This window comes from Cricetulus griseus, chromosome 3 (assembly GCF_003668045.3).
Source record: "Cricetulus griseus strain 17A/GY chromosome 3, alternate assembly CriGri-PICRH-1.0, whole genome shotgun sequence".
NCBI classification, from domain to species: Eukaryota; Metazoa; Chordata; class Mammalia; order Rodentia; family Cricetidae; genus Cricetulus; species Cricetulus griseus.
The window spans coordinates 97,908,487-97,969,434 of record NC_048596.1 but is presented as its reverse complement, the minus strand read 5'-3'; the positions used below and the strand labels follow the sequence as shown (position 1 = coordinate 97,969,434).

The following is a 60,948-nucleotide window of genomic DNA, read 5'->3' as shown; positions in this document are numbered from 1 at the left end:
TTTAATAATCATAACACAATTATAATGATACCCCATAATAATCACTTATGTTGATTGCATACTTAAGCGTTTTCTCACTTCTATTGCATGGTAAGAAAGCACTTATTGTTTGATTGCTCACGGTTCCACATTCAGGAAAGCTAGCCTCCTCTCTAGCCTCTTGGGTGTTGATCCTGGTTAGTCTGACCTAGTCTTGGTAATGCCACTCCTCTGTGGAATGAATAGTTTGGGCTATTCCATGGGACATTCTTCCCACCCACCATTCTGCCCAGGTTTGTCCAGAAAGTCATGGTTCTAGCTGTAGGCCAGTTGCCCCAGAACCCTTTGGCTCTGGGCAAATGGGGATGGATGGTAGAATGCTGTCATCAGAGCACCTCTGTGGGAAGACTGCATCAGAGAACACGAGGGCAACATAGAGGGAAGCTTTGCCACACTATCGGGTAGTGGGGAAGGGCACTGGAGCTGCAGTGGGGGACACTCAGCTGGGGACAGCAGTGGCTGCAGACTGAGGAGCACTGAGTATGGCCTGTGCTTAAGGGGCTGGCCTGGCATGGAGCAGGTGTTCTCACCAGGACACTGTTTTCAAAGGATCTAGGAAGCTGGCCTACCTAATGAGTGGCCCGGACCATAGGGAGCAGGTTGGGTGTGGGAAGCAGAGCAGTGAAAGAGGGTAAAAAATTATTTAGTAAGGCCGGTGCTGGCTAACCACTGTGATGGCTAGGGCTAATTTCAACTGGGAAGAATCTAGAATCACCTGGGAGATGGCCCTATTGCCATGTCTGGAGGTAGGAAGACACGTCCACAATGGGTGGCATCAGTCTCTAGGTATGGTGGTACCTTCCCTGGTCAGGTGGGCTTGGGTGTTATAGGGTAGCTGAAGGGGAGCCAAGAAGTGATCTGGTGTGTGTGGAGGGGCAGTGTTTCCTTGCAGTTTCTGCTTCAAGTTCTTTCCTTGAGTCCCTGCTTTGGCTTCCCTTGATGATGGACTGTAACCTGTAAGCCAAATAAACTGTTTGCTCCCAAAGTTGCTTTTTTTCAGATCAACAGAAAGTTGTTGTTTTTTTTTTTTTCATCGCAGCAACAGAAATCAAACTAGAACACTCCTAAATCCTGCTCTTCTATATTCCTCCCGTCTTTATTTTCAGCCTTCGAGCCAAATGCGGCTTTTGCTTCATGACAGCAATGCCCCAAATAGTAGCTTAACGTTGAAACCACTCATTTAGTTCACATTTAGGTTGGCAATTTGGGCTCAGAAATTAATGTCATTCTTGAAAACACAAAAGACATGGGTGGTAGTCCCCATTCTACCCACCACGTATTCATGCCTGCAAAGGTCCTTTAGGGCACGTTAGCTTAAGTGTAGCTCTTACCTGGACAAACCGTCTCAGTTGACTAGAGCAGCCCTGCTTCTCCATTTGTCTTCAACTCTTGTCCACACGTCCTTTCAGTTCCGTTAATGAGGAGGACTGGAAGATGGAAAGAATACTCACATGCATTGCCTATTGTGTGTCCCAGGGCCATGGAATCCTCTGTCATCCATTAGGACACAGCCAGCCAGCACCTTGGTGGCTTTGATTTTCTGTGGAAGAGCACGCTGGTCCACCACAGTGACATCGTGCCATTTGAGAAAGAGGAAAGCATTGTGGAACTGAATTTCCTAATAAAACACACCTGTGTGAGAAGATGGGCTGTGAGCCCTACAGAGGCAGGAGATTTCTGTCGAGAAGGCTTTAGGGAGTCTGGGCCTGGGGCTCGCTGTGACATCCCTTCTGAGGAACAAGTTATTGTGCCTTATTGTTAAGTGAGATACACATGTCAGGAGGGTTGTTTGGATTTCAGAGCCAACATAAGTCACACTGAGAAGACTATCCTAAAGTTTGTATCAAGTGATCAGAAACCTAACAATTTTAAGTAGGGGAAGAGAGGGTCCTGCAAAGGGACCAGGTTGCAGGATAAATAGCTCTGCCCACTGCTTCAGTGTTAGAGGTATCCATGGAGATAGGGACACTGGGTAAAGTCTCGGTAAAACCCAGATAGTTTTTCACACAACACACATTTCCAACTAGGCCTTGCCTTCTGCATCCAAGAACTATGCATTAAAAAAAGATTCTTCCAGGTGTAGTGGGCCAGATGTGGTGGTGCACACTTCTAATCCCAACACTCAGGAGGCTCTGTGAATTCCATGCCAGCCTGGTCTATATAATGCCTTCCAGCCCAGCCGAGGGCTGCATAGTGAGACCCTGTCTCCACAACAACAAGAACAACAAACCACCACCACTACCAAAGCAGTTGCTCACAGCCACTGAGCCTTCACAGAGACTGACTGTGGGGTGGACATCAAGTAATTATGAAATTGCGCTGTCTCTCACGAGCAGGATATCACTAAAGCTGTCAAGTCATGATAAGGTTGGGAGTGTACAGTAGCAACCCATCACATGATGGAAATGGCACATCTAGGACGGAGCATAAATAAGTCACACAGCAGGGAGTCAGAACCCCTTCCCTGCAGCCCACACAGACCCCTGGGGCTTGCTCTAACCAAAGGGCAGAAGAAGAGAACATCTAGACCTGACTCTCATATGCAGGTGCACCTGTAGGTTGATGTAAAAGGAAAAAGACTGTGGCCCCACTGTAGCCCCAGGAAATCCTCTGAGGGAGCAAGCAGCAGCTTGAAAGGGGTTGTGAACCTTTCTCTAATGCATATTGTGTATATTCGTCTGTGTGTGTGTGTGTGTGTGTGTATCTCTCTCTTTGTGTGTGTGTGTATCTCTCTCTCTCTCTGTGTATCTCTCTCTCTCTGTGTATCTCTCTCTGTGTATCTCTCTCTCTCTCTCTCTCTCTCTCTCTCTCTCTCTCTGTGTGTGTGTGTGTGTGTGTGTGTGTGTGTGTGTGTGTGTGTGTGTGTGTGTGTTTGTGTACAAATGTGCTCAGGTAAGCATGTGTGTGAAGGCCAAAGGATAATCTTAGGTGTCATCCTCAGATGCCATCCACCTCCTTTAAAACAGGATCTTTGATTGGCCTGGAGCTCACCAAGTAGGCTAGGCTGACCAGTCAGCCAGCCCCGGAGATCCTCATGTCTGCCTCTCCAGCACGGAACTACAAATGCAATGTCCTGCCTTTTGGTGTGAGCTCTGAAGCTCACACTCAGGTCCTTGTGCCTGCAAGCACATTACTGACTGAGCTATCAGACCTGGCCAGGAGCCTTTGGTGGAGTGAAAAGCAACAAAGCAGAGATGGGTGCTCCATGCCTCCCTATGCTTAATCACTGGCTGGCTGGTCTGGGGAGCAGATTTGGATAGACCCATGGAGGGCGGGGATCCAGGCACTGAGTCTGGGGACATCAGTGCCTCACATTGGTATTTGCTGGGAAGGATGGAAGAAGCTCTCTGTACATGTCAGGTAGGCCCTGCCCTCAGTCTCTCTAGTGTTGAGCAATAGACTGGCGGATAGAAGGGGAACAATGGTCACTGTCAGGCTCTGCACTGGCTGACAGCATGGTTTGCCCATTCACCGAAGCAGGTCTTGGTGCTACCTTGGCTGACCCTACACTGTGCCAACAAGAGTCCCTAGTGAAGCCCCCCTCCTGGAGAAGAACAGTGCCCCAGACTCTTTCTAACAAGGCAGAGAGTACTTGTGGTACCTCAGTCAGTACCCATATAGAGCCGACTTCTGGTTTCCTGGGTCAGAACTCTGCCTCATATTACCTCAGCCCAAGAGTTCTGGTTTATAGTAAAGAAGGTGTGAGTATAGCCACCCTTCCATGGGGTCTACTCATCTATGATGAATGTCACCTGGAAAGGACAGAGAAGGTGAGAGCCTGGGGAGTCATGGTACCACCCTGACTTGGAGAGTTTGGGAATGTTTTTAACCAGTGGCTCTTATGGAGGATGCTGTCTCTATAATTTAGAATAGAGAGGACCTGCAACCAGAAAGTAGAAGGAGGGGTTGATCCTCTCCCTGCTGTGTACATGGACCCATTTGTGGAAGTTAGTATTGCTCCGTGCTCCTACAATCTCAGGCTCTGATGGATGGGGGGGGGGGTCCTGGTCCCCAGGAAGAGAGAGCTCCTCCATAAAATGACACAGAAAGGCTCCACCTATCTGAGAAAGAGCTGCTTCTTTTGGGTCCCTAAGCCAGTAAGTAGTCCAGGGGCACAATGGGCTCATTTTGCTGGTGGGTATAAACAGAATGAGAAGCTTGCTGGTCCTGGGGCAGAATGGAAAGGTGGGCAGTTCAGAGGGTTGTCTAACAATCACCTCTGCAAAAGCTGGAATGGGCTACTGAGGTCGAGGAAGGTCAAAGCAGAGGGGCATGCAGATAGATTCTTCAGGAATAAAGAACAAGCAGTTAGATGGCTGAGCTGCTTCCTGGGGGGTGAAGGAAATTTTTTAAAGAGGGTAGTGGCTTAGGGGAGTAATGAGTACTGATGAGAGAAATGGAAATTCAAATTTCATCAAGATTGGTTCTGGCTAGGGATGTAGTTTAGTGGCAGAGCAACCAGCCTAGTGGATTTAAGGCCCTGGGTTCCATCCAAGTGGAGTGGTGGTGGGGATAAAGAAGGAGAGGAGAGAAGGGGGAAGGGAAGGAGGGAGAGCAGAGGAAAGAGGAGGGAGAGGAGGGGAAAGGAGTCGAGAGAGGAAGGGAGGGGAGAGAGGAGGGGAGAGAAGAGGAGCAGAGGAGGGGAGGGGAAGAAAGAGGGAAGAGGAAGAGGAGTGAGAGAGAAGATGAGAGAGATGCCAGGCCCACTCGATCACCAAATGAGTAAACCTCCCACGGTTGGGCTTAACCTGTCAGAGTGAGGCTGTGAGGGAAAGCAAGCTCACACATTGCTGAAGGCTTGGTCCCCACTGGAGGGGAACAAGGCACTAGCTAGCAAAATTGCATACACATTTACCCATTTCTAGGAATCTATGCCCAAGTACACTGCCAAAACCTGAATTGACATTGGCACAGAGCTGTCTGCTGCCAGCCTTGTTTGTGCTCACAAATGACCCAGAGGAATGCCACAGAGAGAACCGCACTTCTTTGCCGAAACCCTGGGGAAGGGGCTGGAGTCTGGACAAAACGCTGGGTGATTAATTCATTTCTCACTAATGTGTACTGAGTGCCTGTGATGTGCCTGGTGGTTTACGAGTGCCAGTCCACTTAAACTGTTCAATTTGTAGCAGCAGTCTTTTACACAGACCTTCTTAGAATATATCAAGAAAACATAACCAAAAATGGTGAAAACTCTTGTGTAAGATGTTTACTGAAATATTTTTTTTGGAGTTAAAAATATATTTTATCAGAATCATGCAGGCACATGGTGACTCCACTCTCCAACACACACACACACCCAACCCCCAACTATCACCCCCACCACACATACAAGCAAAACTATTACCTACATTGGTACCAATCACAGAAGTACATGCAATGAGTAATGCTACCCATAATCCTCCATTCTGCACCTCCCTGCCCCCAGTTTAGTCTCCAAGGGCAACCAAACCCTTTGAACAATTCCAGTTTTGTATCTCCAAGGGTTTTCATCTACATCTTTAAATAATGTGCTTGTGTGACTCTGGCCTGATCAAGTTTAGATATTATGGATTGGCTTCCAGCTATAAGTTAGACTAGGACCTCTTTAAAAGTAAAAATGACTTTTTATTTCTCTCTAGAGACCCAGGACCTGGCCTTGGGAATGCTTGGTGATTATTTGTTAAATAAAGTGATAACCTGAGGGATGGGGGAGGGAAGAGCACTGGAAACACAGAGGAAGGTGAGGTGTAAGGGCAGAGCCCCCCTTTCTTCCTAAAAGACCAGGATTTTATTCAGGGTGACTATGTCCCCAGGCTCCCATATCCCCCCCAGCAAATCGAGGTCCAGGTCCTAGCTGAGGAGATGTGGGTAAATATTGTATGAAACTCCAGGGAAAGGTTTTCAGAGGAAACTCAAGGCAGGATACCGGTCCTTCCCTGCTGTCGGTCCATCACTGTGTCGCTACATACAAGAGCAAGGATTCAGGTTTCTGGAAGCTTGGCAGCCATTTTACATTCACATTCTAAACACAGAAGAACAAAATGACAGAGGAGACTGAATTTCTGAAGACATTATTCCATTCTACAGAGCCCTGGCCTGCAGATCTCTATATTATGCAATCTGAGGCTAATAGTGCTTTTGTCTAAAAGCGTATAAACAGGCTCTCTGTTGTCTGCTGCAGCATGTCTTCTTCAGTGAGGGAGATGGAAAAGAATGGGCCAAGCTGCATGGTTATGGTTGGTACAAGGGGTACTTCCCATTATTCTTTCTAGTTTTGCTTACTTCTAAAATTTTGCACAACAGAAAGATTAAGAAGAGGTCACACGATACCTTTCTATTTTTGTGTATTTTTAAAATCCTCCACCATAAAAGGTTTAAAAGAACCATGAAAGCAAACAATGCATCTAAATCATCCTTGCAATATGCAGTTCAGAATGGAGCTCTGCGAAGCACGTGGGTGGCATCTAACCAGGGTGTTGTGACACGCGATAGACATTAAAATATTATTGGGGCTGTAGAGATGACGCAGCAGTTAGAACACTTGCTGCTCTTGCAGATGCTCTGGGCTGGGCCCTAACAACCATATGATGTCTGATAACATCCTGACTCCATTTCCAGGGAATCCGATGCCCTCTGACAATCTCTTCTGACCTCTGAGGGCACCAGGCATGCGTATGGTGGACATACAGACCTGAGGACAGAACACTCAAAAAATAAAAAGTCTCCCAAAATCTAAAAATTTATGATGATGGTGGCAGTGTGACAGACAGACAGACAGACAGACAGACAGACAGACACACACACACACACACACACACACACACACACACAGAGAGAGAGAGAGAGAGAGAGAGAGAGAGAGAGAGAGAGAGAGAGGTCCATGTATGTATATGCAGGCCACAGATCAACTGTGGAAGTTAGAGGACCATTTTGCTAAATTGATTCTATCCTTCCCTCTTGATGTGGGTTCTGAAGGTGGAACTAACAAGCTCCCCAACGTTTTCTCAGACAGGAGGTAGCCCTGTTCACCACGTAGCCCTGGCTGGCCCTGAACCCAATTTGTAAAGCAGGCTAACCTCTAACCCAAAAAGATGTGCCTTCCTCTGCCTCCCAAGTGCTAGGATTAAAGGAAAGATGCCACTACAGTGGCCCAAGACTTCTTAATCACTAAGAATTCGGCAAGTTAGGTGCTTCCTCACACTATGTTTTTTTTTTAATTTTTTTAAAAATTTGAATTAGAAACAAGATTGTTTTACATGACAATCCCAGTTCCCTCTCCCTCCTGTCCTCCCCTACTAAAACCCTACCTATCACATATCCTTTTTGCTCTCCCTGGATGGTGAGGCCTTCCATGGACGTCATCAGAGTCTATCGTATCCTTTGGTATAGGGCCTAGGCCCATCCCCGCCTCACACTATGTTTTATGCTGGTGATGACATCTAAATCCACACCTCAGTTTGGGGGAAAGGTACAATAGCTTGTAACTTTTCTCTTTTCAACCAGAAAAGGTTAACGTAGTTTCTTCTACTATTTACCAAAGTGAAGTAAATCTATTTTTGTTGTTGTTGCTGTTGGATTTCTTATTTAAAAAAAAAAATCCCTTCAGCTCAGTTAAGTTAATAAACTAGTTGGAAGCTAAAAGCAGAGGATATGATCTCCTGCTGAATCCACATACAAGCCAAGCCAAGGCTGGCAGAATCAGTCTTCTTGGGTGGGCCGGGTCTTGGACCCCTCCCCACATTTGTGAATCTAATTCTTTCTCAAGCCTTTGCTGCAAACAGTGATGTAGGCGGAGCGTTGCTCTCCAAGGAACTGTCTCCCCCTTTGCACCCTGCTTCTCTGATGCCTCAGTGGGGAATGCCTGTGGAGGTTTACCTGCCCTCAGAGAGAGCACAAGCCCCAAATGCGGGAGGACTCAACGTTCCAAGCAGTAACAACACGGAAACATGGGAGCCAATGGCTCCCCTCTCCTACCCCAGAGATGAACAATTCTATACTCCGTATGATGGGATTAAACCAAACCAGAAGCTCACCCTTGAGTTGGCTTCCCTTCTTCTGGGTCCCCAAGTCACCAGTGACCACTCCTCTCAAATCTACTTGGGACATCTTGGGTTTCACCACGAAATGTCTCACCTCTTAGAAAACCTCCCCGTGTCCTACAGAGACATTCCTCATTCCTGCACCCTGACACCGCCTACTAAGTAAATTTTCTAGGAGGCGACTTCTTGACTCAGACTGTTTTCAAGGAAACCCAGGCAACGACAGGCGGCCCATTTGAGTCACCACGGAGCGCCTGCCTCTTCCTGAAATATTTCTAACATATTCGGTACAACCCAGTACAGGAGCTTCCAAGACCATCTACACAGCATCGTAGGTGAAGTGCGAGGTGCTGTTTTCTGTCGCCATTGTCTGAGGCTCGGCTAGCTGCTCCTGGGTGTGAGCCCAAGAGCTCAGCAGTAGAGTCTTCCCTGTGAGGCCACCAGTCATCCGCAGATTGAATGAACTTTGTGTCTCTGTCCCCTGGAATAACTGCAGCTGAGTTCTGGGTCATAATGTTATCTGATTAGAAGTTGGAGTGAGTTTTTTTTTCCCTATTCCAATTAAGACCCAACTAAATCAATTTCCCCTGGAGGCTCCAAGAAGCAAACTATGAACCCATGTTTTTCACTAGAAACAAGGAACCCACGCCTCCTAGAGGACAAATACGTGTATGACAGTTCGGGGAAGCCAGTGACTCACTCCTCTCTCGAATACATGCAAGAATTCTTTTCTTTTCTACGGAAAAATGCTACTGAATAAATTTAATATTGGTCGATATTGTAATAATTGCTTCTGTTTAACTGAGAAATATCCATCCTGCGAAAAAGCCCATTGGGTCTGAATGTTTCTGAAAGGAAGGACTTGAAGTACAGAATCCAAGATGATTGTAGAAGGCCAATAGGTTTTTGAGCTTGTTTCTGCAGGACTTGTCAGGATAGACCTTAGGTGGGGAAGAATGTATTTGATATCAAGGATACCTTGTAATTAATTAGACCTCCTCTGTAGGTTTTTAGGCTGCTAGGACTCCCTGCCTTTGTGGATTTTCCCACTTACAGTGGTTTCAAGGGACCAGTAAGAGCTCACATAAAACAAAGATAAAGGTACTTCATGTCTCCCTGGGGCAGGATGGGGGTGTGAGTAGAAGTGGTGGGGGCGGGGGAGCATTTAGAAGGAAGGCATACCTCTGATATTTAAAGCGTGAAAAGCCCTTCAGGCTGAGGGAACAATAAAAGAAAATCAAACAGCAAAACGCCACATTTACAAAGAGAGCTGCAAATTGTACTCTGTAATTTATGTTAATACATTTTAAAAGATTAAAGAAATTAGTCTTCAAAAGGATGAATCTTTTAACAGTTTTCTATTTAGGAAAAAAACAGCTTACAAGTGAAAAGGGAGAAGGAGCTTCTCTGTTAGGTTAAAAACCTTTTAGTAAAAGGTAAGTTTCACATTTTTTTAGAACAAAATAAGATATGTACGTAAAATAATCTTGAAAAACAAACTGTGTTAATACTAATTTAAGCACTGTTCTTGCATTCAAATCTAAGCCCTTTCTTAATGCTTTTGGATAGAAAAAGAAAATAATATCTTTGGTTGAATACTTTCAAGGTGCCAGCCTGGTTATAAAATAAATATGCAGATCAGCTCTATAATATGTAAATTTAGTCAGGTAAAAAATTGGTAGTGTAGAAACACTCAGAAACCCTTCAGTACGAAGACTTCTAATCAAGGTTTAAAGAATTCTGGTACAGTCAGGCATGGTGGTGCACGACTTTGATCCCAGGCTTCCAATGAAGTAGGCAATCTTTGTGCCAGCCTGGTCTACAAATCAAGTTCCAGGTCAGGTTAGCCTGGTCTACCTATCAAGTCCCAGTCAGGCCAGTTGGGGCTACATAATGACTCCCTGTCTCAAAAATGAAATAAAGTAGGTGAAGTGCTTGCTTTGGATAAAATGCTTTTGGCATGAATGTGAGGACCAGGTCCATGTAAACCAGATACAAGAACAGGAGTCTGGTCCCAGTACTCTCACTTGAAGATGGGAGGTAGAGACAAGGGAATCCCCAGGAGCTCAAAGGCCATCTAGGCTGACACACATAGTGGGAACCAACAAGAGACTGTTTCAAATAAGGCAGAAGGTGATGACTGACACAGAAGTTGCCCTTTGACCACCTCCACATAAGTGCTATAGTACCCATGTGTCTCTCTCTCTCTCTCTCACACACACACACACACACACACACATTCTATTACAGTTGTCCTTCAGTATCCAAGTTTCTAGAATCCATCTTGGACATTGGAATCCAAAGATACTTAAGTCCATTCTATAAATTGAATAGTATTTGCATATAACCACTGAGTACTTCAACCATCTCTAAACTATAATAACTTATACCTTGCAAACACTATGGAAATCATCATTAGCCTGTATTGGTTAGAGAACAACTACAACTACAGCAAAAACAGAACCAAATTCTGTACATGGCTACTAGCTACTAGAGCCCCCCCCCCCCGAGTATTTTTTCTCTCTCTGTGTGTGTTCCAGATATTTTCTGTTTTTTTTTTCATTTTTTATTTGAATTAGAAACAAGACTGTTTTACATGTCAATGTCAACCCCAGTTTTCTCTTCCTCCCCTCCTCCCCTGCCACCCCCCCAACTAACACCCCACCTATCCCATACCCTTTCTGCTCCCCAGGCAGAGTGAGGTCTTTCATAGGGGGGTCTTCTGAGTCTGTCATATCCTTTGGGATGGGGCCTAGGCCCACCCCCGGGTGTCTTGGCTCAGGGAGTATTCCTCTATGTGTGATGGGCTCCCAAAGTCCACACCTATGCTAGGGATAAGTACTGATCTACTACAGAATGCCCCATGGGTTTCCGAGGCTCCTCACTGACACCCACATTCATGGGGTCTGGATCAGTCCCATCCGGGTTTCCCAGCTATCAGTCTGGGGACCAAGAGCTCCCCCTTGCTCAGGTCAGCTATTTCTGTGGGTGTCACCAGCCTGGTCTGGATCCCTTTGCTCATCACTTGTGCTTCTCTGCAGCTGGATTCCAGTTCAGTTCAGTGATTAGCTGTGGGTGTCTGCTTCTACTTCCATCAGCTGCTGGATGAAGGCTAGAGGATGGCATATAAGTTAGTTATCAATCTCATTATCAGGGGAGGGCATTTAAGGTAGCCTGTCCTCTGTTGCTTAGATTGTTAGTTGGTGTCATCTTTACAGATCTCCAGACATTTCCCTAGTGCCTGATTTCTCTTTAAACCTATAATGTCTCCTTCTATTATGGTATCTCTTATCTTGCTCTCCTCTATTCTTCCCCTGACTCAACCTTCCTGCTCCCTCATGTCTTCTTCACCCCTCCTCTTCTCCCCTTCTCATTCTCCTAGCTCCCTCTCCCCTCCCCCCTCACTCCCAATTTGCTCAGGAGATCTTGTCCCTTTCCCCTTCTCCGGGGGACCATGTTCTGGATATTTTCAATTTGTTACATATATTTTCAACTTGGATCCACAAATCTGGAAGCCACAGTTAGGTATGGCCAACTCTACTCTGTAAAATAAATATAAACAAGCCCTTGAGCTGTGCTGTTAAGGGGCCTGTGTGCAGCCTCGGCCAGATACTTCCTCCAAGTCTGTGGACTTCCGTTTGCTGCCTGGGCACATGACATTTGACTCCACTCATAAATTATTGACTGTGCAGAGATTCTGCAGTCTTGAGTTTGAATTCTGTTGGGAATTCCCAAAGGTGTTCTATTTCCTCTTGTGTTCACGTTTTACATTATCAGGACCCCGTTTAATATCTGGAAAATCTGTAGGTAAATGACAGATTGTACACATAGCACTGGAGTCGTTCTTCAACTTATTAGTTTCCTGCCCTCAAGAATACTTTCCTCTACCCTTGTCTTGCTGGAAGCAAGGTTCTAGCTAGCATGAAGTTTTAGATCCCAAGGCTTTGTTAAATATGCACTGCGACCCCTGGTGGCTGAAAGTGCTCACTGCAGACTGGAAATGCTAAGCTCCTTTACCCTATATCCCAGACGGGCAAGTATCTAAGTCCCTAGACATGGCCAGGTGCTTGACTCCCCAGATTCAAAAGAACAATTTCTAATCCACACAACATAAAAAGACTCTGTGAGTGGAAACTGTGTCATCTTCTCCTGAACACACCCACTTCAGTCAGTCTATTCCTCAATAGCTTTCTTTTCATCTTCTTCTAAAGAAAACCCGGTATTGACTCAGTTGTTTTAATTCTAACAGAGAAAGGTGGGCTTCTGCTGAGTGGGCATCTGGTATTTTAATTATGTCAGCTTTCCTTGTGTCACAGGGCAAGGACTTTTACCGCCCTCCTCCACGGTGTGTGCTTCAGCAACTCTTAACTCCACCCTCGGGCGCCACTGTCCTTTGGGTGTTGGTTTTGTTTGACCAAGAACTTTAGCATGATTCTAGCTTTGTGGTTACCCCAAAATGCTCATATTGAGGAGGAAGAGCGTGTTTCAAGTATGAATATGCATGTACTGCAATCCGTCCCAGTTGAGGGATATTTTAAACGCATGTAACAGAAGCCCTCACAGTGAGAGTGGGTTGCATGGAACGAACACATTCACTTCACAATCAGCTGTTGTTTGAGATTTGCTCTGTTTTGAAGCTTGGGGAAGAAAAGGAAAAGAAAAATAACAAAAGCCATCAAATCTTGCCCAAGCACGCCCTTTATCAGATGGAGTCCTGCTTAATTGTCTCCTGGTCCCTTGGGTATCTCCCAACAATGCACTTTCATCAATTGGGATTTAGCCAGTGAGCTCCCAAAGCAACAAAAATGGAGTGGGAAAAATTAAAGACAACAAAGAAATTAAATGTTAGTGCATGTGCATTTAGTAGTCTTCATTAAAGCAAAAGGGTTGATGAAAATGCACCACAAATTTTATTTAAAAAAATGACTATGAGTTTTCCTCCCACACAGGAGAAACAAAAATGTAAATGTGATATTTTAGTTCCTGAAGGACATTGAGTTTAAAATTTTAATGTTTGAGAAAACCAAACGAAGTGGAATATACAAATTCCCTGGTTATTTTTTATTTCCTATACTAACATTCAAGAGACTGTGAATGCAACTAGCTGAATTATCTGGAAGAATCAGTATTTTTACAAACTGGCTCTTTTATGTTCATATAATACATATCCATAACATTCCACTTAAAGTAGACAGCTTTGCCACTATATTTCTTTTAGAATCGCCTATTATCATAGCTGCATGCATGATGCCCTAGGTTCAGTCCCTAGTAATACAGGGAAAAACCCCTCATAATCAAAATGTTAGATTTAATAGCTTTTTTTCTAAAATTTACAAATGATTCTCAATCACAAATGATGCAACTTTTAAAGAAATAAAAATCAAAAGAAAAGCAAGTATGTAGGGACTGGAGAAATGGCTGAGAGGTTAAGAGCACTGACTGCTCTTCCAGAGGTCCTGAGTTCAATTCCCAGCAACTACATGTCTGCTCACAGCCATCTATAATGAGATCTGATGCTCTCTTCTGGTGTGTGTGCAAATATGCAGACAGAACACTGTGTAAATAATAAATAAATCAATTTACTTTTTAAAAAAGTAAGTATAGTGGGAAATTACCAATACGGAGTCAAGTAGAAATATAAGGGTATTTAATAGGGAAAAGCCTTACTTACAGAGCAACCTAGCCAGCCGGTGCGGCAGCAGTCTGTCAAGCAAGTACAAAAGAGAAACCGAAAGAGAAAACACAGTCCCATGCAAGTATCGCTCTATGTCACCCTGACCATGCCCTCGCAAGCGTGGTCAGGCACACCTGTAGCCAGCCCCTAAGTAGGCGTGGCTACAACTTCCCCTAAAATTCCCCTTTTAGTCTAAAAGAGGATTAAAACTTAACAGTGTAAAGTACCCAAAATTAACAATCATAAAGGTGAAATATAAGAAGATACAACAATCTGCTTATATCACATCGTAACTATCTATTTTAAGTAAACCCTAAAGTCATCTGAAAGAGGTGTCCAAGCCTGAACACCTCCTTCCAATCCCAACCATAAACAATAGGAAGCTATCCCTAAGTATATACACTATCCTAAGTGACAACAATGGGGAAAGGGGGCATAGCATCCTCCAAGTTACTGCCTGCTGAAATGGGACGATGGTAGTCATGTGGGGTCTTGTAGGAAGAAAATATTAGTGTAGTAAAAGTTTTGAATGGATTGTATCCAGTCCATGTTAGATGGGATTCTCTTGATAGAAGATCTCGCTTGAAATCCTCAACTTGATTGAAGTCAGTACCCGAACCTCTAGCCGAAGAGTCAGTTGAAATGGAGAAAGTTGGATCCAGTGCAGTCAAGGAGGTGTGGCCCATTTTCTATCCGGGGTGTTCAGGAATTGCTGTCAGGCAGGTCTTCATTGGCTGTGTGGGACTCAAACATAAACAGCAGAGAAATGTTTGCTTGTGTATGTACACATGCTGGGGAATGCAACCATGAGAGCATAACAATTATGAGAGGGTGCACACCTTGAGAGAAAGATCCAAGAAAAGACAAAGACAGTCCCCAAATTTTTCTTTTATTTTGTATTACATCAATTGGCTTCTTGATACAACACAGAAACACTAAAGTTTAGTTAAATAACGTGCTTGGATTTTAGAGGAGGAAAGCCAAATCCACCTCTAAATCCAGCATTGGTTTAATTGAATAGGGACTAAGAAATGAAGAGAAATAGAGTTCTCTGAGAGACAGCCGAAAAGTTTACCATATGGAACATTCTTTTTGTTTGATGGTTATAGCTACAATTTCTTCTTAAGCATCTACCCATGTAGTGTCCTTTGCCTTCTGGAGATGAGTTTTCTTGTGAAGATAAAAGCAAACACTTCCCTTTCCTTTGGGGGGGGTTTCTATTTAGTTTATAAGATATACCTTAGTAGAATACCTGTCATTTGTCCTCATTGAGAGGTTTTTCCTTTTTAACTCGAATCCTGATCAACTTTGATGGTATCCAAAGTTTTTTGTCTCCTGTGGAAACCAATGCAAAACCCTGATCCAACGTAACACATCTCCTGGTTTCCATTCAGAGGTTAGTACATCTTTGAAATATAGCGGTGATTCAGTTCAGCAGTTTTCTCCATAGTCCAGTGTCTTTCTGCAGCTGTTTGTCCTTTTTTATTGACATTAAGAAAGTTTAGTGTTAATAAAGCATTATGCAACCTATGTTTGGAGGGTTTAGTCTTCCAAGCTTGTTTGTTGAGCATCTCTTTAAGTGTTCTATTAGATCTCTCAACCACTGCTTGTCCTGAAGGATTGTGTGGTATACCAGTAACATGCTTTATGTTATAATATTTGAAAAATTGTTCCAATTTTGTAGAGACATATGCTGGAGCATTGTCAGTTTTTAATTGTGCAGGTAAACCCATAACTGTCATCACCTCTAGCAGGTGTGTAATAACAGAATCAGCTTTTTCAGAGTTAAGAGCAGTAGCCCATTGGAACCCTGAGAATGTGTCTATAGTATGATGCACATATTTCAAGTTTCCAAATTCTGCAAAGTGAAAGACATCCATCTGCCAAACCTCATTTCTCTGAATGCCCTTAGGATTACAACTTGCTGGCAATGGAGTTTGATTATAAAAGGAACAAGTAGGACAGTTGTCTCACTATCTCCTTGGCTTGTTGCCAAGTGATGGAGAAGTCCTTTTTCAAACCTTTGCTATTTATAGGATGTTTCTTATGAAATTCTGAGGTTTCTAGCACACTTCCAATTAATAAATGATCAATCTCATCATTGCCTTGTGCTAGTGGGCCTGGCAGACCCGTATGGTATCCGATATGTGTAATATATATAGGATTACTTCTGGTTTTGATAGTTTCCTGTAATTGTAAAAACAGAGAAGTTAATTCTGTATTATCAGGAATGAATTCTGCAGTCTCAATATGTAACACAACTCTCTCTGCATATTGAGAATCAGTAACTATATTAAGAGGTTCTGTGAAATCCATAAGTACCATGAGAATTGCATATAATTCTGCCTTCTGTATAGATGTATATGGACTTTGAACTACTTTACTTACCTCACCTGCCTTACCTGATTTGTTGGCATCAGTGTAGAAGGTAAGAACTCCAGAAATGGGAGTTTGTCTTACAATACGTGGAAGAATCCAAACTGTCTTTTTTATGAATTTAATTTGTCAGTTTTGGGATAGTTGTTGTTAATGGTTCCCAAAACGTCAGTAAGAGCTATTTGCCAATATTCATTATCCTTCCACAAGGAGGAAATTTCCTCATTAGTTAAAGGTACTATAATTTCTGCTGGATCTTTTTCAGTCAAAATCAAAGTTGACAAAAATCTTAATTTTCCCTTTAAAATCAAATCAGAAATCTTTTCTATATATGTCTTTAACTTTTTATTCTGTTTATGTGGCAGAAATATCCATTCCAATATAGTGTCTTCCCTTTGCATCGGAATCCCAGAAGGGTATTCTCTGAATGGCAAGATAACCAGAATACAGTCTAAATTAAGGTTTATCTGATCTACGTGTGCATCCAATTTTCTGTTTTCTACCCATTGTAACTTTTTTTCTGCCTCAGCTGATAATTTTCTCAGAGTGTTTAGGTCCTTATCACCTTTAAGGGCCATTTTTAAATGCTTTAAGTAATGCCCTTCTATAACAATAATCGTCTGTAATTGAGAAATTTCCCCTAATAATTTCTGAAGAGAATTAAGAGTTTGATAACAATCTCTCCTAATTTGTACCTTCTGTGGCCTGATTCTTTGTAAGTCTATCTTGTAACCTAAATAGTTAATAGAATCTCCTCTTTGTATCTTTTCTGGGGAAATCTGTAATCCCCAACGAGGCAGAACTTCCTTCACCATTTCAAACATACATTCCAAAGTTTCCTTATTAGAATCTGATAAAAGAATGTCAGAATGTCATCCATGTAATGATAAACAAGAGATTGTGAAAATTTCTTACGAATTATTTCCAAAGTTTGCTGTACAAAGTGCCAACACAAAGTAGGACTATTTAGCATTCCTTGTGGAAAAACTGTCCACTGATATCTCCTAACTGTCTGTGAATTATTAAGAGTTGGTACAGTAAATGCAAATTTTTCTCTATCATTTTCCTGTAATGGTATTGTGAAAAAACAGTCTTTTAGATCAATGACTATAATAGGTCATCCTTTAGGTATTAAGGAAGGTAATGGCATTCCAGGTTGCAGAGAGCCCATTGGTTGAATTACCTTATTTATGGCTCTCAGGTCTGTCAGCATTCTCCACTTACCTGACTTCTTTTTGATAACAAATACAGGAGAATTCCAAAGACTGGTAGATTCCTCTATATGTCCAGCGTCTAGCTGTTCCTGTACTAACTTTTCTAAAGCCTCTAGCTTCTCAGAGGTCATAGGCCATTGTCCTACCCAAACTGGTTCATGTGTAAGCCACTTTAATGGCAGGGCCTTTGGCTCCTCTGAAGGTCCATCATTTGTACCTAGTTTCTGTACAGCATGGATGGTTGGTAACCGTTTTCCATAGCATCTTACCAGATCTTTTCTACTATCTAAAGATTGTACATAATTTATATCTGACACTGGAGGAATATTAAAATCTGAGTAGTCCATTGCTGTAAGAGATCACGACCCCAGAGATTTATAGCTATATCTGCCACGTATGGTTTCAGTATCCCTTTCTGTCCTTCCGGTCCAATACAAACCACTGAGTTAACACTTTGTCGAACTCTAGAAAGAGTCCCAATTCCTAAAAATTGTACATTTGCCTCTCGAAGACGCCATGTCTGAGACCAAGATTTTTGGGTAATAATAGTTATATCCGCCCCAGTGTCTACTATGCCAGAAATGACTTTATTAATTTTCACTTTCAACTGAGGTCTTTTATCATTACTAGAAGCTTGCCAAAATATGCGTTTCTCATTTTGTCCATTCACACTAGATTCTTCATCATTATTCAAACTACCATCTAAAGCAGTATCATTTTTTACAATAGGCAAAGAACTGGCTATTGGTCCTGTGAGAGATTGTCTCACACTGCTACTGGGAATGATCCGACCTTTCTCGATGTGGTGGCCTTCTTGAGCCCCCCCCTCGGGGTTTCCCGACCTTAACGGGTTTCCTTGTATGTCCCTGGTCGATCTACATTCATTGGTCCAGTGCCTGCCCTTACCACATCCTCGACACAATCCAGAAGGCAGAGGCCTTCTGTATGAGGCATTTTTGAATTCATTTGTCTGCAATTTCTCTTAGTATGTCCCATTTTACCACAGTTGAAACATCTAGGTTCCTGGTGCCTTTGTGGTCTCCAGGGGAAGGCTCTTCCTACCCAAGGTTCTGGTTCATAGTAGTAGTAACCTCTAGCCTCTTGGTACCTATGTTGACCTCTGTAAGGTGCTTCTCCTTGCCAAGCCCTTACATCCTCACCTCTAGAACTTTTACTTTCCCGTTGCCATTTTAAACCTTTGGAGATGGCTTCTCCTACTCAAGCTCCAGTATCTTGCACATTATAGTCAATGTTGGCTGCATATAAAACCCATTCTTCTAGCGGAGCTGATCTGATCTTTAAAGGCAAAAGTATTCTTTTGCATATTGGGTTTGCATTCTCATAAGCTATTGTATATATAATTGAATGTCTTGTTTCTGGATCTGTTACCTGTAATTCTACTGCCCTAGTTAACCTTTGTAAGAAGTCCTGGAACTGTTCTAGGTCCCTGTTCTATTCTGGTATAAGCTTCTAGATGTTCTCCTGGCTCACGAACCTTATCCCAGGCATTTAATGCTGCTTTCCTGCATAGAGACAGTATATCATCATCATATTCAGCCTGAACCTGTGGGTCAGCATAAATACCCTGACCAAGAAGCTTATCTAGAGGGGCTTTAAAACCTTCCTTTATGCCCTGACGCTCAAGGAGCTTTGCCTCTTCCCTTACTAATGCCTTCCATTGGATTTGGCATGAATTCTCAAGTACAGCTGCTACCAATTGTTCCCAATCTGTGGATGTCACCCTGTTAAAGGTTGCCCATGAATGTAATAGCTGTTTTACGTATGGGCTATGGAGACCATATGAGACCACTGATTCTTTAATATTCTTAAGATCCTTCAGCTGTATAGGTTGCCATTCATAAGCCTTTCGTTCATGAGGGTGTTTCTTAGAAGTTGGCTTTTCTACCATGGTAGCTGGGTACACTAATGGTGTACGAGTAACAACCATAGAAGAATAGTCACGATACCTGGGTGTGAAAGACCCCCGAAGAGGTACTTTCGTAGAAGGAGACCCGCACCCAGGAATCAGCGAGACCACGAACTTGGATGCAAACTGCAAGAGGCTTTATTGGAGATACGGGTACCCGGGCGACTTAGCTTCTGTGAGGCCAAGCGCGCCGAGCCAAGGGAAAGGGGTCCTTATATAGGGAAAAAGGCGCAAGCTAGGAGCAGGGATTCTATTGGATAATTCTAATGAGGCATTGTACAGAGCTATTCCCATTGGTCAATGTAAATGAGGCGCTATACAGGGTTATTCAAATGAGGTGAAACACAGAGTCTTTCAAATGAGGCGAAATACAGAATCATTTCTATTGGATGGTTCAAATGAGACACAGAGCCATTCCAGACCAGCATATTCTCAAGGTCTGGTGTTTGGTACAACAGACTCAATTCCCCCCCCCTCCGCGTCCAGATGGCTGACCTTGGGGGTGGAGACCTTGGGACGGAGTGTTTCTCATCAGGTGGGGGTGTGGGGGCGGGGCCCCGGGCCGGCCCAACTGGTGCTCTCGCCCTCGGGCCAACACACCTGGTGCTCGCCCTCGGGCCGGCCCACCTGGTGCTCGTTGCTCGGCCCCAGCCCCGAGGCGCGGTGCCAGGCGGGGCGGGCCGGGGGCGCGAGCCCTGCCGGGGTGAAGGCTTGGGAGGCCCCGGCAGCTCCGCGGCCCCCGTGTCCTTGGCCTTGGAGGCGGCTCCCCGCTCGCAGCTCCTGGACAAGCAGCACCGCTGCTCTCCCAGCTCAAGTTCCCCTTCCAGGCGCCGCCCGCGCTGCATTCTCCAGCCCCTGGCCGAACCCTGGCCCTGCCCTGCTCAGTCCCCGCCACGCTGCCCTCGGTCAACTGCTCCTCCCGCCTGCTCCAGAGAGAACACCCAGCACCGGCACAGGCGGGGAAGACAGATGGGCAGGGGGGCATGCAGAAGCATTCCGAGCGGGTCTTTCAGGTGGAGTAGGTGCCTGGGATTGGAGTGATTCTGCTTCTGAGGCATCCCAATGATCTTTAAGCCTAGTAATGATATCCTTTTGAAAAGTTTTAATCTCCTTAACCATAAAAGATTCCAAGCATGTTAGTGCATCTGTAAATTGCTCTAACTGCTCATCTACATGTTTTTCTAGGTCTTTAATACGATCATCTTTAGGCAGCATCTGGATGGCATGGAAACTGCCTTCTAGGTATTGGAGTCTAGATTCGAGGTCATGATTTGCTGATTTTGAGTCCTCAGCAATCGACCGTATGGACCTATGTAATCTGTCAGCCCTGTACTGTAAATTATCTTCCAAACATTCAAATCTAGACTCAAATTTGTGATCTGCTACCTTGGATGCTTCAATAATTGATTGAATGGCATTGTCCAATTCTTCAACCCTATCCTGGGTATTTTGCATCGTTGCATCTAGTTGCTGGGTAACATTGCCTATCTGAGTTTCTAGCTGATATTCTTTAGCTCTTCATGGTCTTCTTACAGCCTAGCCTCTAAGGCCTCAAACATAGAGGATCTCTCTGTGTTTATCTTATCATAAATATGCTGCATCTCATCAGACAGTTCTGTCTTTAGTGTATTGGACACAGAGCCAAGCTTATCATCCGATTTCTGTTTCACTTGCTGCACAATTGTGGTCTGACCTAATCTGTTCTCCAAAACATCATTGCGTAAAGATGTTATTTCCTGTAAGTAGATTGTGAGGTTATCCTTATCCCTATTCCTGAGTCCTCTGGCTAGTAATACTATTTGTACCAGCAAGCTAAATGCCATTACGGTATATAGGCCGGCAATTGGCAGATTAGCATCCTCCTCAAACAGTGAATTCCCATAATAAGCAAAAATGTTACCAATTTTAGCAAATGATAAATATTCTGCCATAATTTTACCTGATTTCTACTCCATTATGCAGTAACTATCTTTGAACAGTAGGTGGCACAGGTGTTCAGTTAGTCCGAGGCGTTTGGCAGTGGTGGGTGGCAGGATGGTGACAGCAGTGGAGAGAGGTCACAAAAGCAGCTGCGCTTATCTTAGAGAGTATATGGCCTTGCGGCCGCAACCACTGAAACAGATGTGGCTTTACCGCAGCAGAGGCCAGGGGAAGCCTCTGCTGAAAGCTGAGGCCTACCTCGACTCTAGGCAGCTAGAAACTGTCTCCGAGCTGGGTGGATGTTTCTGAGCAGCTCAGCTGCAGAGGGTCGGCTGCTAGCTGGGAGCACCTGTGGAGAGAGGGTGCTTTCCGGGCCTAGGCTACAGGCTGGGTTGAACCCACAGCCTGTCCCAAATGGGGTGTAGGTTTCCAATATCCCATTCCTGACACCAGATATAGTTGGAAAATTACCAATACGGAACCAAGTGGAAATATAAGGGGATTTAATAAGGAAAAGCCTTACTTACAGACCAACCTAGCCAGCTGGTGTGGCAGCAGTCTGTCCAGCAAGTACAAAAGTGAAACCGAAAGAGAAACGCAATGCCACCCACTCTACATCACCCTGACCACGCCCTCGAAGGCGTGGTCAGACACACCTGTTGCCAGCCCCTAAGTAGGCGTGGCTACAGGTTCCCCTACAAGTAAGTATGCAAAAACTATATAATTCTCAAGTGTGGTGGTTCATGGCTTCAATCCCAGCATTGGGGAGGCAGAAGTAGACTCATCTTTGTGAGGCTAGCCTGGTCTACATAGTGAGTCCTAGTCAAGACTGCATAGTAAGACTCTGTCTCAGAAAAAAAAAAGGGCCAAAAACAAACTAACAGAACAAACAAATAAAAATCCTACATAATCCTAGACAGGTTTCTGTCCCATGTATTTAATTCCTGTGTATAACACTTTTGGTCTCTGAAAATTTCAAATTAAGAGAGTAAAATTAACTCATGCGTCATAAACTCATTTTGTAACATGCTTGAGAATATCCATTAAAATTTTAAAAATAGCATTGTCATTTGACAGTTTTTATATTATTACATGGGAATGTGTAACTTGTGTGTAGTTAATTTATGAGGAAAATGACTCTAAGCAGCAGGAGGGGATCAGGAGGGAACAACAAGGGACAACTGTGTATCCTTGTGTGGATATTGCCCAGGGCCAATGCTGTATCAGACCTGGCTTCCTGGGGAACAGAAGTGATGCGCTTTAATCTTTTGACTCTGCCCTCCGTTGGTTAAGGGTTGTCCTGGGTAACTTGAACCCTCTCACATTTCAGGGTTACAGATATGAATGCAAAGTGGCTTTCCCCAGATTCCTGGGCCTCTGTGTGAGAGAGAGCCTAGGGGGCAGAAAGCAGTGATTAGGTCATGGATGGGAGTAGGTACAAAGGGACCCTGGAGAACTAAGTTGTCCCCTTCACTGTAAGAGGACACAGTAAAATAATGGCTGATGAAGGACAAGCAAAGAGGCCCTCATCAGAGACCATACTCAGTGGTGCATTGATAATTGGATTTTCCAGCCCCCAGAACCGAGAAATAAATTTGTGTTTTTTCTTTTCATTTTTAACAATTCTCCTTTCTCTCCTGGGGAGGTGGTGGTGGTGGTCTGTGTGTTTGTATGACAGGGGTCAGCTTTCGATGCTGCTCTACAGGGTCAGTTAACCTTGGTTTTTGATACAGTCTCCATGGGCTAGGGCTCTCTAATTAAGCTAGGTGGGCTGCCTGAAAACCCCAGGGAGGCCCTGTCTCCGTCTTCCCAGCACAATCATTCTAAGTATGTACCGGCATCTCTGGCTCCCTCCCCCTTTTGGATTTATTTATTTTATTTGTATAGTGTTTTGCCTGCACATGTGTATGTGTACCACAGCTGTGCTAAAGGTTCCTGCAGCGGTCAGAAGAGGGAATCTGATCCCTGGAACTCAACTTATGTGTGGTTGTGAGACACCATGTTGGTACTGGGAAACTAATACAGGTTCTCTGCAAGAGCAAGCGCTCTTAACTACTGAACCATCTCTTGAGCCCCATCCCAAGCCCTTGAGTTTGTGTGGCCAGTATTTGATGGAGCTGTATCCCGTGCCCAATTCTTACTTACAGTCCTCCCAGGTCTCAACATGTTCTTATGGTAATTAAAGAAACTAAGAAACCCATTAAGGGTTACAGTTTCTCATTATAATGTGTTACCTTCTTCCATAGCTACCATTAAATCCTGGTACTCTGGTTAATTACTGAGTAAGCTATAGCCCTTTACTGGTCTCACACACTTCAATACCGTTGATAACCCACTAGCATCCTTTATTCACGAGAGTGAATCAGTCTAAAAGAGAAACAGAGCTCTTGCCTTTAATCCCCCCTAGAGAGCTGTATAAGATAGGAACAGGATCTCATATTAGTCTCCAGTCAGGATGAGGATGGGATCTCCTTAGCCTTGGTAGAGGTGAGAGCTCTCTGGTGGCTTGGCTTCTTTGCTTATCTGATCTTCAGTTTGAACCCCAATATCTTTCTCTGAGTTTTTAGTTAATCGTGCTACAATCATCAAAGGCAGTAAGACTTTCCTCCCAAGCCATCTTTTAGTGCTCCCAAAAGAATTAGTTGGTAATATCAAGATACCTGTGTATCTTGAGAAGTGTCTCCCACAGGCATGTTTATTCCAACACTTAGTCCCCAGTTTGTGGTGGTGTTTGGGAAGGCTATGGAGCTCTTAGGACACGGAAGCTTTCAGGAGGAAGTAAGTCACGGGGTGTGGGCTTCAGGAGTTTACAGCCCCCACATTTAGTGTGCACTCTCAGCTTCTTAAATGCAGTTGAAATGTGATCTCTCATCTTTCTCCTCTGGCCACCTGTTGGCATGCTTTCCCTCCCTTTAGTGACTCTACCCTCTAGAACTGTAAGACAAAGACTTTCTCTCTTCCAGTGTTTTACGGTATTTTATCACATCAACAGAGAAGTAAATAATCTACCCTGTATATACATAAAACTCTGTTCTGCTCCCATAGACACAAAAGACTTCCAGGGGAGTGTAACAAGTGTGAAGTGTGCTAGAGGTATCAGAACAATATGAGAAAAACTAGCAAGACCCAAACCTCCCGCTAGCCCAGGAGGATAATTTTTCTCATTGCTGTTGTCAAGGGAGGCATTGACTTGCCCAAACACATTTTAATACACAGATGCACATTTGAAGCTTGTACAGTGCATGCACTGTCTGTTGGCAGACTTCAGAAAGTTTTCTGATGGTTTATTTTTAAGCTCAGATCACCCTTATTATTAGTTGCAGTTGTGCCTTTCATCAAGTAGAATCAGAGAAGGTAATGTGACTTCACAATGGAATTCTAAAAGTGATGAACCCCTAAGGGTTTGCTTGGAAACTAGACTAGGGTGGCCAGCTGCCCATCCACAGAATATGCATAAGGGTTGTATCATGAGCACACACACCATAAACATACAGTAATAATATTTTTTTAAATAATGTGATTAGCTGGGCTGTAGTGGCACACACCTTTCATCCCAGCCATCGGGAGGCAGTGGCTGGTGGATTTCTGTGAGTTCAAGGACAGCCTGGTAGACAGAGTGAGTTCAAAGACAGCCAGGGATGTTACACAGAGAAATCCAGTTAAAAAAAAAACTGAATGTGCTTATCTATGTCCTCAGAGATTATTGGAATTGTAGAAATTGGTTGGCAGGCCAGTAGCTGGCTGTATTTCTGATGGGAAAGAGTAAGGAGACTTATGGCATACTCAATTCATCCCACAGGAGTGTCAGAGTCCAGCTCCAGCAGGGTTCTGTACCTCAGGACAGATGTGTGAAGTCCACGAAGAATGAAGGTGTCTGACCACTGTTTGTCTTCCAAACTGACTGGCTCAGGTCATCTTTATTTATACAAGTTCTGATGCATTCAAGCATGAGCAGTTGCAAACCATTTCTCTTTCATCATTTTCCAAGCATCATTAACATTTATTCATTTTAGTTTCTCTTCTTCTTTCCTACTCCCTTAACGTCACTGACCTTTACCCCTTATCATTATAGTGCAATCCAAATGTTTGTATCTAGCCGGGCACCTCTTATTCCTACTGTGCTCTAGCTGGCAGCAAACATGTGGTTACAAAGTAAAAGAGATTTGAGCCCTGCGATTAGTTCTTAATATGATACTTTTATATTCTTATAATCAGCTAAGTGTATTGTCATGCCTAGGTGTACTCCAGTTTCTAAGTAATTTGTATACCACTTTTATGTGGACTGCAGTTATAATCCTATCTTTTATAAGTTCTCAAAATAGTAATGATTAATACCTAACTCTTTAACTGATGGGACTAAATTTCTGTTTTTCCTGGCAATTTCTTTGTGTATTTTTAGGAAAATGGGAGTTTTATATGCCTTTATTGATATTTTGACATTGGAAACATGCCTAAATGTTCACGTCCTGGCACCAGAGAGATGTCTGACCTTTCATGTCCTGTATCTTTTCCTTATATGTTCCTATCGGTTTTTAATGTCATTTTCTAGGAAATTGTTTTCCAAGTTCCTAAGTTCTTTGGCTTATATCTTTCTCTTTTTGGAACTGAATAACCAATAATCATTAACCTTAGTGAGTTCCTCCTGCTTATTCAGGATGACTGCAGAGGTAGCCAGGGGCAACCAGAGAAACCAGTTTCTGTATCACATCAGACAAATTTAAGTTTTCTGTAAAGGCTTTTGTTCCCTGTAAACTCAAGCACAATCAAGACTAAGAGTTTCCATAAGAATAAGCATAGCAAAAGTTAGAGAGGCCTGACACCCATGAGATTCCTAGGATAAGCACAGAAGTTTGCAGTATTGTTTCCATAGGTCCTTGCCAAATGGATGGGATTCTCCAAAGGGCCTTGCTGTCTAAGGAGCTCCATTTGCAAAACATTTATGCACCATTCCCATAGGGGTGACATCATAGCTTCAACCACAGGAGCATCTGTGAGAATGAAAATCATGAACTTTCTCAGTTGTATCAGTGTGACTATCAGACCTCATGCCTTTTTCCCAAACCAATAATACAACCTATAGAAATACACAGTCACAGAAAAACAAGGTGTGATTTTAAATGGTTTATCTCACTACATTGTAATATTCAGCACCATATTGCTTTGTTTGTTTGTTTGAATGACAAGATCTCATGCAGATTGGGCCACTCTCAAACTCTATGTAATCAAGGATGAATTTGAACTTCTTTTAAATAATTTATTTTATTTTATGTGTTTTGGCATTATGCCTGCATGTATATTTATGTGAAAGTGTCAGATCTTAGAGTTACAGACAGGAGTAAGCTATGATATGGGTGCTGGGAATTGAACCCAGGTCTTCTGGAAGAGCAGTCAGTGCTCTAAAACGATGAGCCATCTCTTTAGACTTTAGCACCATATTGCATGCTTTGAAACTTCAACTGTGGACCATGCAGACAAGACTTGATTTTTATCCTAGCAGAGTGTCAAAGGGTAGTAAATCTGAAGTCAGAGCACAAAATTTCACTCACAGACTTAGTAGTTCCTTGGACATCAATGAGGCTGTGAATACTAAAGTACATCTGCCCCAAAATGATCCCACCCTTCATTCTACCACAAACTTTAGAAACCAGGCAACTTCTAGCCCTTTGCCCTACATTCAGCACTCAGCCCCATGAACTGCAGGCAGGAGATGGCTACAGCTCAGAAAGAGGAAGCAGATGGACCAGGAGACCAGGTAGCACCACAAGCAGCAGGAATGCAGGTCTGTCTCTGGTTCCTGCAGATGGAAAAATAAAGGTTTCCATGTAGAATATCTTAAGACTTGCATGTCTCCCCATAAATATCCAGAACTTTACATCTAGTTCAAAACTCAGGAGAGTAGGCTCTAGGAGTCAGTGTGCCTGATTAGACTCTTCTAGCTTCCTCAGATTCCTAAAGAACTCAAGGACCAGGAGGAGAGCAAACTGATGCTTCAACCACTTCCAGGGTCCTGTGCTCTAAGACTCTGACTGGGGAGAAAAGCCTTTCCTATCTGAGTCTTCCTGGACTTCTAGGGAGCCCTATGTGCTTTTCCTTCTTCACCCAAGAGAGGTCTCTGGGTCTGAAACTTCTGAAAGTCTATTGTTGCAGCAATGTGGATTCCTTCTGTCAGCTGGTGTGAACTAGAACCTACCTGTGGCTCTCAGCCTGCATGGACTGGATATCAACTGTTTCTTCCAGATGGACAGCATCTCTCTGGCTGTACTGTGCCCCTGGGTAGGGGTCATGATTTCCTAGGGCTTCATCCTAACTCTTCACTTCTCTATGCAAATGCATGAAGGCCCTGTGATCACTTCCTGTAGTTTCACTTCAGCTCCAAAGACTTCTCATCTCTCCAGAAACCCCTCAGAGTGTCAGGGCTGAGTAGAGATATGGTTGCTCAGCACTCAGTAGTCTAACTGTAACTCATTTCAGGTTGGCTCCCTGGCCTCTGTCAAACATAACTTCCTGGGACAATATAGAGTGGAGTCCAATGTGAGTAAGGGAGACACTGTGAATATCTGAGTGGTGGGGAGTAGGAGACAAGGCCTCTAGACTGTAAGCAAGTGATGTTCTTGTAAATGTGGAGCTCTACTCCAGCATGACTTTGGATTTGATGGCTGAGATGTGTAAATAGGTCTTCATAATTAAAAACAGAAGGCATTTGGTGAATGACATCTATATGCCAAGTCATGTCTTCAATGCTTCTTTTTAAATTCTCAAAGCAATATGACTAGAATATTTGTCATTTGAGTCTTTATCAATCAAGTGGGGAAACTGAAGCACAGATATATGGATAGTTGCCAAGAAGCACAGAGACACTGATGCTTGAAGCAAATTACAATTGAGTGTGATTCCAGACCTATGACAGAGAATATGGTAGAGTATTTTCTCTGGAAGTAGTAAGGAAGGATTACTATAAATGATACTTGAACTATGCCTTGAAAGGCAGACCCAGACCCACACTCACCTGAGCTGTAGAAGCAATTGAAGTTGCTTTTCCCTCTTTTCAGGGAGGTCAGAGAAATATTGTCCATTGTTTTTTCACTTCCTGGGCTTTTGTGTGCTTTAAATGCTTCATAGCCTGGAATTAACACCTCCTTTTCATAAGGGAAGTAGGAAAATCCAGTTATGTTAACCCCCAAGCAGGTTATGATGGTAAACAGTGTCCCACTAGCACTACCAAAATTAGAAGAAGCTATGTTCTTATTTAAAGATGAGGAAGCAAAGTGTCCAAACCGCACAAAGCCCGTTCCACTGTAATGAAATTTGTTGTTGGTGCCTCGGTAAACTGTGTAACATTTGTTGTTATTCAGAAGCTGAAGAGCTCTTGTTAAGTAGTAATGGAAGGCCTTGTAAGGAAAGTTACTGGGATCTTTCTTGAAATCTCTAACAGCTTTATTAAACTTTTTGTAGATACCTCCCGTGTACATCACTACAGCTGTTCCATGATAATCACTGAAACCTTTCAGATAGGTCATTTTGTTTTTTATCTCCTTCCATTTGTCCTCTGCCATTTCCCATGCAAATTTTAACTCCTTATTCATGTTGAAGTCTTCTTCTAACAATTGGGGTGCTTTTTTCTCCATTTCCTGGACACAGCCCTCATACTGATCATCAAATGCATCGGGAGCCATGTCCAGATTGGAAGACTCAGTCTGCCCTGTCACCTGAAAGGAAGAAGTATGGTTCTTTGTTACTAGCCAAGTTTGCTAATTTATCAGCATGTTCTGGGTGCTGTCTGGAGCTTACAGCATGAGATGTCACATCCAACCTCATGCATGGCACTTGCATGAACACAATGTCATTATGTTCTAAGGGTTGTAGAAAGGAAAGACTGAGGTCTCTGATCCTTTTGTATTTATGGACACTACATTTTTCTATTCAATCAAATTTTACTCAGCATACAAAATAAAAGGTCTATCATGATATTTCATATACATTTATCAGTGTATATTGCCCATAATCATCCACATACAACCTTCCCCTTACTGATATCTTTACACGACTTCTCCAAGATTCATGCCCTCTACTATTCTCTATGTACTCAGCCCTGGGATCAGCAATATCACGAAGATGTGGCCAGGGAAAACAGGGCCAACAGAGTGTGGGTTGAGAATATTACCTGCTTGCTTAACAACAAAGTCAGGAGAAAGGTGTGAAATTTTGGTGTCATCTTCAAGTTAAAAAACAGCTGCAAGGAAATATAAGACAATGAAAGAGGGGTTCACACATTACTGTAACTGTCTGTTAATGGATCAGCTCTGGGGTAATAACTGAGTCTCCATTTCACATCTGAATGTCCAGGCTCCTGTTCCAAGAAGTGATTATCAGGACTCTGAGTAGCTCTGCTTGGGTCCCTTGTTAGAGATGAGAAGACTGACATCTTCTGTCCCCAAGATCAATCAATACTGGTAACACACAAGGCTAGGTAGTGTGTAGACTATCAGGGAGAAACAGATCATATTTTAGCAGATCTCTCATACACCCTGATGATTTACTTTGTACAGACTCTAAAATTCTTCTCCATATTTGAATAGCTTGTGGCTCACACTCAGCTAGATAGCTTTGATGACTTTTAATGCTGTCAGTATGTTCTATGATTTGAATATGTTTATCATCCACAGGTCCCCCGTGGGGCCATATGAAAGTGGGGAAACCTTTATAGGTGAAGCCTTCTGGGAAGTGACCAGGTCCTGAAGGATATCACCTTTAGAACAGATCATTACACATGTGGGATCCTACTCAGATCCCACATGTGGCTAGTCTTGCCCTAGAACCTCTCTGGCTTCCTCTATAGGTGTGTATTTCCTTCTGCACATGGCAATGGCTTCTGTGATACATTGTGATTCTGCCAGCCAGCCTTGCCATAATATTTACACTTTCCAGCTATCAGACTGTGAACTGAGTAAACACCTTGACTTTATAAACTTTCCAGCACCAAGCATTTTGTGGTTGTAATGAACACAATCTGAGGAGGTAGGTCAGTGGGTAAAGTATTTGCCATGCACACATAGACCTGAGTTTGATTCCAACAACCCATTGGAAAATATCAGGGTGTGATGACATGCACTTGTATTCTAGCACTGGGAGGTGGAGAGAGATGGGTCCCGAGATCCGCTCATCTCTCTGGGCAGCCAATCCAGCCTACAAGGTGTGTCCCAGGATTGTGAGTGACCCTATCTTTACAAAAATGGTGGAGAGTGTCTGAGGAAAGACAGCAGAGATTGTGCTCTGACTTCCACATGCATGTTCCTACAGACATGCATGTGTCCACACTACTGCATATGCCCACACATGTGCATGGACACACACACACACACACACACACACACACAAGAAAAATAAAAAGCAAGAAAGCAGACTAACACAATCAGCATTATTAATAGCTGTATCTTATGAGAATGCATTGTTTGCACTACTTTTTGATATGTGGAGCTTTAACATATACACTGAAAGGCAAGACAAGCAATCACAAGTAAGATCACTGCCCATTGGTTTGGACCCATCCCTTCATTCTGCCTATGGCTTTGGAAAATCATGAACAATCTCCCCGAACTTATCTGAACCTCTTCTGTTACTTTCTACAGAGTTTTGGCTTATCTGGCATGATAATAATCTTCCCCACACCTTTAAAAAGGCAGAAAGTTGTTGCATGGGGCAGTTAGCTAGCTATTCTTGGGAAGGCTCCTCCTCCACAGCTTGATTCTCCTGCCCTGAGCCTTTAGAGGACTCTATAGAAACAACAGACCTAGAGGTTCTGCACTGCAGTGAAGGTTTCCACCTTCTGTACATCCTCGACCTTTAAAACATCATTAATTATTGTAAAATAACCATATTCTGCTACATAAGATATCCATCTGAATTCTTGAAGTTTTCTTAGACACCCATGTATGGCAGCACACACCTATAATCCCAGCCTTTGTGATCTAGAGGCAGGGGCATCCGAAGTTCCAGGCAAGTTTAGGATGTTATGAGACTCTGAAAACAAAAACAAAGATAAAATTAAGCTCTGGTCAGCATAGAAATACAGGCTATTTCCCTTCGTCTTGTGTACAACCTGAGGCATTTAGGATCTTGCTACTTATTCAAAATGCTTCCTAAAGTTAGGTTGTATAAGAAGTTCTCTAGAAACTTGTCACCAACAGAGATTTGTGGATCCCAGTCCCAAAGTCATGCATTTAGCATTTCTAATGAGATCCTTTGTTAATTATGACACAATTTGCCTTAAAAGAAGATGTATTTTTCTTCTTTTTAGTAATGTGTATGCATGCATATATTACAGAGATTCTTTCCAGCTCATCCAAATGCTGATTTGCCCCAAATATGCACACAGAGACTGAAATTAATTATAAAATGTGGGCCGATAGCTAGGGCTTCTTATTGGCTAGCTCCATCTTAATTATTCATCCATTTCTGTTAATCTAAGTATTTTCAAATGGTCTTATCTTACCAGAGAAGAGTCTGGACCTGTTATTCCTTTCTTGACTACATGGTATCTCTCTGTGGTCTCCCTTTGCCTACATTTCCCAGAATACTCCTTGCCTCAAAGTCCTGCCTATCTTCCTGCCTCTATTGGCCTAACAGTGTTTTATTCATCAACCAATAAGAGAAACACACACACACACACACACACACACACACACACACACACACACACACACACACCGCCTCTTTTCTGTCTAAAAAACCAGATATGTTTCAACTTTAACATAGTAAAATCACATATAACAAAACAGTTATCAAGTAAGAACTACTGTTAACAATATTTAGTTCATTAACATTTGGCAAAATTTAAAGAACATTTCTCTCATCTATCCTATCTATGTGAGTCAAAACTTTTATATGTAACTTATCTTTTATCATAACTAAGGAAAACCATAACCATAACTGTCTTCAACTCCACCAAAAACCTCAGAAAGATAATGTATAAACTCTAGAGTTGACAGAAACATCTCACTGCCTGGACAGTCACCCAAAGGGTTTTATAATTTGGAGCATTCATCTTCAGCTCATAGGCCACAGTGTGTCTGGCAGACTTCTCAGTGAATTAGGAAGTTTTAAACTGTCCACCTGTATTGGCAGTTTGACAGTCATTTTTCTCTGTGTCTTGCAGAATGTCTGGCAGACTCTTCCATGAAGCAGGAACCCTGATGTCCCATCTTGTTTTGCAAATTCAGCAGTCACTTTCCTGTGTGTCCTGCATGTCCAATTTATATAGCATACAGTCCAACAGTCCAGGCAAGAACAGTTTCTTGCCCAAAAGTCTAGTCTTGCCATATTGAAAGCAACTCCATATCAAGTTTCTTTGATGCTCATCTTCCTCTCTAAGTAATTGGTGTGTCAGAAGCAGTTGTGTCTCACATTCATGAAAAACCCTAATACATCATTTTAAATGCCATGTTCTGAAGGTCTTGAAAGTTTTGAATACTGTCTATCCATTTCAAATATATCTCTGCATATCTGGAAAACTTAACTAATTTAATTTTTGACTATTATATGTGACTATATATAATCAGTATTATTATACATTACACTTTTAAATGATATTTATAAACACAATACCTAAACAAGAGAAGAAATATACATATCACAAAATTGACCTTAAATTTTTGTCAATAAATGAAAATCCATACCAATACAAAGTATTCATTTGTATACCATATTCCCGTATAATTTTTTTTAAGAAGGAGATTGACTGTGATCATTAACCATTTATGACCAATTCCATTTAAATGAAAAAAATATAAACAGTATTTGGGAATTTGGGCGTTGTTCTCTCCAAACTGCTTCTTGCTGTTTGGGGGCACCATGGGGATCCTGAGAAAACCCAGAAACCTGGACAAATCCTGGCTATAGTATTCTGAGGCTGCATCAATTCAGCTGTTTTGGATGTTGGATCATCTGGGCCACTGCTTCAGGGGATCTTGCTTGATCAAACCTATCAAACCATATTAGTCTTGAAGGAATCCACAGCTTTTCATCTTCTGTGGAAAAAAAAAAACCAGAATCTCTTTTCCAAAGTAACATATTCTTAGACTTAAAATTTGAAGTCAAATCATTTTAAAAATATATAAGTTGGATTAATCCAGCAGCATTATAATCAAATGTCTGTGAGCAGCTTTTGCTCTTTCCTCAGAAATCAAACAATTTAAAAACAACACGATAACATACAGTACCAGACTCTCTGTATATTTTCCATCTTTATGTTTTTTTTTTACTCTATTTCTTTTATCTTTATTTATTTGTTCCTCCAGACAGGGTTTCTCTGTGTACTTTTGCTTGTGCTGGAATTTACCCTGTAGACAAAGGCTGGCCTTGAAATCATAGAGATGTGCTTGCCTCTGCCTCCTGAATGCTGGGATTAAAGGCGTGTGACTCCAAATCCAGCTACTCTATTTCTTTTTTAACCACTTAAATCTTTTTCTTTTCTCTCCCAAGCCTACCTACGTTTTTAAATACACTGTAGACCCTTAGAGTTTTTTCTTCATTTGAATTTGTCTATCTGTATATCTGTATATAATGTATATCTCTATCTTTTTCTGACTACAGGAAGTTTCAGCTATTGGATTTCCAACATGGCAGGGGTACACTTACTGCTAGCTCTGGGAGCTGTGCTTACCGCCTGAACTCTTGTCTATTTGGCCTTCAAGCAGCATGCTCCTGACTACTCATAAACATCATTTAATTGTTTAGAATCAGAGCCTTTTAAAAGAGCCCTTCATTTTTTGCCACTAATGCTGAGTCAGGATGCCTCCCTTAAAGGAGCCTCAAGCCTGTGATTGTCTCTAGGAAACAGAGCCCACTCAAGAAAATGCTGCTACCAAGAAACCGTGTTTGTCTCTTTTCTTTTGTTTCAAGATTTCCTTTTAAGTTTTGTCAAGTTTTACATGGAAAATCTCACCCAACGGTGTGCGCCGTTTTGTTGCAGAGGTTCTTTCCAGCTGGTCTTGCTGCAGATTCACCCCAAATAAGCATACAGATGCTATATTAATTATAAAATTGTTGGCCAATGGCCAGGCCTTCTTATTGGCTATCTCTGTCTTAATTATTAATCCATTTTTATTAATCTAAGTATTTCCATGTGGTCTTATCTTACCAGAAAAGGGCCCAGACCTGTTACTACTTACTTGTCTTCATGGTGTCTCTCCACGGTCTCCCTCTGCCGGAATTCTCCTCATCTCCTAGTCCAGCCTATCTTCCTGCCTTTATTGGCCACACTGTTTTATTCATCAACCAATAAGAGAAGCATATATGCAGGACATCCCTCATCATGCATGTCCTGGGGTAGGGAGTATTGTGCATCTTAGTGAAGGTGCCTTCTGAGGTCAGAGATGTCAGGTTCTCCAGAGCTGGAGTTACAGGCACTTGTGAGCCACCTGACATGGGTGATGGAACTAAACTCTGATCCCTCTGCAAGAGGAACTACTTCATCCAACCAAGGAGCCATCTCTCCAGCATAATAGGTTGCCTTTGGGGAAGGACCACCCAACATGGATTCTAATTGGTCAATACTGAGGATTGAACACAGAATGTCGTGCATTCCAGGAAAGCACCTTTCCACTGAGCTATACCAAGCCGGAGAGTAAATCTGCTTTAAGTAGCACACGTTTCTCCCTTCTAGCTTTTTCTCCAGCCCCAGCTCAAACCATCCCTTTCATGTCTTAAATCTTAAGCTTCAAAATTCTGTTTCTAAGACAACAGTTTTGGGAATTCCTTGTGGAGGTGCTGGCAGGAAGGGATCCTGTAGGTTTAGTCAGTCAGCAGAGGAACTCACTCAGGAAGCATGGACCAGCCAGCCTGGAGTAAGTTTCCAATTCTCTCCTCTCTTCCTTAGTTCCTCATGAATTTGATCTAGATATTTTCCTTTGGTGTCTACTTCTATCTGGGACATCTAAGTACAACCTCCTTCCCTGGCCCTGATGCCTGTCACACCCCAAACAGACTGAAGATAGGAACTGAAGTCACTTCAGCCTTAGTATAAACTCCTGCAATTTGTTTCTGCCAGTTAAAATTCACCCTGGAATTCAGTGTAGCTAATACCTTAGACATCAATAAAGACATCCATCTCACTCTTTTCCTTCATCCCTATTTCCCTTTTTTCTCACTCACTCCCACTCTCCTTCTATCCCACTTTATATCTGCACTCAATGTTCCATGATTCTATAATTAAAAAAATAAGTTTATGCTCCCAACACACAGGAGATCTGGTGCAGGAGGACCTTGAGGTCTGTCTAAGACTGAGCTAAACAGCAAGAATATAGCTTTTCAAACTCTTAAATTAGAAATGGATAAATAAAGCCAAGAAGAGGAGAGAAGTTAATATTTGCTCGGAGCTGGGAGGAAAATGGGATTAATGAAGCATATCCCTGTTCTGTCCTGAAAACCCAGGAAGTACAGGGATGAAAATGTCTATATACATAGCACCTATGTACTCGGATGCCAGTTGCTTCCTGAAGGCCTGGGAGGTAAATTGAGTGGTCCTGCATTATATTTTTTAAGTTTCTAGAAAAATCAATAGCCTCTTGTCTGTCCTCCTTTTATCTAGACATGACCCCATCTCTTTCTTGCCCAGAACTGACCTTCTGGCTTTAACCCTCAAGTTATAGACCTACCCATATCCACTCACTGCAGCCCTCAGATTTTTGTCAGATTCCCCTCAACTTAGAGGCCCTCCCCTTCAGAGGACAGAGTTCAGTTTGTCAGGTACCTGAGCAGATCTTTGGTGGCTGGGTCTCTGGCCTCTTCTAAAAGCAAGGCTGGCAGAAGTCAGTGCTGTGTCTCTTTTATCCTGTGGACAGTGTACTTTCAGTTTCAGGTTAGATTTGAAAGGGAATCCAGATGGTTTATGAGCTATATAATTTATTAAGTTGTACTTTGTCACTATAACTTTTCCATCTTTTTTATTTTGTCCTTTTTGTTTTTGCTTTTCTTTGAGACATGGTCTCATTAGCCTGGGTTTGCCTCTTCCTGGCTTATGTAGCTAAGCAAAGCCTGAACTTCTGATTTTTCTGGCCACAAAACCAGATTTATTAGTACAAAAATAGAACCCAGGACCTGGTGCTGCTTGGCAATCTCTATATCAGCCAAACTGCATTTCCAGCCTGTGTCTGCATAAAAAATAGTTAGGCTATTCTGTTAGTCCCCACAAAACTGATTGGTGTGTGTGTGTGTGTGTGTGTGTGTGTGTGTGTGTGTGTGTGTGTTTCAGAGACAGAGAGGTATATACTGCAGAAAGCAAAAGTTGGTTGATCTTTGCTAACTTTTTGGGAGCTGCTGTTTATCATGAACTATACTGTTTGGTCCAAATAGCTTTGCTTTGCAAATGTTTGTTGTATGTGCTGTTGGTCTGGTTCAAGGCCTTTAGCCTCTGGCATACCATCAACACTGGATCCCCAGGGAAACTACCCAGAAATCCTGCTGTTGCTGCAAGTCATGTAGGCCATAGTTACACAGGACCAGTGCCTTCACACACTCCAGCAGGTCATAGATGGGATAGTTGTTGGGTTTTCCCAGTTCAAATTCCTGGTTGTGTACCTGGGTGGCTGCTGAGTTGGTCATTTCTTGTGGCTGGAACCTCTCCCCTCAGGTGAGGGATGGACCAGTTCTCTGTCCATGGTCAGGGGTGGGGCTCTCATTTCCAAGTGTGGAAGGCCATCTTCCCCTTCCAGGGTCATTGGAGTCTTTTATTCCAGAGCTGGTAAAGGACAGGGTCAGCTCTCCAGTGAGTATAGCAGCTCTCCCCTGACCAATGACGGGGAGGGTCCAGTACAGGAAGAACCTTATATTTGAACTCATGGGTGAACACTGGTTTCCCATGGGCCCTTTTGTAACACAGCAATAGATATCAACACAGACCCTACCTGTGGCAGGAGCAAGCACACAGACAAGGCCATTGACAGTAGCATCGGCTTGCATGTCATTATGCTGTTTAAACAAAAAAAGAGCATCAGGAACTATAGTAGAGTAAACTCCAGTGCTCAAGGAGCAAAAAAAGTTTAAACAAAAGCCTGATGCTAAATGAAATAAAGGAGTGGTGACATCAAAGCAAGACCACACCCAGCTAAGCTTCCAACTTGTGGAAAAGGAATTAAAGAAAAGCTAAGCAGTGGAAGAAATGATCAAAATCAGAAATCTCGTGAACAGATATTTGAGCAAGGTGCCATGTTCCAGCCCCTTCAATCAGCAGAACTTGGCAGCTTCAGCCACTTGGTTCTGGCTTTAGAGTTAAGGATACGAGGAAAGGGCTTCTGGTGTTGTAGGGTATTCACCACAGTATACTACTGGGACATGGTTTAAGCCAATAGAAAGTCTTCATTAGCTGGTCAGTGACTACACTGGGTGCTCAGGACCTGAGTGTAGTTCCAAGCCTTTCTCTGGGTGAGCTTTAAACACAAACACCATATTGTGCATTGGCATACTTCAGTAACAAGACAAAGCAGAACTTCAGAAGCCAAAAAGCAAGGTAGAGACTTTCCCAGAACTTTGGACTTGGATAGATTAAGAATTTGTTTTCATTTTGTCTTGTGATTCTCAGTTTTACATCCTGAATGGTACTTGGATCATGGAATCAGCTGTGCTGACTTGGGGCCTTTAGTATTCTCCACTAGTCTAAGAGGATGAGTCAAATTATGGCTGTGTATTGCTCTAAGATGGAGGGCTATTCATGAATCCAATCAGAATGAGAATTAAAGGGTCAGACAGTGCTGGCAGCAGAGTAGTTAGCCAGGGGGACCAAGAGAACAGAGACTGACACCAATTATCTGATCTCTCTCTCTCTCTCTCTCTCTCTCTCTCTCTCTCTCTCTTGTCTTTCCCAACCATGACTTTTTTTCTAAATGTTTCTGATTAACCAGCATTAAATCAACAAGCTTCTCAGAAACTCACACATAGTCCCCTCTGTGTTATGAGAAGTAAGTCTAACCCTTTTTGGTTTTGTAGGAGCACATCTGGAAGGGAGTCTAACTGTTGTTCTCATTCAGCAATATAAACTAACAATGCCTCTAGGTCTTGTCAGCCTATCTACTTAGTTTCTTAATGCTTTGTTTCCCATGACCAAAAAAAAAAAAAAAAAATGCTGTGTTTATGGTTGTTGAGCTAGCTATCCCCGCTCTGACCAGGAGTGGAAGGACATGTGTAGCTATTTATTTGCTTGTTTGTTTATGGTAGTTCATGGTTCATAATGTTTCTTTTTCCATTATATAAAGAATCAAGAAGAAGCTCATTTGTTAAGCTATTAGTACATTCCAACCAAGTAGTCTCTGGGGCTGGTATTATTGCTGTTGTCCAGATGAGTTAACCCACAAGGCAGAACAGCAGGCATCAGAATAAGGGGAAATACCTAGGTTAAAGGTGTTTCTGTAGCTTCTTCCTTCCCTTTTTGCCCACTCATCAGCAACTAGGTGAGTGACCCCCTGCTTTTACCCAACTCCTGTCCAAATCGCCATTCACCCAGATCTCCCCAGGCTTGTGCATGCTTGGAGTAGACACTCCCAGGCAGGGAGGAGCTCCCTGAATCTGGGTACAGGCCACTCTTCCTTCCCTTCCCACCGACCGATCCGCAAGGAGGTGAGTGATACTGCTCTTACCCAACTCCCTTCCAAAGCCCCATCCACCCCGATCTCCCTGGGCCTGCTCCTGCTTGGAGTATACCTGCCCAGGCAGTGAGGAACCCCCAGAGCCTGGAAACACCCCACTCTTACTTCCTGTCCCACCCCCACAACCCGATCCCTATGGAGGCCTAACTCCTTCAGAGTGAGGAGACTACTTTGAGACGCAAGACCATCCAGAGCTTCGGACATTGAATTCCTGGCCACCACACACTACTGCGTAACAAGAGGAGATAGAGAGACCTCACCTGCACTCACTGGAAAAGGATATAGAAAGAAGACAGAATAAGAACTCGCTCAACAACAGAAAGACCAATATGACACCACCAGAATCTAGGGACTCCACTCCAGCAAGATCTGAAAAGCCCAACACAGTGCATGAAGAAGAGATGGACCTCAGAAAATTATCTCAGCAAGATGATAGTGACCTTCAAAGAGGAAAAAAGAAAATCCCTTAAAGAAATAGAAGAAAAAGCAAGCAAAAAATTACACGAAATGGAGGAAAAGACAAACCAAAAAATTCAAGAAATAAACAAATCTCTTAAAGAATCTAAAGAAACCCAAGATAAAATAACCAAAAAAGTGAAAGACCTGTACAATAAGAACTTTGAGACTTTAAAGAAAGAAATTAAAGAAGATACCAGAAAATGGAAAGATCTCCCATGCTCTTGAATAGGTAGAATTAACATAGTAAAAATGGCAATCCTACCAAAAGCAATCTACAGATTCAACGCAATCCCCATCAAAATCCACACAGTTTTTCACAAACATTGAAAGAACAATACTCTACTTTATATGGAAAAATAAAAAACCCAGAATAGCCAAAACAACTCTTTTCAATAAAAGATATTCTGGAGGCATCACCATCCCTGACTTCAAGCTCTACTATAGAGCCATAGTTCTGAAAACAGCTTGATATTGGCACAAGAATAGACAGATAGACCAATGGAATCGAATTGAAGACCCAGATATTAACCCACGCACCTATGAACACCTTATTTTTGACAAAGGTGCTAAATCTATACAATGGAAAAAAGATAGCATCTTCAACAAATGGTGCTGGCACAATTGGATTCGGACATGCAGAAGATTGCAGATTGATCCATACCTGTCACCATGCACGAAACTTAAGTGCAAATGGATCAAAGATCTCTCCATAAATCTAGCCACACTGAATCTTCTAGAAGAGAAAGTTGGAATTACCCTTGAACAAATTGGCACAGGAGACCGATTCCTGAACATCACACCAGGAGCACAGACACTGAGGTCTGCAATCAATAAATGGGACCTCCTGAAACTGAGAAGTTTCTGTAAGGCAAAGGGCACAGTCAGTAAGACAAAACGACCACCCACAGAATGGGAAAAGATCTTCACCAACCCCACATCTGACAGAGGGCTGATTTCCAAAATATACAAGGAGCTCAAGAAGCTAGCCACCAAAACACCAAACAATGAAATTAAAAAGTGGGGTGCAGAACTAAACAGAGATTTTTCAACAGAGAAATCTGAAATGGCTGAAAGACACTTGAGAAAGTGCTCAAAATCCTTGGCCATCAGAGAAATGCAACTCATAACAACTCTGAGATACCACCTCACACCTGTCAGAATGGCTAAAATCAAAAATACCAATGACAACCTATGCTGGAGAGGATGCGGAGAAGAAGGAACACTCCTCTATTGCTGGTGGGAGTGTGAACTTGTTGGACCATTCTGGAAATCAGTATGGAGGTTGCTAAGAAAAATGGGAATCAATCTATCTCAAGATCCAGCCATTCCTCTCTTGGGTATATACCCAAATAGTGCATGTTCATACAACAAGGACATATGTTCAACCATGTTCATAGCAGCATTGTTTGTAATAGCCAGAACCTGGAAGCAACCTAGATGCCCCTCAACTGAAGAATGGAAAGAGAAAATGTGGTACATTTATACAATGGAGTACTACTCAGCAGAAAAAAGCAATGAAATCTTGAAATTCGCAGGCAAATGGATGGAACTAGAAGAAACCATCCTGAGTGAGGTAACCCAATCACAAAAAGACAAGCATGGTATATACTCACTGATATATGAATTTTAGACATAGAGCAAAGGTTTACCAGACTATAATCCTCTTCTCCAAAGAAACTAGAAACATGGAGGACCCTAAGGGATAAATAGACCCCAGGAATGGGAAGTGGCATGAACTCCCGAGCTAATTGAGAGCATGAGGGTAGGGGAGCGGGTGCTGCCACAATAAGAGCACAAGAAGAAGAGTAGAGGAGAGGAAATCAAGGAGCAGAGATATTGAGTAGGGGGAAAAATAGAGGAAAGAGAGCAGGATGAGAGATACCATACTAGAGGGAGCCACTGTAGGTCCGAGAAGAGATCTGGAACTAGGGAGATCTCCAGAGACCTGCAAGGATGACACGATCTGACATCCGGGCAGTGGAGGAGAGGATAGCCTAGAAGCCCTTCCCCTAGAATGAGATTGATGACTACTCTCTATGCTATCCTAGAGCCCTCATCCAGTGGCTGATGGAAGCAGAGACAGACATCCACAGAAATACACTGAGCTGAAATCTGGAACCTAGGTGAAGAGAGGGAGGAATGAAGAACGAAGGGGTCTGTACCAGGTTGGAGAAACCCACAGAAACAGTTGGCCTGAACAAGGGAAAGCATATCGACCCCAGCTGTCTGGGAGGCTAGTACAGGACTGATCCAGCCCCCTGATCATGGATGCCAATGGGGAGGCCCCTGCACTCCGGGGAGCCTCCAGAGGTGGACTGGCGTTTTTCCCTTGTGTGTGTGTGGGACTTTGAGAGCCCAACCCACGTGAAGGGATGCACTCTGTCTCTGGACACATGGATAGGGGCCTAGGCCCAGCGCAGGAAGATATGGTGGATTTTCGGAGCCCCTGTTGGGGGCCCTACCCTGCCTGGGGATTGGTGGGTGGATGGGGTGGGGGGTAGGTTGGAGGTGGGGGAGGAGGGATGGGGGTGAGGAGAGGGAGAAGGAGAGGCAACTTACATGTGAAACAATCCTGTTCCCTAACTTGAATTAATAATAATAAAAAAAATAAAAAAAGGTGTTTCTGTAATAGACAAGTTTAAGGCCCTTGTCAGCGTCCCATATTCTTATTTTGGTTTGCCACCACCTGCCCCGTCACAGTTATAGACTGACTGTCTGGTTAGTTCCTATTTCTATGTAACATGGAGGCTGGGTGTCTAAACATAACCAGAAATCCTGACCATTTCAATCTGGGAATGGCTAACTCTATCCCCAGGGTCCTTTCCTGTGGGTTGGAGTCTGATTCTGTAGGTTTTCTGTGTTTCCAAAAGGCCATATTCTATTTTATGGAATCCCCAGTTTTTAAATTTTATGGCCATTGGATTACATTTTCTTTTTATGCATTTCTAGGGAGTGGGCTTTCTTTCTATACATTCATCCACATCTTTTCAGGAAACCTCTGTTTTACTGTCCCTGTTTTTGCAATGGAACTCTTCTTCCTGGCAACTAGGAACAAGGTATGCATAGAATTGTGGTCTGTAATACATATCTCAAAACATAAACTCCCACGGTGTTTCTTTTTCCAATATAAGTAGATATTTAAAGTGCAGGACTTTATCTAGGTCATCCCTTACAGGTATGTCCCATTCAGTTTGTCCTGCAGGAGCATCTGTGACAAATGTACAACATGAACTTTCTCAGCTGTATCAGTGTGAGCATCAGACCTCATGCTTAGGAGAGTTTCTCAAACAAATAATACAGTCTACAGAAATACCAAGTCACAGATATCAAGGTGTGATTATAGGCAGTTTATTTCACTAGGTTGTAAAATTCATCACATAATGCATGCTTTAAAATTGTTACTGCTGACAATATAGATGAGCATTGCTCTTTGACCATAGCAAAGTAATAAAGAAGTCAGAATAAAGTTTCACTGACACCCAGTAAGTTGCTTGGTTGTCTGTGGAAGTTGTGAATATTAAAGTAGATCTCCCCCAAACTATCACCTCCTTCCCTCTACCACAGACCTTAGAGAACCTGCCAAGTTCTAGCTCTTTGCCCTCCCATGAACACTCAGCCCTGTGAACTGTAGGCAGGAGATCGCTACAGCTCAGCAAGAGGAAGCAGTTGAACCAAGAGGCCAGGTAACACCACAAGCAGCAGGAATGCAGGGCTGTCTCTGGTTCCTGCAGATAAAACAAGGAAAGGTTTCATGTGGGATATCTCAAGACACAGGTGTCTTCCCTAAACGTTCAGAAATTTACATCCAGTTCAACATCCAGGAGAGTAAGCACTAGGGGTCAGTGTGCCTGGCTAAACAGTTCTGGAGTCTTCAAGATTCCTAAAGAACTCCAGTACCAGGAGGAGAGCAAACTGATGCTTCAACCACTTCCAGGGTCCTGTGCTCTAAGACTCTGACTGGGGAGAAAAGCCTTTCCTATCTGAGTCTTCCTGGCCTTCTAGGGAGCCCTATGTGCTTTTCCTTCTTCACCCAAGAGAGGTCTCTGAGTCTGAAACTTCTGAAAGTCCATTGTTGCAGCAATGTGGATTCCTTCTGTCAGCTGGTGTGAACTAGAACCTACCTGTGGCTCTCAGCCTGCATGGACTGGATATCAACTGTTTCTTCCAGATGGACAGCATCTCTCTGGCTGTACTGTGCCCCTGGGTAGGGGTCATGATTTCCTCAGGCTTCATCCTAACTCTTCACTTCTCTATGCAAACGCATGAAGTCCCTGTGATCACTTCCTGTAGTTTCACTTCAGCTCCAAAGACTTCTCATCTCTCCAGAAACCCCTCAGAGTGTCAGGGCTGAGTAAAGATATGGTTGCTCAGCACTCAGTAGTCTAACTGTAACTCATTTCAGGTTGGCTCCCTGGCCTCTGTCAAACATAACTTCCTGGGACAACACAGAGTGGAGTCCAATGTGAGTAAGGGAGACACTGTGAATATCTGAGTGGAGGGGAGTAGGAGACAAGGTCTCTAGACTGTAAGCAAGTGATGTTCTTGTAAATGTGGAGCTCTACTCCAGCATGACTTTGGATTTGATGGCTGAGATGTGTAAATAGGTCTTCATAATTAAAAACAGAAGGCATTTGGTGAATGACATCTATATGCCAAGTCATGTCTTCAATGCTTCCTTTTAAATTCTCAAAGCAATATGACTAGAATATTTGTCATTTGAGTCTTTATCAATCAAGTGGGGAAACTGAAGCACAGATATATGGATAGTTGCCAAGAAGCACAGAGACACTGATGCTTGAAGCAAATTACAATTGAGTGTGATTCCAGACCTATGACAGAGAACATGATAGAGTAATTTTCTCTGGAAGTAGTAAGGAAGGATTACTATAAATGATACTTGAACTATTCCTTGAAAGGCAGACCCACTGCCTTTCACACTCACCTGAGCTGTAGAAGCAATTGAAGTTGCTTTTCCCTCTTTTCGGGGAGGTCAGAGAAATATTGTCCATTGTTTTTTCACTTCCTGGGCTTTTGTGTGCTTTAAACACTTCGTAGCCTGGAATTAACACCTTTTGTTCAGGTTTGTAGGAAAAGCCAGTTATGTTAACCCCCAAGCAGGTTTTGATGGTAAACAGTGTCCCACTAGCACCACTAAATTTAGTAGCTACCATCTTATCGAAGGATGAGGAAGCAAACTGTCCAAACCGCACAGAGCCTGTTCCACTGTAATGAAATTTGTTGTTGGTGCCTCGGTAAACTGTGTAACATTTGTTGTTATTCAGAAGCTGAAGAGCTCTTGTTAAATAGTAATGGAAGGCCTTGTAAGGAAAGTTACTGGGATCTTTCTTGAAATCTCTAAAACCTATATTAAACTTTTTGTAGATACCTCCCGTGTACATCACTACAGCTGTTCCATGATAATCACTGAAACCTTTCGGATAGGTCATTTTGTTTTTTATCTCCTTCCATTTTTTCTCTGCCTTTTCCCACTCAACTTTTAAGTCCTTATTCATGTTGAAGCCTTATTCTAACAATTGGGGTGCTTTTTTCTCCATTTCCTGGACACAGCCCTCATACTGATCATCAAATGCATCGGGAGCCATGTCCAGATTGGAAGACTCAGTCTGCCCTGTCACCTGAAAGGAAGAAGTATGGTTCTTTGTTACTAGCCAAGTTTGCTAAGTTATCAGCATGTTCTGGGTGCTGTCTGGAGCCTACAGCATGAGATGTCACCTTCAACCTCATGCATGGCACTTGCATGGACACAATCTCATTATGTTCTAAGGTTTGTAGAAAGGCAAGGCTGAGGTCTCTGATCCATTTGTATTATGGGCACTACATTTTTCTATTTCTTCAGTCAAATTTTATTCAGCATACAAAATAAAAGGTCTATCATGATATTTCATATATTTATTTTATTTCATATACATTTATCAGTGTATATTGCTCATAATCATCCACACACAACCTTCCCCTTACTGATACCTTTACATGACTTCTCCAAGATTCATGCCCTCTACTGTTCTCTTTGTACTCAGCCCTGGGAACAGTAATATCATGAAGATCTGATCAGGGAAAGCAGGGCCAACAGAGTGTGGGTTGAGAATATTACCTGCTTGCTTAACAACAAAGTAAGGAGAAATGTGTGAATTGTTGGTGTCATCTTCAAGTTGAAAAACAGCTGCAAGACAATGAAAGACTGGTGCCCACAGTACTGTAACTTTCTGTTGGTGGATCAGCTCTGGAGAAATGACTGAGTCTCCATTTCACATCTGGATGTCCAGGCTCCTGTTCCAAGAAGTGATTATCAGGATTCTGAATAGCTCTGCTTGGGTCCCTTATTAGAGATGAGAAGACTGACATCTTCTGGCCCCAGGACCAATCAATACTGGAAACATACAAGGCTAGGTAGTGTGTAGACTATCAGGGAGAAACAGATCATATTTTAGCAGATCTCTCATACACCCTGATGATTTACTTTGTACAGACTCTAAAATTCTTCTCCATATTTGAATGGCTCACACTCAGCTAGATAGCTTTGATGACTTTTAATGCTGTCAGTATGTTCTATGATTTGAATATGTTTATCATCCACAGGTCCCCCGTGTGGCCATATGAAGGTGGGGAAACCTTTATAGGTGAAGTCTTCTGGGAAGTGACCAGGTCCTGAAGGATATCACCTTTAGAACAGATCATTTCACATGTGGGATCCTGCTCAGATCCCATATGTGGCTAGTCTCGCCCTAGAACCTCTCTGGCTCCTCTATAGGCGGTATTTCCTTCTGCACATGGCAATGGCTTCTGTGATATATTGTGATTCTGCCAGGAATACCCAAACCAGCCAGCCTTGCCATGATATTTACACTTTCCAGCTATCAGACTGTGAACTGAGTAAACACCTTGACTTTATTAACTTTCTAGCATCAAGCATTTTGTGATAGCAATAAACACAAACTGAGGAGATAGCTCAGTGGGTAAAGTATTTGCCATGCACACATAGACCTGAGTTTGCTTCCGGCAACCCATAGGAAAATATCAGGGTGTGATGACATGCATTTGTATTCTAGCACTGGGAGGTGGAGAGAGATGGGTCCCGAGATCCCCTCCTCTCTCTGGGCAGCCAAACCAGCCTACATGGTGTGTCCCAGGACTGTGAGAGACCCTGTTTTTACAAAAATGGTGGAGAGTGTCTGAGGAAAGACAGCAGAGATTGTGCTATGACTTCCACATGCATGTTCCCACAGACATGCATGTGTCCACACAACTGCATATGCCCACACATGTGCATGGACACACACACACAAACACACACACACACACACACACACACACACACACACACACAAGAAAAATAAAAAGCAAGAAAGCAGACTAACACAACCAGCCTTATTAATAGCTGTATCTTATGAGAATGTATTGTTTGCACTACTTTTTGATATGTGGAGCTGTAACATACACACTGAAATGCAAGACAAGAAATCACAAGAAAGGTCACTGCCCATTGGTGTGGATTCATCCCTTCATTTCTGTCTATGGCTTTGGAAAATCATGAACACTCTTCCCACACTTATCTGAACCTCTTCTGTTACTTTCCACAGAGTTTTGACTTCTCTGGCATGGCAATACTCTTCCCCACACCTTTAGAAAGGCAGAAAGTTGTTGCATGGGGCAGCTAGCTAGCTATTCTTGGGAAGGCTCCTCCTCCATATCTTGGCTTCTCCTGCCCTGAGCCTTTAGAGGACTCTACAGAAACAACTGCAGTGAAGGTTTCCACCTTCTGCACATCCTCAACCTTTAAAACATCATTAATTATTGTAAAATAACCATATTCTGCTACATAAGATATCCATCTGAATTCTTGAAGTCTTCTTAGACACCCATGTATGGCAGCACACACCTATAATCCCAGCCTTTGGGATGTAGAGGCAGGGGCATCCGAAGTTCCAGGCAAGTTTAGGATGTTATGAGACTCTGAAAACAAAAACAAAGGTAAAATTAAGCTCTGCCCAGCATAGAAACACAGACGATTTCCCTTGGTCTTGTGTACAGCCTGAGCCATTTAGGATCTTGCTACTTATTCAAAATGCTTCCTAAAGTTAGGTTGTATAAGAAGTTCTCTAGAAACTTGTCACCAACAGAGATTTGTGGATCCCAGTCCCAAAGTCATGCATTTAGCATTTCTAATGATCTCCTTTGTTAATTCTGACATAATTTGCTTTAAAAGATGTATTTTTCTTTTTAGTAATGTGTATGCATGCATATATGGCAGAGGTTCTTTCCAGCTCATCCAACTGCTGATTTGCCCCAAATATGCACATAGAGATTTAAATTAATTATAAAGTGTGGGCCGATAGCTAGTGCTTCTTATTGGCTAGCTCCATCTTAATTATTAATCCATTTCTGTTAATCTAAGTATATTCACGTGATTTATCTTACCAGAGAACAGTTTGTACCTGTTACTCCTTTCTTGACTACATGGTGTCTCTCTGCAGTCTCCCTTTGCCTACATTTCCCAGAATACTCCTTGCCTCAAAGTCCTGCCTATCTTCCTGCCTCTATTGGCCTAACAGTGTTTTATTCATCAACCAATAAGAGAAACACATACACACACACACACACACACACACACACACACACACACACACACACACACACACACACATCGCCTCTTTTCTGTCTAAAAAACCAGAAATGTTTCAACTTTAGATAGTAAAATTACATATAATAAAACAGATATCAAGTAAGAAGTATTGTTAACAATATTTAGTTCATTAACATTTGGCAAAATTTAAAGAAAATTTCTCTCATCTATCCTACCTATGTGAGTCAAAACTTTTATATGTAACTTATCTTTTATCATAACTAAGGAAAACCATAACCATAACTGTCTTCAACTTCACCAAAAACCTCAGAAAGATAATGTATAAACTCTAGAGTTGACAGAAACATCTCACTGCCTGGACAGTCACCCAAAGTTTTTTTGTAATTTGGAGCATTCATCTTCAGCTCATAGGCCACAGTGTGTCTGGCAGACTTCTCAGTGAATTAGGAAGTTTTAAACTGTCCACCTGTATTGGCAGTTTGACAGTCATTTTTCTCTGTGTCTTGCAGAATGTCTGGCAGACTCTTCCATGAAGCAGGAACCCTGATGTCCCATCTTGTTTTGCAAATTCAGCAGTCACTTTCCTGTGTGTCCTGCATGTCCAATTTATATAGCATACAGTCCAACAGTCCAGGCAAGAACAGTTTCTTGCCCAAAAGTCTAGTCTTGCCATATTGAAAGCAACTCCATATCAAGTTTCTTTAATGCTCATCTTCCTCTCTAGGTAATTGGTGTGTCAGGAGCTGTTGTGTCTCACATTCGTGAAAAACCCTAATACATCATTTTAAATGCCATGTTCTGAAGGTCTTGAAATACTTTTTGAATACTGTCTATCCATTTCAAATATATCTCTATATCTAGACAACTTAATTAATGTAAATTTTGACTATTATATGTGACTATATATAATCAGTATTTAATTGTACATTTCATTTTAAAATAAGATTTATAAACACAATACATAAACAAGAGAAAAAATATACATATCACAAAATTGACCTTAAATTTATGTCAATAAACGAAAATCCATACCAATACAAAGTATTCATATGATTACCATATTCCCGTGTGTGTCCTGCATGTCCAATAATTTTTTAAGGAGATTGACTGTGATCATTAGCCATTTATGACCAATCCCATTTAAATGAAAAACATATAAACAGTTTTTGGGAATTTGTTCTTTGTTCTCTCCAAACTGCTTCTTGCTGTTTGGGGGCACTGTTATTACCATGGGGATCCCGAGAAAACCCAGAAACCTGGCCAAATCCTGGCTGTAGTATTCTGAGGCTGTACCATTTCAGCTGTTTTGGATGTTGGATCATTTGGGCCACTGCTTCAGGGGATCTTGCTTGATCAAACCATATTAGTCTTGAAGGAATCCACAGCTTTTCATTTTCTGTGGAAGCAAAAACAGAATCTCCTTTCAAAAGTAACATGTTCTTAGACTTAAAATTTGAGTCAAATCATTTTAAAAATATATAAGTTGGATTAATCCAGCAGCATTATAATCAAATGTCTGTGAGCAGCTGTTGCTCTTTCCTCAGAAATCAAACAATTTAAAAACAACACGATAACATACAGTATCCAGACTCTCTGTGTATTTTCCATCTTTATGTGGCTTTTTTTTACTCTATTTCTTTTACCTTTATTTATTTGTTCCTCCAGACAGGGTTTCTCTGTGTATTTGTGCTTGTCCTGGAATTCACCCTATAGACAAGGCTGGCCTTGAAATCACAGAGATCTGCTTGCCTCTACCTCCCGAGTGCTGGGATTAAAGGCATGTGCCTCCATCCCCAGGTACTCTATTTCTTTTTTAACCACTTAATTCTTTTTCTTTTCTCTCCCAAGCCTGTAAACACACTGTAAACCATTAGAGTTTTTTCTTTGAATTTGTCTATCTGTATATCTGTATATACTGTATATCTTTATCTTTTTCTGACTGCAGGAAGTTTTAGCAACTGGATTTCCAACATGGCAGGGGTACACTTACTGCTAGCTCTGGGAGCTGTGCTTACCGCCTGGACTCCTGTCTATTTGGCCTTCAAGCAGCATGCTCCTGACTACTCATACACACCATTTAATTGTTTAGAATCAGAGCCTTTTAAAAGAGCCCTTCAATTTGCCACTAATGCTGAGTCAGGATGCCTCCCTTAAAGGAGCCTCAAGCCTGTGATTGTCTCTAGGAAACAGAGTCCACTCAAGAAAATGCTGCTACCAAGAAGCTGTGCTTGTCTCTGTTCTTTTGTTTCAAGAATTGCTTTTTAAGTTTTGTCAAGTTTTACATGGAAAATCTCACCCAACGGTGTGCGCCGTTTTGTTGCAGAGGTTCTTTCCAGCTGGTCTTACTGCAGATTCACCCCAAATAAGCATACAGATGCTATATTAATTATAAAATTGTTGGCCAATGGCCAGGCCTTCTTATTGGCTATCTCTGTCTTAATTATTAATCCATTTTTATTAATCTAAGTATTTCCATGTGGTCTTATCTTACCAGAAAAGGGCCCAGACCTGTTACTACTTACTTGTCTTCATGGTGTCTCTCCACGGTCTCCCTCTGCCGGAATTCTCCTCATCTCCTAGTCCAGCCTATCTTCCTGCCTTTATTGGCCACACTGTTTTATTCATCAACCAATAAGAGAAGCATATATACAGGACATCCCTCATCATGCATGTCCTGGGGTAGGGAGCATTGTGCATCTTAGTGCAGGTGCCCTCTGAGGCCAGAGGTGTCAGGTTCTCCAGAGCTGGATTTACGGGCAGTTGTGAGCCACCTGACATGGGTGATGGAACTAAACTCTGATCCCTCTGCAAGAGGAACTACTTCCTCCAACCAAGGAGCCATCTCTCCAGCATAAGAGGTTACCTTTGGGGAAGGACCACCCAACATGGATTCTAATTGGTCAATACTCAGTATTGAACACAGAATGTTGTGCATTCCAGGCAAGCACCTTTCCACTGAGCTATATCAAACTTGACAGTAAATCTGCTCTAAGTGGCATACATTTTCCACTTCTAGTTTTTTCTCCAGCCTCAGCTAACACCATCCCTTTCTTGTCTTAAAACTTAAGCTTCAAAATTCTGTTTCAAAGACAACAGTTTTGAGAATTCCTCATGCAGGTGCTGGCAGTAAGGGATCCTGTAGGGTTGGTCAGTCAGCAGAGGAACTCACTCAGGAAGCATGGACCAGCAAGCCTGGAGTAAGTTTCCAATTCTCTCCTCCCCTCCCTAGTTCCTCATGAATTTGATTCAGATATTTGACTTATCAAGACGGGTGTCTACTTCCCTCTGGGACAACTAAGTACAACCTCCTTCCCTGGCCCTGATGCCTTTCACACCCCACACAGACTGAAGATATGTAACTTGAGTCACTTCAGCCTTAGTATAAACTCAAGAAATTTGTCCCTGCCAGTTAAAATTCACCATGGAATTCTGTGTAGCTAATACCTTAGACATCAATAAAGACATCCATCTCACTCTTTTCCTTCATCACCATTCCCCCTTTTCTCTCTCACTCCCAGTCTCCTTCTATTTCACTTTATATCTGCACTCAATGTTCAAGATTCTACAATTAAAAAAATACGTTTATGCTCCCAACATACAGGAGATCTGGTGCAGGAGGACCTTAAAATCTGTCTAAGACTGAGCTAAACAGCAAGAATATAGCTTTTCAAACTCTTAAATTAGAAGTGGATAAATAAAACAGAAAAGAGGATAGAAGTTAATGTTTGCTCAGAGCTTGGAGGAAAATGGGATTAATGAAGCATATCCCTGTTCTGTCCTGAAAACCCAGGAAGTACAGGAATGAAAAAGTCTGTATACATAGCACCTATGTACAGAGATGCAGTTGCTTCCTGAAGGCCTGGGAGGTAAATTGAGTGGTCCTGCATTATATTTTTTAAGTTTCTAGAAAAATCAATAGCCTCCACATGGGCTATTTCTTGCCCAGAATTGAACTGCTGGCTTTAACCCTTGAGTTATAGACCATCCTCACCCGCTGCTACACTCATTGCAGCCCTCAGATTTTTCTGAGTCCCTTCAACTTTAGAGGCCTCCCTGCTGGGAGCACAGAGTTTGGATTTGTCAGGTACCAGAGCAGATCTTTTGTGGCTGGGTGTCTGGCCTTTTCTAAAAGCAAGGGTGGCGGAAATCAGTGCTGTGACCTTTTTGTCCTGTGGACAGTATACTTTCAGTTTCAGATTAGATTTGAAAGGGAAGCCAGATGGTTTATGAGCTGGGTAATTTAGGTAAATTGCATTTTGTCACTATAATTTTTCCATTTTACAACTTTTTTATTTTGTGCTTTTTGTTTTTGCTTTCCTTTGAGACACGGTCGAATTAACCTGGATTTGCGTCTTCCTGGCTTCTGTGGCTGAGCAAAACCTGAACTCCTGATTTTTCTGGCCACAAACCAGATTTATTAGTACAAAAATAGAACCCAGGACCTGGTGCTGCTTGACAATCTCTCTGTCAGTCAAACTGCATTTCCAGCCTCTGTCTGCATAAAATATAGTTAGGCTATTCTGTTAGTCCCCACAAAACTGATTGGTGTGTGTGTGTGTGTGTGTGTGTGTGTGTGTGTGTGTGTGTGTGTGTGTGTGTGTGTTTCAGAGACAGAGAGGTATATTCTGCAGAAAACAACAGTTGGTTGATCTTTGCTAACTTTTAGGGAGCTGCTGTTTATCATGAACTATACTGTTTTGTCCAAATATCTTTCCTTTGCAAATGTTTGTTGTATGTGCTGTTGGTCTGGTTCAAGGCCTTTAGCCTCTGGCATACCATCAACACTGGATCCCCAGGGAAACTACCCGAAATCCTGCTGTTGCTGCAAGTCATGTAGGCCATAGTTACACAGGACCAGTGCCTTCACACATTCCCGCAGGTCATAGATGGGATAGTTGTTGGGTTTTCCCAGTTCAAATTCCTGGTTGTGTACCTGGGTGGCTGCTGATTTGGTCATTTCTTGTGGCTGGAACCTCTCCCCTCAGGTGAGGGATGGACCAGTTCTCTGTCCATGGTGAGGGGTGGGGCTCTCATTTCCAAGTGTGTGGGCCATCTTTCCCATGCCAGGGTCATCAGAGTCTTTTATTCCAGAGCAGGTAAAGGACAGGGTCAGCTCTCCAGTGAGGATAGCAGCTCTCCCCTGACCAGTGAAGGGGAGGGGCCAGCACAGGAAGAACCTTGTACTTGAACTCATGGATGAACACTTGTTTCCCATGGGCCCCTGTGCTAACACAGCAATGAATATCAACACAGACTCCACCTGTGGCAGGACCAAGGACACGGACATGGCCATCGACAATAGCATCGGCTTGCATGTCACCATGTTGTTTAAAGAAAAAAAGAGCATCAGGAACTATAGTAGAGTAAATTCCAGTGCTCAAGGAGCAAAAGAGTTTAAACAAAAGCCTGCTGCTAAATGAAATAAAGGAGTGGTGACCTCAAAGCAAGACTACACCCAGCTAAGCATCCACCTAGTGAAAAAGGAATTAAAGAAAAGCTTAAGCAGTGGAAGAAATGATCAAAAACAGAAATCTGGTGAACAGATATTTGATCAAGGAGCCAAGTTCCAGCCCCTTCAATCAGCAGAACTTGGCAGCTTCAGCCACTTGGTTCTGGCTTTAGAGTTAAGGATATGAGAATAGGGATTCTGGTGTTGTAGGGTTTCCACCAGAATATACTACTGGAACATGATTTAAGCCAATAGAAAGTCTTCATTAGCTGGTCAGTGACTACACTGGGTATTCAGGACCTGAGTGCAGTTCCAAGCTTTCTCTGGGTGAGCTTTAAACACAAACACCATATTGTGCATTGGCATACTTCAGTAACAAGACAAAGCAGAACTTCAGAAGCCAAAAAGCAAGGTAGAGACTTTCCCAAACTTTGGACTTGGATAGATTAGGACTTTGTTTTAATTTTGGCTTGTGATGCTCAGTTTTACATCCTGAATGGTACTTGGATCACAGAATCAGCTGTACTGTCTGGGGGCCATTAACATTCCCCACTAGTCTAAGAGGATGGGTCAAATTATGGCTATGTATTGCTCTATAATATAAGATGGAGGGCCATTCATGAATCCAATCAGAATGAGAATTAAAGGGCCAGTCAGTGCTGCTAGCAGAGTAGTTAGCCAGGGGGACCAAGAGAACAGAGACTGACACCAATTATCTGATCTCTCTCTCTCTGTCTCTCTGTCTCTGTCTCTGTCTCTGTCTCTCTCTCTCTCTCTTTCTCTCTCTCTCTCTTGTCTTTCCCAACCATGACTTTTTTCTAAATGCTTCTGATTAACCAGCATTAAATCAACAATCTTCTCAGAAAGTCATACATAGTCCGCTTTGTGTCATGAGAAGTAAGTCTAACCCTCTCTGGTTTTGTAGGAGCACATCTGGAAGGGAGTCTAACTGTTGTTCTCATTCAGCAATATAAACTAACAATGCCTCTAGGTTATGTCAGCCTATCTACTTAGTTTCTTAATGCTTTGTTTCCCATGGCCAAAAAAAAAAAATTGCTGTGTTTATGGTTGTTGAGTTAGCTATCCCTGCTCTGACCAGGAGTGGAAGGATGTGTATAGGTATTTATTTATTTATTTTGTTTGTTTATTGTAGTTCATGGTTCATAATGTTTCTTTTTCCATTATATAAAGAATCAAGAAGAAGCACATTTGTTAAGCTATTAGTACATTCCAACCAGATAGTCTCAGGGACTTGGTAATGTTGCTGTTGTCCAGATGAGTTAACCCACAAGGCAGAACAGCAGGCATCAGAATAAGGGGAAATACCTAGGCTAAAGGTGTTTCTGTAATAGACAAGTTTAAGGCCCTTGTCAGCGTCTCATATTGTTATTTTGGTGTGCCACCACCTGCCCCCTGTCACAATGAGTTATGGACTGACAGTCTGGTTAGTTCCTATTTCTATGTAACATGGAGGCTGGGTGTCTAAACATAACCAAATCCTGGTCATTTCAGTCTGGGAATGGCTAACTCCATCCCCAGGGTCCCTTCCTGTGGGTTGGAGTCTGATTCTGTAGGTTTTCTGTGTTTCCCAAAAGTCATACTCTTCATTATGGAATCTTCAGGTTTTTAATTTTATGGCCATTGGATTACATTTTCTTTTTATGCATTTCTAGGGAGTGGGCTTTCTTCCTATATACTCTTCCATATATTTTAATGAAACCTATGTTTTACCACCCCAGTTTTTGCAATGGAACTCCTTTGTTCCTGGCAACTAGGAAGGAGGTATGCATAGAATTGTAGTCTGTATATACATATCTCAGAACATAAACTCCCATGGTGTTACTTTTTCCAATATAAGTAGATATTTAAAGTGCAGGACTTTATCTAGGTCATCCCTTACAGGTATGTCCCACTCAGTTTGTCCTGCAGGAGCATCTGTGACAAATGTACTACATGAACTTTCTCAGCTGTATCAGTGTGAGCATCAGACCTCATGCTTAGGAGAGTTTCTCAAACAAATAATACAGTCTACAGAAATACCAAGTCACAGATATCAAGGTGTGATTATAGGCAGTTTATTTCACTAGGTTGTAAAATTCATCACATATTGCATGCTTTAAAATTGTTACTGCTGACGATGCAGACGAACATTGCATTTTGACCATAGCAAAGTAATAAAGAAGTCAGAATAAAGATTCTCTGACACCCAGTAAGTTGCTTGGGTGTCTGCGGAAGTTGTGAATATTAAAGTAGGTATTCCCCAAAACTATCACCCCCTTCCCTCTACCACAGACCTTAGAGAACCTGCCAAGTTCTAGCTCTTTGCCCTCCCATGAACACCCAGCCCAGTGAACTGCAGGCAGGAGATCGCTACAGCTCAGCAAGAGGAAGCAGCTGGACCAGGAGGAGTCCAGGTAACACCACAAGCAGCAGGAATGCAGGACTGTCTCTGGTTCCTGCAGATGGGAAGAGAAGGAAAGGTTTCATGTGGGATATCTCAAGACACAGGTGCCTCCCTTAAACGTTCAGAATTTTACATCCAGTTCAGCACCCAGGAGAGTAGGCTCTATGGGTCAGTGTGCCTGGCTAAACAGTTCTGGATTCTTCAAGATTCCTAAAGAACTCCAGTACCAGGAGGAGAGCAAACTGATGGATAGACCACTTCCAGTGTCCTGCACTCTAAGACACTGACTGGGGAGAAAAGCCTTTCCTATCTTTCCTATCAAAAGGTCTTCCTGGCCTTCTAGGGAGCCCTATGTGCTTTTCCTTCTTCACCCAAGAAGAGGTCACTGGGTCTGAAACTTCTGAAAGTCCATTGTTGCAGCAATGTGGATTCCTTCTGTCAGCTGGTGTGAACTAGAACCTACCTGTGGCTCTCAGCCTGCCTGGACTGACATCAACTGTTTCTCCCAGATGGACAGCATCTCTCTGAATGAACTGTGTCCCTGGGTAGGGGTCATGATTTCCTCAGGCTTCATCCTAACTCTTCACTTCTCCATGAAAAAGCAGGAAGTCACTGTGATCACTTCCTGTAGTTCCACTTCAGCTGGAAGGACTTCACATGTTTCCAGAAACCCCTCAGAGTGTCAGGGCTGATTAGAGATATGATTGCTCAGCACTCAGTAGTCTAACTGTAACTCATTTCAGGTTGGCTCCCTGGCCTCTGTCAAACTTAACTTCCTGGGACAACATAGAGTGGATCCTGGGTGTGAGTAAGGGAGACACTGTGAATATCTGAGTGGTGGGGAGTAGGAGACAAGGCCTCTAGACTGTAAGCAAGTGATGTTCCTGTAAATGTGGAGCTCTACTCCGGCACTATTTGGATCTGATGGCTGAGATGTGTACATAGGTCTTCATAATTAAAAACACAAGGGATTTGGTGAATGACATCTACATGCCAAGTCATGGCTTGAATGCTTCTCTTCAAATTCTCAAATCAATATGACTAGAATATTTGTCATTTGAGTCTACCATTCAAATGGGGAAATTGAGGCATAGATATCTGGGTAGTTGCCAAGAGGCACAGAGCCACTGATGCTTGAACAGAATTAAAACTGAGTGTGATTTCAGACCTATGACAGAGAGCATGGTACAATAATTTTCTCTGGAAGTATTAAGGAAGGATTACTATAAATGAGGCTTGAACTATGCTTTGAAAGGCAGACACAGACCCACACTCACCTGAGCTGTAGAAGCAATTGAAGTTGCTTTTCCATCTCTGTGAGCAGTTCAGGAAAATATTGTCATTGTCTTTTTCACTTGGTGTTACAATGACTTTGTGATGTACGTCATAGACTGGATTTAACATCTCCTCTCCTTTAGGGATGTAGCAAAATTCAGTTATGTGAATCCCCAAGCAGGTTTTGATGACAGTGTCCCATTAGCACCACCAAAAGTATTAAGAGCTACTCTGTCTTCCCAAAGATGAGGAAGCAAACTGTTGAACCCGCACAGAGCCTTTCCCGCTGTAATGAAATTTATTTGTGGTGCCTCAGTAAACTGTATAACAATTCCGGTTATTCAGAAGCTGAAGAGCTTTTTTTAAGTAGTAATGAAAGGCCTTGTAATGAAAGTTACTGGAATTTTTCTTAAATTCTCTAACAGCTTTGTTAAAATCAGAGTAGATGACCCAGTATTGGTTACTAAAGCTGTACCATGGAATTCATGGAATCCTTCTGGATAGATCCGTGTCATTTTTAGCCCCTTCCATTATTTTTCTGCCTTTTTCCATTCAAATTTTAATTGCCTATTTATATTGAAGTGTTCTTCTAACAACTTGGCTAAATTTTTCTCCATTCCTTGGACATGGGCCTCATACTGATCATCAAATGCATTAAGAGCCATGTCCAGATTGGAAGGTTCAGTCACCTGAAACAAAGAAGTTGGGTTCTCTGTTACCAGCTAAGTTTGCTAAGTTATCACCATGTGCTGGGTGATGTCTGGAGCCTACAGCATGAGATGTCACATGCTCCAATCTCATACATGGCACATACATGGTAAAATCTCATTATGCTATATGAGGTACAGAAAGGCAAGGATGAGGTCTCTGATCCTTTTGTATTTATGGGTACTACATTTTTCTATTTCTTCAATCAAATTTTATTCAGCATACAAAATAAAAGGTCTGTCATGATATTTCACATACATTTATCAGTGTATATTACTCATAATCATCCAACACAACCTTCCCCTTACTGATACCTTTACATGACTTCTCCAAGATTCATGCCATCTACTATCCTCTATGTACTCAGCCCTGGGAACAGTATTATTATGAAGATGTGGGCAGGGGAAAGCAAGGTCAACAGGGTGTGGGTTGAGAATATTACCTGCTGGCTTAACAACCAAGTCAGGAGAAATGTGTGAATTGTTGGTGTCATCTTCAAGTTGAAAAACAGCTGCAAGGAAATGTAAGACAATGAAAGACTGGTGCACACAGTACTGTAACTGTCTGTTGATGGATCAGCTCTTGGGTAATGACTGAGTCTCCATTTCACATCTGGACGTTCAGGCTCCTTTCACACTGCTCCAATAATTGATTATCAGGACTCTGAATGCAGAGAGGAGGTGACTCATATCCTCTCTCCCCAGTAAGGAGCTATGATCAATCAATCCTGGTAACACACAAGGCTAGGTAGTGTGTAGACTGCTATCGAGAAACAAGCCATATTTTAGTAGAACAGTCATAGACCCTGATGTTTTACTTTGCACAAATACTTAACTTCTTCTCCATATTTGAATAGCTTGTGGCTCACACTCAGCTGGTTAACTTTGGGTGACTTAAAATGCTGTCAACATGTTCTGTGATTTGGATGGTTGTCCTTCACAAGTCCACAGTGTGGCCATATGAAGGGAAACCTTTAAGAGGTGAAGTCTCCTGAAAAGTGACCAGGTCCTGGAGGACTTCACCCTCAGAAGAGATCATGTCGCATGTGGGATCCTACTCAGTTCCCAGCTGAACAAGTCTGTCCTCAGAACCTCTCTGGCTTCCTCTCTTGCCATGTATTCCCTTCTGCACATGGCAATGGCTTCTCTGCCATATTGTGATTCTGCCAGGAAAACCCTAACCAGCCAGCATTGCCGTGATATTTAGGGTTTCCAGCTATCAGACTGTGAACTGAGTAAGCACTTTGACTTTATAATCTTTCCAGTATCAAGCTTTTTTGTGATGTAATAGAAAACAAAAACTGAAAGTTCAGTGGGTAAAGTACTTGCCTTGCAAACACAGACATGAGTATATTTACAGAAACCTTGGGGGGAAAATTGAAGTGTGATTACACACTTTTGTATTCCTGCACTGGTTGGAGGAGAGAGATGGGGCCCTGGAATCCCAAAGCTCACTGGACAGGCAAAGCGGCCTGTGTGGTGTTTCTAGCCTGTGAAAAACCCTGTCTTTAAAAACTGGTGGACAGTGCCTGAGAAATGACACCAGAAATTGTCCTCTGATTTCCACATGTATGTACTCACACTCATGCATATGCCCACACATAAAATAAAAGAAAAATAAAAAGAAAGAAAGCAGACCAGCACAATCAGCCTTATTAATGGCTGTATCTTATGAGGATGTATTGTTTGCACTATTTTTGAGGGGTGGACTTTAACATATACACTGAAAGGCAAGGCAAGAAATAACAAGAAAGGTCACTCCCCATTGGTGTGAACCCATCCCTTCATTCCTGCCTATGCCTTTGAAAAATCATGAACACTTTCCCCCAGTTATATAAGCTGGTTGTGTTCTCTCCACAGAATTTTGACTTAGCTGGAAATACAATGCTCGCCCCACACCATGAGAATTGCAGAAAGTTGCTGCATGCTGTGGCTAACTAGTTGTTGTTGGGAAGGCTCCTCCTCCACAGCTTGGCTTCTCCTGCCCTGAGCCTTTAGCGGCCACTGCAGAAACAACAGACCTAGAGGTTCTGCACTGCAGTGAAGGTTTCCACCACTATACATCCTCAACTCTTAAAACATCAAACATCGTTAATTATGGTAAAATAGCCATATTCTGCTACATAAGACATTCATCTGAATTCTTCAAGACTTCTTAGATTACCAGTTATGGCAGCACACACCTATAATCCCAGCACTTAGGAGGCAGAGGCAGGGGAATCTAAAGTTTCAGACAAGGTTAGGGAGTAATGAGACTCTGAAAACACAAAGGTAAAATTAAGCTTTGGCCAGCATAGAAACACAGACGATTTCCCATGGCCTTGTGTACAACCCGAGCCATTTAGGATCCTGCTACTTACTCGAAATGCTTCCAAAAGTTAGGTTGTACTAGAAATTCTCTGGAACCTGTCACCAACAGAGATTTCTGGTCCCCAGTCCACGTATTTAACATTTCTAAGATCTCCTTTGTTAATTCTGACACAATTTGTTAAAAAAGATGCATTTTTCTTTTCTTAATAATATGTATGCATGCATGTCTTGGAGCAGGCAATATTGTGCATCTGAGTGCAGGTGCCCTCTGAGGCCAGTGGTGTCAGGTTCTCTGGAGCTGGAGTTACAGGCACTTGTCAGTCACCTGACATGGGTGATGGAACTGAGTTCTGATGCCTCTGCAAGAGTAAGCAGTTGCTCTAACCAAGGAGCAATCTCTCCAGTTCTTAGTTTGCTTCTGGGGAAAGAACACTGAGCATGGATTCCAACTGATCGGTGCTAAGGGTTGAACCTAGAACTTTGTGCATGCCAGGTCAGCAACTTTCCACTGAGCTATTCCAAGATGGAGAGTGAAGACTCTTGACATAGCACACATCTCCAATTTCTAGCTCTTTCTCTGGCCTCGGCTACAACCACCCCTTTCTTGTCTTCATTCTTATGCATCAAAGCTCTGGACTGAAGACAGCAATTTTGAGAAATCCCAGATGGAGGTGCTAGCAGAAAGCCATCCTGGAGGGTTGGTCAGTCAGCAGAGGGACTTTTTCATTCAGGAAGTATGTTTCAGCCAGCCTGGAGTAAGTTTCCAATGTTCTCCTCCCCTCCCTAGTTACTCAAGTGGTTGATCCAGGTATTTGCCTTTGGCAGGACTGTTGTCTACTTCCCTCTGGGTCAGCTAAGTACAGCCTCGTTCACTGGCCCTGATGCCCCTCACACCCCACACAGACTGAAGATACGCAACTTGAGTCACTTCAGCCTTAGTA

The 60,948-nt window shown here is 42.6% G+C and overlaps 2 protein-coding genes across 2 annotated transcripts; both read right to left on the bottom strand.

Annotated features, from left to right (window-relative positions):
- Positions 1–24,861: 24,861 nt before the first annotated feature.
- LOC100751294 (T-cell ecto-ADP-ribosyltransferase 1-like) lies at positions 24,862–36,765 on the bottom strand. Its single transcript, XM_027407498.1, has 3 exons — positions 36,613–36,765; positions 28,175–28,874; positions 24,862–24,917 (listed from the first exon to the last, which is right to left on the bottom strand). The coding sequence occupies exons 1-3, from the start codon at positions 36,763–36,765 to the stop codon at positions 24,862–24,864; spliced, it is 909 nt and encodes a 302-aa protein (XP_027263299.1).
- Positions 36,766–42,902: 6,137 nt separating this feature from the next.
- Positions 42,903–52,819, bottom strand: LOC100750708 (T-cell ecto-ADP-ribosyltransferase 1-like). Its single transcript, XM_027407499.1, is given in 5 exon segments — positions 42,903–42,985; positions 44,203–44,896; positions 44,979–45,040; positions 51,854–51,987; positions 52,668–52,819. Coding segments are annotated over 5 exon segments (1,125 nt in total).
- Between the last annotated feature and the right edge of the window lie 8,129 nt (positions 52,820–60,948).

Coding starts and splice junctions, on each gene's coding strand:
- LOC100751294 (XM_027407498.1), bottom strand. CDS start 36,765: ATGACCAACTCAGCAGCCACCCAGGTACACAACCAGGAATTTGAACTG. Junction 28,875..36,612: donor AGCAACAGCAGGATTTCTGG/GTAGTTTCCCTG, acceptor TCTTCCTTTCAG/GTGACAGGGCAGACTGAGTC. Junction 24,918..28,174: donor CAATTGCTTCTACAGCTCAG/GTGAGTGTGGGT, acceptor CTTTCCCATCAG/AAATACAGCCAGCTACTGGC.